The sequence below is a fragment of the Anabrus simplex genome, chromosome 14 (genome assembly GCF_040414725.1).
Source record: "Anabrus simplex isolate iqAnaSimp1 chromosome 14, ASM4041472v1, whole genome shotgun sequence".
NCBI classification, from domain to species: domain Eukaryota; kingdom Metazoa; phylum Arthropoda; class Insecta; order Orthoptera; family Tettigoniidae; genus Anabrus; species Anabrus simplex.
Genome location: NC_090278.1, coordinates 76,760,924 through 76,833,012, shown reverse-complemented (window position 1 = coordinate 76,833,012; position 72,089 = coordinate 76,760,924). Strand labels below are relative to the sequence as shown.

The following is a 72,089-nucleotide window of genomic DNA, read 5'->3' as shown; positions in this document are numbered from 1 at the left end:
TTAATATAAGGAAAGATCTTGATTATGATGATGATGACGATGCTTGTTGTTTAAAGGGGCCTAACATCTAGGTCATCGGCCCCGAATGTTACGAGATGGAACGAAAAGATCTGATAATTAAAATGTTGAAATATATCCACTGACTAGGATTTAAAACAAATGATGACGAAAAGTGGATATGAATTTTTTTTTTTCAATTTGCTTTACGTCGCACAGACACAGATATGTCTTACGGCGACGATCGGATAGGAAAGGCCTGGGAATTGGAAGGAAGCGGCCGTGGCCTTAATTAAGGTACAGCCCCGGCATTTGCCTGGTGTGAAAATGGGAAACCACGGAAAACCATCTTCAGGGCTGCCGACAGTGGGGCTCGAACCCACTATCTCCCGATTACTGGATACTGGCCGCAATTAAGCGACTGCAGCTATCGATTTCGGTTATATGAAATTAAAACAATCAGTGGATCCAATTCGCAATGCCTTATTTTCTGATAAGATTATAGAAATATAGAGTACAATGGAATAAGGCATTGCCTTGACGTACAGCGATATAGATCATTCAAGTTAGAAGTCAAAATAACACATTAAAATACACAAACACAAACTAAAATAAAGTCAATGGAATAAAAGCATACGGTAGTTCACGAGAAAAATACCAACAGGAAATATACTTGTATACACGATAAAAAAAAAAAAAAAGGGACACTATCCCTCATAAAACGGATGACGAGGTCTACTGACTGCTCGTCATCTCGCAGGATGAGGGAGATGGTACTCGGAAAGATCTTCGATGGTGTAATCACATAAACGGGATTGTAAATAACGGCCAGGCTATAGAACTATTCATATGGTTATGAGAGTATTTATTTGCTGTAGTAAGGATGTAAAGGCGTATAAAAATGAAATGTCGTATGGTTTTTAGTGCGGCCGATGACCTTCGATGTTAGGCCCCTTAAAACAACAAGTAAGGTTTTTAGTGCCGGGATATCCCAAGACGGGTTTGGCTCGCCAGGTACAGGTCTTTCTATTTGAAATCCGTAGGTAATCTGCACGTCGTGATGGGGATGAAATGATGAAGAAGACAATACATACACTCAGCCCCCGTGCCATTGGAATTAACTAATTAAGGTTAAAATCCCCGACCCGGCCGGGAATCGAATCCGAGACCCTCTGAACCGAAGGCCAGTACGCTGACCGTTCAGCCAACGAGTCGGACTAAAGGCGTATAAGTCTCTGGTATGTCCACAATTAGAGTATGGTTCCAGTGCATGGGACCCTCGGCAGGATTACTTGATTAGAGAACTGGAAAAGAAGAGAAAGCGGCGATTTCCGACAAAAGAGTAACGTTACGAAGATGTTGCGATGTTTGGCATGGGAAGACTTGGAATTAAGGAGACGAGCTGCTCGACTAAGCGATATGTTCCAAGCCGTCAGTGGAGAGTAGCGTGGAATTACATTAGTAGGCGAATAAGTTTGACTGGTGTTTTAAAAAGATTACATTGCCTAATAATAATAAGAAGAAGAACCTCCTCTTATATATACAGATTTTATGAGACATCTGAATGAGGAAATCTTGCCTTGACAACAGGCCTTACGCTGCACGCCCCACAGGTAAAGCTAGAGCTTTGTGTACGCTTCCTTCGGAAATATGTTTGAACCTGTGTGCCAGGGTCAAGTCTATCAGCTAGTGGTGCTGTTGTTAAAATAACGGCTTTCCACCTGCTTGCTCCACTTTCAATTTTCGACTCTATGACGAATTTAAGACTGGTGTGATGGAATTTAATGGAGTGACCTTGGTCACAGTAAACACAGTTGAGAAGATAAATAAGAACCCTGCGTCGTTCCCAGACATAGGCTTAGTTACAAATACTGACAGCAAAGATACGCATTAGTGTTGGCTACTGAGTAGTAACGGCGAACACACGGCACACGATTCAGTTGACTCGCAGCAGACAGTGCTGAGTGGCTCACTCACGGATTAGTGAGACACGCACACACGGTTCATTAACGGAACACTGGACATTGGCGGGGAGCCGAACTTCCGCTGCGGGCGAGACGTACAGACATGACTTACTGAAAGAATCATACGCAATCATGGACTCTCATTATCAGCTCAATTCTAAAAAAAAAAAAAAAAAAGAAAAGAAAAAAATCCCACTTGCATTCACGATCCTCTTCTTACAGGGAGGTTTAAAATAATAGTTTGATTTATTTGCAGTGTTAAAATGATAGTCAAAACATAATTCCAAAGTAGCTAGTACCAAATACAGTAGAGACAATACGCGACACTTACGGATTTCGCCTTGCTAAAATGGGAGACAATTCGACGGTGGCGCTCCTAGTGACTTGACCTGAACAAATCGCGCTAAAATCAAATATCAATGGAAATGTATATACGGAAATGGATAAATAAATTACGTCTAGAAAGAAAGTGGTATTGAGATATTAACTTCGAAGTTGCTAAAGCAATTCTGGATAAATGAATGAAGAATTATTCAAAAGGTTATTATTCAAAGACTGAAATTAGACACATAAACAAGATATGAAATGGGATGCTGTGAAATGGCTTGATCTTTCATTTATGCATTACTTTTTTAGCTTTAGCATTCCTGCCTGAACTTTTACGGTTGGATTTGTCTTTTTCCTCATTTAAAAACATTGTATGATCGCATTAAGACACTTGTCAATAAAAATATCGGCACATTCCTTACACACATGATGCAATGAATTAACATTTAAAAGCTGGACAATTTTCCTCTTAACATGAAGCCTACTAACAGAAAGAAAATCTATAACATTCCGGCTTTAATCTGAGAAGAGGGATTAAAGAAAGAAAAGTATGAAAATGTTGTCTATAGTGATGCTTTGAGGAATATTTACGTACAATTAGAGTAAAAATGTAACATACCCTTGGCTGTATAGTCGAGGATTTTTAAAGTCGCTGGCCTGGAAATGATCTGAACAGATCTTATAATTCTTATACAAGCGTAATGTCTCTTCTTTCTTGTACACCTTATTCAGATCACTTCTGTGACATTTCAAAACCCACAGATCACACCTACATCAACACATCGATACTGAAGGTTAACTGCTGCACTATACAATAAAATATGCGTATTATATTTTAAGCCAGTTAAAATATGGGTCGAGCAGGTCAGAAGATTATGAAGTACTATAAAGATCTCTGTCACTGGAAGAATATATATGCAAACACAATATTACTTCCATTTTCTTGTCACGAGGGAACCTGAAGAACGACCGCTCATTTTTCTCTACTTCATAGTTACTGCAGCCAAACACAGCACATACCTTTCCCCTCATGTTGAGAGGAGATATCAAGGAATGACACACGCTACTATTTAATTATGTCAACTCACTGAAAACGCATAAATAACACCAAAAACTGCACACAAACATACACGTGCTCTTATGACAGAATCAGTACTGTTCAGGTCTATCCGCTAGAGAGAGCTCCAATAGCTGTCCCTCGATATCTCGCTCAGTGTCGCGTATTGTCTCTACTGTAGGCTATTTGCTAGTACGTAGGTAGGCAATTAGGCTATTCTGTTTATTATTATTATTATTATTATTATTATTATTATTATTATTATTATTATTATTATTATTATTTTGATATTCGACAGTTAATTGAACTCAACTCTCTAGCCTACCCCATGAGTATGAGTCATGTTCATGACGTCAAAATTATCTGTTTTATATTGGGAAGAACCGCTCGGTATTCTCTCAGTTCGTACGTCACATTATTGAACAAGATTTCAATCATCGAATCACGAGATCACCGGTGTAGGTGGACAGTGAGTAAGTGAGCCGACTGACGGAATAACTTAACTAAAACACTTTGAATCTGAAAACCGTGCACACAGTGAATATTCCAAGTTATTTGAAATCGTTTAAAAAAAATAATAGGCAAACAATTCAGAGGGAATCAGCTACCTGAGCGACAATCCTAAACGCAGATCATTGATGACTGTGGGTACAGATTATTTTTCATCTGATTCTATATAAGTTACTTATTTAACGTAGTTGTCACTGTGGGGAAAAGGCTTTGTAACATCAAAACTTGATGGGAAGAGGAGCCTGCAGGAGGAACCGGAATCTGAAAGCTAGATGAGCATAGAAAAGTAGTTCATAGAATGAAAATCAGGTGGCAGCAGGGAGCAGTGAATCCTGTTGCTGCTATCAGTATACAGGCGTAACAGGAACCGTGACACTAATATGCCGTGAATCGGATCGCTGTATCGATTCAGTAACGTGAAGGGAATTAAATGAATCGAACACCCCAACACTGTTTTTTTCAAATGTTTTCATTCCCCACCCTGAAGGGGTGGGGCGGGCCACCTAGAGGGCTACACCCTCTCTCTGGCCATGAGAGATGGTGTGGTATGGAAGGAGTGATGGATAGGTGAGGGGGGAATGGTATTGTAATTTCCGGGGTAGTGAAAGCGGGAAAACATCATTATAGTATATGGGGGGAGGGCATCGTATATATATTTGGCATGTACTTTGATATATAAATGCGGTCTACAGTTTGGCAGTACTTGGGATATTAACATAAATTAATGAGTTTTATCTTACAGTCATGTATGAAGTTCTAAAGCTTAACGCAGTACTGATTAGAAACCTTTCGTTGATTCCTTCGCCATGATTATCTCTTCTGATGATAGGGGCCAATATATGAAGAGTAGCAATGAATTCTTGATGCACTAACAAGACGACATTTGACAGGATGTAAGCGTATTCAGTGATTAAAAATATTGGGGAGGATGCGATGCTGTGACGTGGGTGCAGGAGCTGAGGGGGCTGGGGATGTGTTCAGACCAGGGTTTCTAACGGAGTAAAGTGGAAGTATGAATTTAGGCCGGAATGGGTGGTAAGAAAATGAAGATTGAATGTCTGGTTGGCTGCGGCTTGTACGAGTGAGGACTAAGGGACGGTTGTAGGGATGGATATTTAGTAATGAAATGGATGAAATGGTGACAAAAAGGGATTAGATCCTCTACTGTAGGTATTTGAAAAAGGGAACGGCTAGGTGACGTAGGTGGATCAATGGTTCTGATAGGGGCTATGAGTTCTGGTTGATTTCGAGGTGGTGCAGGGCGGCGACGGCAGCGGCGAGAATACGCTGCGTGATTACCTCCACAGGTATGGTATTGTGGGGGTTGATGCGTGTTGGGGCACCTGGGTGTAGAGTGATCTTGATTGCAATGTCCACATTTAGGAGTCTTGGCGGTACACTGAATGGTGGGATGATTATTGTAGATGAGACAGCGCTCACACCGGATGGCTTGTGGTGGTGGGGCACGAGATGGTTCCACTTTATGGTGGTGTCTATGGATAGAGACCCCGCTGGCCAAAATACGGTCGACATCTACGGGCGATGGCAGAAGAATTCTCACCATATAGGTGGGGCCCGTGGAGTTCTTGATTCTGAATGCATTCTTGACGGGGATGCCTTCCGCGTGAAGTTCGGACATTATTGTTTCTTCTGTAAATGAGGGGTCAACACCTCGTATTACACAGCTGAGAGGGCGGTAGCGTGGTGGGGACGGGGGAGGTTTGATGGGTTGAGGAGAAAGGAGTTGAAAAGGGGTGGTTGATCCAAGTTGGTGAGCTACTATTGCCATGGTGAGTTGAGTGGCCGCGATGTCCCCATTAACTTGAATGATGACTCCAGTTGTTGTTCGTCGGATGTCCGCTATATCTTCACGGCGCATATTAAATCTGAACAGGGTGGAGAAAATGGCGTTGGGAGACTGGAACTCGGGGGCAGGATTTGAGAGTAGAAATTAATGCGTTCCTGAGGGGGTAGGTTGAAGCAAACGGGAATAAATGATGGGACGTCTTGTGCCGGAAACGGATGAAAGTCCGAGTGGAGAGGGGGTAGTGGTGATGGGTGGAGAATTGGCAGAAATGGGCCGATTGATGGTGTCCATGGACTGCGGAGGCGCACATGTATTGTCTGTCGATGGTGCAGGGTTCGGGTCCAGAGCAAGGCGTCGTGGGGCTTGTTCTTCCTCCGGAGCAGACTGTAGAGAAAACCTCTTAAACTGGAAGGGAACTGTAGTGTTGTCCCCCAGCGAAGCTGTTGTCGTGGGAAGAAATCTGGCCTGGTAGTCAGGAGCGGCAAAACTAGACATTAGGGCGGAGTGGTAAGCTGCTGCAGCTGTTTCACTGAAGTCAGTGGCGGTGGTGGTAGTGGATGTCGTGGTCGTTGCAGTAGAGGTAGCTGGACGATAAGGTTGAGAGCGATGCATAACGAAGAGTGGTGTTACGGTCGTCTGAAGAAGAGCAGTACGATTGACGATGAGCTCGCCCTGAGGTGACACCTCTCGGAATTTCTTCTGTCCACTTGGTCAGAACACTTTTTTAACAGGGAATGCCCTGCGTGCCTGAGTTACGGTGTAGAAAAACCGTTGGACGGCGAAGTATGGCCCCCCAACACTAATATACAGAAAGTTATGCAGAATTAGCACTCACATTCACACTAGAGGAGGAAGTCACGGCTGAGGGTGTCTCATGACCGTACATGAGGATACAGTAACTGTACTTGCTAAAGCACGCGTTCTTCGTACGGACTTACGAGTAAGGATTAAAGTGATACTGTATAGGCTTTTGGGCCTTATGTCGTGTCAAGAAAATAAGGTGAAATTCTTAACGTTTCGCAGAGAACTTTGCTCTGCATCATTAGAAGAAAATCTCGACTCTCCACGAGAAAGGCTTCTTAAACAACGACTTTTTGAAAGGATTTCACCTTATTTTCTTGACACGGCATAAGCCCAAAAGCCTATACAGTATCATGTCTTTAAGTACGGGCCGTGAAAGCATCAATGGCAACAAAGATTAAAGTGGTTAATCACGAAAAATTATATATGAATTATAAACGCACTATGAGATTAATAAGGAGAAGGATTTTTCTAGAACGAGTAGCTATAATGAAATTAACTAAGATCTGGAAGAGCAGGGGAATTACTAATATTACGAAAATCCCTCTCGTTCAAACCTTGTAATCTGTTTTTGTTGGTTTTTAACCCCCCTTTTTTTTTTACAATTTGCGTTACGTCGCACCGAAACAGACATGTCTTATGGCAGCGATGGGATAGGAAAGGCCTAAGAGTTGGAAGGAGACGGTCGTGGCTTTCATTAAGGTATTGAGGTACAGCCACAGCATTTGCCTAGTGTGAAAGTGTGGACACCACGGAAAACCATCTTCAGGGCTGCCGACAGTGAGATTCGAACCCACTATCTCCCGGAGGTAAGCTCACAACTGCGCGCCCCTAACCACACGGCCAACTCGCCCGGTACCTTGCACTGTATGTTTTCTCATATGGCTGTAAAACCTGTCATATGGCTGTAAAACCTGCACCCTAAAGGCTTTGGGCAGAAAACGCATCGATGTCTTTGAAATATGGTGTTGGCGTAGAATGCTAAGTGTGCCATGGACGACAGGAAGAACCAATGCGACCATTCTTCAGGAGCTGAAGATTTTCAAACGCCTTCCTTCTCATATCACTGAAAGAATACTGCAGTTCTTTGGGCACATTGCGATGATGATGATGATGATGATGATGATTGTTGTTTAAAGGATCCTAACAGCTAGGTCATCGGCCCCTAATGGTACGAGATGCAACGAAATGAAGCGGTAATTAAAACTTCAAAATATATCTGCTGACTAAAATCTAAAACGAATGAGGATGTCAAAATGACCACAATGCAAAACAATCAGCGGATCGAATTCACAATGCCTCATGTTGTGAGACGATGTTTGTTGCTCAAAGGAGCCCAAAATCCAGGTCAGCGGCCCCTCATAATTGTACTAATCACTGGAAAAGCAGAACCATGGTGTTCTTCCTATAGTGGTACTAATCACGGGCGCCGGTATTCCCGTGGTGTTCTTCGCGTAGCGGAACTATTATAATCACGGGACACGTATACTCATGGTGTTGTTCACGTAGTGGTACTAATCATAGGCAAAGTAGACCCACGGTGTATGACACATTCTGGTACCACCCACAGGCAACACAGACCCATGGTGTTCCTCACATAAAGACACTACTCACAGACAAAGCAGACCCATAGTGGTCAATACATAGCGGTACTAATCACGAGTAATGCACGATCCCGTGGTGTTCCTCACATAGTGGTATCAATCACAAGTAACACAGACCCATGGTGTTCCTTACATAAACCGGGCGAGTTGGCCGTGCGGTTAGGGGCGCGCAGCTGTGAGCTTGCATCCGGGAGATAGAGAGTTCGAACCCCACTGTCGGCAACAGTGAAGATGGTTTTGCGTGGTTTCCCATTTTCATACCAGGCTAATGCTGGGGCTGTACCTTAATTAAGGCCTCGGCCGCGTTCTTCCCAATTCCTAGGCCTTTCCTATCCCATCGTCGCCATAAGACCTATCTGTGTCGGTGCGACGTAAAATAAAAAGTTCCTCACATAAAGTCACTACTCACAGGCAACTCAGGCCCATTCTGAGCACAGGGGAACCAACGCAATAGGGAACATGCATGATCCGAGGTTTGAATTAAAAATATGCTAATCTGATTCAAAATTTCATGCAGAATTCAAAAATGTGATCAGAATGTACAAATAATAACTCCAAACATGATAAAAATCTAAATCAATGTACGAAACTGTCACGTGACGCTAGTACGCGATCTCATTGGTCTGACGTCATCGTACAGGTTGACTGAATTAGCAGACGAAATAACACATAGTGTGCTGTGAGAAGCAGGATACACTTCGCGTATTTCTACTTTATGTTAGTGTCTGGTATGGTTAAATTCGAGGTCTATACATTGGATAATAATCTGAGTGGTATATTTTAGACTTAAAATGAATCCTGCGCAGACAGTGAGGCAGAAAACTTATAAATGGTGTAGAGTTCCGATGTGCATACCATCCCAAACAAATTGTTTATAAATGTTCCAAAGACGCTAGAACCAAGGAGAAATGATTTTGGCGAGCCGGAGAAATGCTGGCGATATATCATCGGAAAAGTCTACAGTTTATTTTTTTTGAAGATTTTAACGCAAGATGAATTTGTTTGAATTTTCAATCACTTTTCCATGTCAGCTGTTCTAGTGGTAAAACTTTAAATTTTAATGTATGACGCTTTATTTAAAAGCTTCAATTACATCTTGGAATATGAAAGTAAAAAACAATGCATTAATTAATGCAGATTATTAAAGTATTTTCCAAACCTAACCTATATTTTGGGTGATCCATGTCAAGATAATAAATCAAAGGGGTTACGAACCATTTTGACAGCTCTAATTCTAGCAATTTATCTTGGCATGCGACAGTTATTTATGTCTTTATTGAAGAGCTTAATTTGTAAAGAAATTTGGGCTATATCTAAATACTGTATAATATAACAAAAAATAGGCGTGTACATCATGAAAGAAAACAACGTGAATTTAACAAGTGTATAACTCTACACAAAACCAATGGTTTTCTGTTGGGGTCTTGTAAGTTAACAATGCTCAATTATAATAATTATCATAATTATCATAATAGTTTTTGGGAGGAACTGGAAGATCAGATCTCCCGGATTCCCGAAAGAAATGTGCAGGACTTCAATCCTCAGATAGGAAAAGAGAAAAAGTTCAGAAAAATAGTAGGGGAATATCTGGCACACAGGCGGACAAACAGGAATGGAGAGAGGCTTAATGAGTTGTGCCGAGCCTTTAATCTACAACTCATGTCAACTAAATTCAGACACTTGCCAAGAAAACAAAAAACGTGGAGATCTCCCAATCCGATTCTGGGTGAATTCCAAATTGACCATGTAGCGATCTCTAAACAAGCGCACAAAGAAATCATGAACGTGAAAGTATTACGAGGTGCCCAAGTTGATTCTGATCATTATTTAACCAAAATAAAGATGAGACTTCTCCCAGTCAGGAAAAGACGAAAGGGGAAAAGAGTACCAAGATACGATGTGGGAAGATTAAAACTTAGTGAGGAAATAAAGCATCAATACCAAAAAGAGCTGGAAAACATTAATTCAGTAAACTGGGATGACATTCGAGACAATATTAAACATGCTGCAAGTAAAACCATTCTCTTGGCGAAACGAAAGAAACGTGAATGGTGGAATGAAACATGTGAAGATGCACTCTTGCGCAGAATGGAGGCATGGAAGAAATGGAGTTCCACCAGAAGGAACTGTGATTTGATTGCCTTCAGAGATCAAAGAAAATTGACAGCACAAACTTTCAGGCAAGCGAAAAGACAATAGGAAACAGATCAGCTGAAGAAGACCTCAGAAGATTTCCAGAAAAATAACACCAGAAATTTCTATCAGACCTTTAAGTCACGGATAAAAGGATATCAATCACCTGGTCTATGTTTTGAGGATGAAGAGGGTAAACTAGGAATGAACAATAAGGAAAACTGTGAAATTCTCGCCAGATATTTCAAAAGATTACTGAATTGCGACGGTCCACAAGAAAGACTGGCAATTAAACGACCGCAGGTAACAATGCCAGATTCAAAGCCACCTGACGAACGTGAGGTATCCAAAATCATCCAGGAGCTAAAAAATAACAAGGCAGCAGGTGAAGACGGTATTGTGGCAGAACTGCTCAAAATAGGAAATGCAGAATTAATCTCATCATTGACCCATTTATTTAAAATTATTTGGGAAACGGAAAGAATTCCAGAAGACTGGCTAACTGCTTTAATACATCCATTACACAAAAAAGGGAACAAGAAGGATGTCAATAACTATAGAGGAATTTCGCTGCTTTCGGTCCCATATAAAATGCTGTCTAAAGCCCTTCAAAGCAGGGTTGAAGAAAGACTCGATGAAGAACTGGGCGAGTACCAAGCTGTATTCCGGAAAGGCAGATCATGCGCTGAGCAGAATTTTAATCTCAAGAACATCATAAAGTACAAGATGCTGGGACGAAGCAAATATGTTGTAGTCTTCGTGGATTTTAAGAAGGCCTACGATTCGGTAGATAGAGAGACGTTATTCGGAATACTGGAAGAATTTGGTGTGGACAGTAAAACAAGGAATATCATCAAACAGACACTTACCAACACCAAGTCAAAGGTCAAGTTCCTGGCGAGTTGGTCGTGCGCGTAGAGGCGCGCGGCTGTGAGCTTGCATCCGGGAGATAGTAGGTTCGAATCCCACTATCGGCAGCCCTGAAGATGGTTTTCCGTGGTTTCCCATTTTCACACCAGGCAAATGCTGGGGCTGTACCTTAATTAAGGCTACGGCCGCTTCCTTCCAACTCCTAGGCCTTTCCTATCCCATCGTCGCCATAAGACCTATCTGTGTCGGTGCGACGTAAAGCCCCTAGCAAAAAAAAAAAAAAAGGTCAAGTTCATGGGTGAAATATCGGAGTCCTTTGAAGTCAAGACTGGTGTGAGACAAGGGGATAGACTCTCACCAATTCTCTTTAACTGTGTCTTGGAAAAGGTGATAAGGAAGTGGAAAGAAGGAATCCCAGACAAAGAAGCATTCCGTATTGGAAGAGGGGCAGGTGCTATACGGATAGACTGCCTGGCATATGCTGATGATATCGCAGTCTTTGCCAGTGACATAGAAATGGCAAAGAAACGAGTGGAACAACTCCATAGCATAGCAGAAATGACTGGACTGCAAATATCATACAGTAAGACTGAATTTATGACCAACATCAAAGAGGCTCCCCAAATGTTAAAGTTGAAAGAGGGGAAAGTCAAAAGAGTAAAGAGCTTCAAGTATCTTGGAGAAATAGTTCAAGAGAATGGATCAGAGAAGCTAGCTCTGATAGAACGAGCGAGAAAAATGGAAACAGCGTATCAGCTCACTAGAGACACCTACAACAAAGAAAGCTTTGTCATATGGAGCCAAATTAAGACATCTGGACACAGTCATCAGACCTGAATGCTTATACGCAGTAGAAACATTGGACATGACTGGAAAGGGAGATCTAGAGAACATCAGAAAGAAAGAGAGGAAAAGGCTCCGGAAGATCTTGGGCCCGAAAATGAAAGGTGGAGAGAAGAGACTTAGACCCACCAAAGAACTATACCAGAAGACAGAGGAAGTCGTATTGATGAAAAAGCGAAGGCTTCAATTTTATGGACATCTACAGAGAATGGACACCAACCGACTGACAAAAAGGATTTTCAGCTTCTTCAGCCTAAGGAAGACGGAACCAAAATGGTTTCGGGAAGTAAGGACCGACCTGGCCAGGATAGGAGTAGAAAAAGAGGACGTACTGGACAGAAACAAATTTAGACAAAAAGTGAAGGAGTTCAAGGGTTTCCAGGAGACTGGGGAAGAACTTGTGAAGAAGAAGAAGAAGAAGAAGAAGAAGAAGAAGAAGAAGAAGAAGAAGAAGAAGAAGAAGAAGAAGAAGAAGAGAACCTACACAGAAGAACAGAAGAAAGAAGTTAGTGCAAGGATGAAGAAGTACTGGCAGAATGTGAAGTTAGGACTGGTGAAAAATAACGTAAAGACTGTAAAACGTGGTCCATAGAGGCCGGAACGATAATAAATAAATAAAATAATGAAATAAATAACATAATTGCACACAGGTGAAAACAGTGATGTTGGTGTTTAAAATATTATCCAACTTAGCCTAAGTTTTAGGTTATACAAGCCAAGTCAATAAACCAAAGGGTAAAAATACCGGGCTTGTTGGCCGTGCGGTTAGGAGCGCACAGCTGTGAGCTCGCATCCGGGAGATAGTGGGTTTCGAACCCCACTGCCGGCAGCCCTGAAGATGGTTTTCCGTGGTTTCCCATTTTCACACTAGGCAAATGCTGAGGCTGTACCTAAGGCCACGGCCGCTTCGTTCCCATTCCTAGGCCTTTCCTGTCCCATCGTCGCCATAAGACCTATATGTGACGGTGTGACGTAAAGCAAATAGAAAAAAAAAAAAAAAAAAAGTAAAAGTCACAGCACCCAAAGACATTCCTGTATTGAACGACTAAAATGTCACCAGGACACTTTTATTGCCAGATATGCTCAGCTTGTTAAAAGCCAAATGTAATTAATGTTATTGGCTTTACGCCCCGCTAACTACTTCTACGTCCGACTCGTTGGCTGAACGGTCAGCGTACTGGCCGTCGGTTCAGAGGGTCCCGGGTTCGATTCCCGGCCGGGTCGGGGATTTTAACCTTAATTGGTTAATTCCAGTGGCACGGGGACTGGGTGTATGTGTTGTCTTCATCATCATTTCATCCTCATCACGACGCGCAGGTCGCCTACGGGAGTCAAATAGAAAGACCTGCACCTGGCGAGCCGAACCCTTCCTGGGATATCCCGGCACTGAAAGCCATACGACGACACAACTACTTCTACGGTTTTCGGAGACGCCGATGTGCAGGAATTTAGTCCTGCAGGAGTTCTTTTACGTGCCAGTAAATCTACCGACACGAGGCTGACGTATTTGAGCACCTTCAACCACCACCGGACTGAACCAGGATCGAACCTGCCAAGTTGGGGTCAGAAGGCCAACACCTCAACCGTCTGAACCACTCAGTCCGACTTGTGAAAACTAGATGAAGTCATATATCTTTATCATGTGTAACTTGTCCGACTCGTTGGCTGAATGGTCAGCGTATTGGCCTTCGGTTCAGAGGGTCCCGAGTTCGATTCCCGGCCGGGTCGGGGATTTTAACCTTCATTGGTTAATTCTAGTGGCTCGGGGGCTGGGTGTTTGTGCTGTCCCCAACATCCCTGCAACTCACACACCACACATAACACTATCCTACACCACAATAACACGCAGTTACCTACACATGGCAGATGCCGCCCACCCTCATCGGAGGGTCTGCCTTACAAGGGCTACACTCGGCTTTTTTCCTCCACAAAGATATTTAATGTTTCTCTTTCATGGGCCCCGGAAGTGGGTAGGCCAGTTGTCCCAACCATAAATATATATATATTTTGGGGAATGATAGATTATAGCCCTATAGTACTATGATCTTTCTTTCTTTCCTTCTTTCTTTCTTTCTTAATCAGTTTATCCTTCAGGGTTGGTTTTCTCTCGGACTCAGCGAGGGATTTCACCTCTACCGCTTCAAGGGCAGTGTCCTGGAACGTGAGACTTTGGGTATGGTGATGAAACTGGTGAGGAGGGCCATTACCTCGCCCAGGCGGCCTCACCTGCTATGCTCAACAGGGTCCTTGTTGGAGGATGGGAGGATCGGAAGGGATAGACAAGGAAGAGGAAAGGAAACGACCGTGGCCTTAGGTGCCTGGAGGAGGAGTGGGAAAATACGAAAAACCACTTCGAGGATAGCTGAGGTGGGATTCGAAACCCCTCTACTCAGTTGACCTCCCCAGGCTGAGTAGACCCCGTTCCAGCTCTCGTACTATTTGTTTTCAATTGGCCGGGCTGAGTGGCTCAGACGGTTGAGGCGCTGGCCTTCTGACCCCAATGTGGCAGGTTTGATCCTGTCTCAGTCCGGTGGTATTTAAAGGTGCTCAAATACGTCAGCCTCGTGTCGGTAGATTTACTGGCACGTAAAAGAACTCCTGCGGGACTAAATTTCGGCACCTCGGCGTCTCCGAAAACCGTAAAAGAGTAGTTAGTGGGACGTAAAGCAAATAGCATTATTATTATTGTTTTCAATTTTCATGGCAGAGCCGGGAATCGAAACCGGGCCTCCAGGAGTGGCAGCTAATCACATTAACCACTCCACCACAGAGGCGGACTAGTACTATAATGCTACCTATATGTTTATGTTAGTGCTGAAATCCGATTTCTTACTTTACTAATGCTGAAAGCCCGAAAATGTAATGTTATTCTTTAATATGGGAATCAGTCTAGAAGGAAATGTTGAAAGTGATGTGATATCTATCCAGGTTCGTTGTTATCCTAATACTATGGGTTACAGTACATTGCACGTATATAAAAGACGCCACTTACAAACTTGCTTTTTATCCGCGAATTTCTGCGGCCACAAAAGTCACTATTTTTCAAGAATGATGATATCTACACATGATAGATTGTCTGACTGTGCTGTTTTGAACCTTTCTTCTGTCATTTCGAAGTTATTCGCGATCATGAATAATAAACAATCGGCTTTTAGCACTGGCTGATGCACAACGGTTGGTAGAGCTGCATGCGGTACTGGATCGCGACGTCACAGCGCGCCGCTTACGTCAGAGGCCGTTTCACTCGCCTTGTGGAAAGGCACTATTAAATATTTTTTTAATGGTAGAAAACAAGGCAACTTACCACTATGTAATACGTTTACGTACTATTTCATTGGTGTACTTTTCAAAAAAAATATTTTTGAAAATTATGCATGTTCCCTATTCAGCGCGGCGCACGGCAGTTCCTCCCGCAGGGACGCCAGTCCGAGATGCCGCGCGCCCGCTCCCCCGCTTCGGTGAAATGTACACGATGGTACCAATCACAGGCAACGCCCATACCCATGGTGTTGCTCACATAATGGTACTAATCGCAAGTAAATTCAACCCAAGGTGTTCCTCACTTAATGGTAATAATTGCAAATAATCTCATTGTTCCAATTCCATCATTACTTGGTGACCCCTTTTAGTCGCCTCTTACGACAGGCAGGAGATACCATGGGCGTACTCTTCGTTTGCCTCCCCCTCCCACAGGGACTGGGCACATTGCGAGACGACCTGAGAAAATCTACAGAAGTTAATCATCTCATAAAATCTCATATGAAAAAAATAAATTTATGACAAGTATCATAACTGATCCACCTGAACTTACCATTGAGACGAATAAATTTGCAAGAGTAAAGGAATTTAAGTACTTAGGAGAATGGATCACTGAAAATGGCAGTGAAAAATAAATCGATAGCTTCAGAAATCAGAAAATGAAAATTGCTTTTCAACACACGAAGAATGTCTATAACAAAAAATGCTTGACCTGGAACAGTAAATTTCGTCATTACTAACAGTGATCAAACCTGACAATTTACATCATGAAAATGTAAAGGAACAATTAGAGATTAAGGAAAGGAAAATCGTGAGAAAAATCTTAGGGCCAAGAATTAAAAATGGAATAAATCAGTGCACACCCAACTAGGAAATATCTGAACTTACTGATACAATGAGCATGAATTCATTTTTAAGCCATTTGGAAAGAATGAATAGCAACAGACTTACTTATCGAATACACACATTTTTGCAAATCAAACGCACGAGATTAAAATGGTATAAACAAGTAGAGAAAGACCTCGCTGAATTAGGATCACAAAATCTGCAGCATAGGAATATAATCAGGAAAATTGTTCACACAAGGGGATTTGAGGAAGACGAGAAGTCAACACGACGTATTTAATCTGAGGAACAGGAACTACAACAGTAGATGGAATGAAATGGCGTATGGCTTTTAATGCCGGAAGTGTCCGAGGACAAGTTCGGCTCGCCAGGTGTAGGTCTTTCGATCTGACACCCCTAGGCGACCTGCGCGTCGTAATGAGGATGAACTGATGATGAAGACGACACATACACCCAGCCCCCGTGCCATTGGAATTAACCAATTAAGGTTAAAATCCCCGACCCGGCCTGGAATCGAACCCGGGACCCTCTGAACCGCAGGCCAGTACGCTGACCGTTCAGTCGGACAGACGAAACTGAAACTATTGGGAAAGGAGGAAAGCTCAACAAATGTTGATTCAGCGCGCTCGTAAGTGACCCATTCGCGCAGAAGGAGAAGGAAGGGTTGAGGCGAAGGACTGTAGCCAGATGGACTGGACAAGTGAACACTATCACCTGTTTTTCTTTCCAATGTGCCCTGAGGACAACTGAAGATCACACAGGATGGCGAAGCTACAGCAGAGATGTAACCAGCAAAGCCTGTGGGGTCAGGACACTCAGAAATGATTTATGATGATGAAATATGAATCCTAAACCTGTGCCATATTACAAAGATAGAATATAATGTGTTACAATGACAATGAACATGGCTGAATAAATAAACAGTTCTTGTAGCTTGCATAACAAGATTGCCCCATTTTAAGATATCTGGTTACATAACCTAATTAACAGGTGTCGTACCAAATTTTATCATTTGACAAATAGTGCCGATTGCCGTGGTTCTAGAGTTTCTATTTAGTTTGGGATAAGGGACTAGTAGACGGTACAGAGCCTTGTTTTGTTCCTTAGACACTCATTCTGGTTTTGGTTCGTCTTCCCCCCCCCCCCCTCATAGTTTAGAGCAAAAGATTGTTTTGTTAATTGGCTTTGAGAACATATAATCTGGGCTAAGAGCCTGTAATGTTCGATGTTAAATAATAAATAAACAGTTCTCATGTATGACTGAGCACGCTTAGCACTCTCAACAATTGAAGCCTCCAAAAGCTATTCACAGAATGGTCCACTTATTTTTGCAGTATGTAAAGGAGAGGGGATGTAAGTCTCCGGTAAGACTCCAGGGACCTTCACCAGGATTACCTGATTCAAGAACTGGAAAAAATCCAAAGAAAAGCAGCTCGATTTGTTCTGGGCGATTTCCGACAGAAGAGTAGCATTACAAAAATATTCCAAAGTTTGGGCTGGGAAGACTTGGGAGAAAGAAGACGAGCTGCTCAGCTAAGTGGTATGTTCCAAGCTGTCAGCGGAGAGATGGCGTGGAATGTCATTAGTAGACGAATAAGTTTGAGCTGTGTCTTTAAAAATAGGAAAGATCACAATATGAAGATAAAGCCGGAATGAAAGACAACAAACTGGGCCAAATATTTGTTTATAGGAAGGGGAGTTAGGGATTGGAATAACTTACCAAGGGAGATGCTCAATAAATGTCAAATTTCTTTGAAATCATTTAAGAAACGGCCAGGGCAACAACAGATAGGGAATCTGCCACTTGGGCGACTGCCCTAAATGCAGATCAGTATTGATTGATAAAATTGATTGAATTGTACCGCCTCAAGGGCAGTGTCCTGGAGCGTGAGACATTGGGTCTGGGATGAAACTGGGGAGAATGACCAGTGCCTCGCCCAGGCGGCCTTACCTCCTATGTTCAATAGGGGCCTTGGTGGGGGGTGGGAAGATGGGAAGGGATAAGCAAGGAGGAGGGAAGGAAGCGGCCGTGGCCTTAAGTTAGGTACCATCCCGGCACATGCCTGGAAGAGAAGTGGGAAACCACGGAAAAACACTTCCAGCATAGCTGAGGTGGGAATCAAACCCGGGCCCCCGGGGGTGGCAGTTAATCACACTACCCACTGCACCACAGAGGCGGACGACGATATATATACAACACATTATTGTTATTATTGAGGAACAGAATGGTGTAGCGGGTTAGTTGCTTGCCTGTCATCCCGGCAACCGCGGTTTGATTCCTGGTGTTGCTGGGGTGGGCTTTCCAATTGAAAATCCCCTGGTGTCAGGCGACCCTAAATCGCCGCCCACAAACTCTTTCGTGCCTCAGTGTGTTCAGGGACCCTGAGCAAGTGAGATAAGCTCTAGAAGAAGAAGAAGAAGACAATGTGGGATTTTTTTTTCTTGTGTACTCATACTTCGGAGGTATGAAGGTAAAGAAATTGGATTTTGGGGGGTACGCCAATCAAAACGTTTGAATACCACTGGTGTAGGCTATGTACCACTAGCGGGTTTCTTCCTCTACATTACGTCATTAATTTCATCTCACTAACTTCTCTGATGAGGTTGACGTTAGGACGGGCATCCGGTCGTAAAAACTTATTTTACTTCATACCCGACTCCGTACAGCAACACCACAAGTGTTGGACGAAGAAGAACGGACTTTCGCCCATCCTGTATAATACGGTCCATTCTATGGTTGATATACAGTATATTTATCGTTGATCTTTTTTTCTCTTAATATTCATTGTACACGTGTACCGATAGTTCAGTATTACGCTAGTATTTGTCAAGCTTTTCGCGAACGTTCCTTGTGAATGATACGTCCGTAAGAAGACAATGATCCATGCACCTTCCTCGTGGAGGCTTTTATAACACTTATCTCAAGTCACTGTTTCAGCAAATACAATTGTACTCCGTCATTATTACCATCAAGGATTCGTAGGTTTAATTGCCTTGTAATGGAACTTTCCGTTTTATGTGAAAACAGAATAGTTTTCTCCCTGATTTAAAATAATTGTGGTAGCACATCCTGCTCATAGTTCCTCTTAGACCGAGCTCGATAGCTGTAGTCGCTTAAGTGTGGCCAGTATCGAGTAATCGGGAGATAGTGGGTTCGAGCCCCACTGTCTGCAGCCCTGAAGATGGGTTTCTGTGGTTTCCCATTTTCATACCAGGCAAATGCCGGGGCTGTACCTTAATTAAGACCACGGCCGCTTTCATCCACTTCCTAGGCCTTTCCTATCTCATCGTCGCCATGCGACCTATCTGTGTCCGTGCGGCGTAAATCAAATAACAAACAAAAAAGAAAGAAAAAGAAAAGTTCCTCTTAGAGACAAAAAAACTTGTGGATCAGAAACTTTCCGTATATTTTCCCATATATAAGTTACCTAGTTTAGCCGTAAATACTTTCCAGTTCTACTCCTGTCAACTGCATCATACATAACAATTAGGAAAAAGAAAACGTAAATGATAGGCCTACATATTTAAAATAAGTCAGCCCAAAATGTGTCTACCTTTATCGCAATGGTTCTGCCTACTTCGAGATTAAAGACATGGTATGAGGAAAAACTACAGTTTATCAGGTGGCGTGTGTGTGATATTCAGCACAGTCACACAAGCTTGTCCTCGTAGATAACCTCATTTCTTCAGTTTGTAGGCCTACTTGAATCTCCTTGATATACTAGCCTCACGATATCTATATATCATACTGTTTATCTACAGCATTTATATAAAATAAGAGTTTTGTCTGTACATTGCTCAGAATCTTAAAAGAATGGTATTTCTGTATCGGTCATGTCCACAATAACAAGAAAATGCACACTCTAATTTTTCCGTCAACTCTGACTCTCTTGTCTGTCTGTCTTCCCCCTGTGAGTGGGAGCGGTAGAATAACACCCACGGTCTACCCTGCCTGTATTAAGAGGCAACTAAAAGGGATCCCATGGGCTCTTAACTTGGGAGCGTGGGTTGGCGACCACGGGGTCCTGAGCTGAGTTCTGGTATTGTTTCCATTTACTTGTGCCAGGCTCCTCACTTTCATCTATCCTACCGGACGTCCCTTGGTCAACTCTTGTTCTTTTCCGATCCTGACAGTATTAGAGCACTCGAGGCCTACGGAGTCTTTCATTTTTCACGCCCTTCGTGGCCCTTGTCTTTCTTTGGCCGATACCTTCATTTTTCGAAGTTAAATCCCTACTTTTTTTCCTCTCTGATTAGTGTTATATAGAGGATGGTTGCCTAGTTGTACTTCCTCTTAAAACAATAATCACCACCACACTCTGTTTGTCTGTACGCGCATCACGAGAGAACGGCTGAAGAGAATTGAATGAACATCGGTTTCTAAAGTCGGGGAATGAGGCACTACAATCTAGGCCAGGGTGCAAAAGACGACTTCGCTTGGTTGACCAGAGTGCAGACCCCCACTCCTCGATTTGGAGCAATAGCGCTGTCTCTCTCTTTCCCCCACGCCTGTCTCCCTCTTCCTCACTTGCTCCATAGCGCTCCGAATCCGCGCCGAGTATAGCCGAGCTTTGCCGACTAGCCCAGAGACGAAGCGTTGGTCCGAGCCGAGCCGAGTGGGACCGATGCACTGTGCACAGGAACTCTGCGCTTCAGTTTGCACGCGTGAGATTTTGGGCGTTTGAGAGGCCCTGGTCTAGGTTATAAATAATTTTATCCACACAGAGTGAAATGGTAGTTTAGGGGAAAGCGTAAAATTTACTTATTTTAACGTAGACTTACGTTTCTCAACGACATGGAGAGAAAAATGTTAAGACGCTTTTAGTGAGAACGCGTATCTGGCCGAGAGTGTTTTAACTATCAATTGACATTCAATGTCTCAACTGACAGGCAAAAGAGGAGGCTACTTGTTGCAATAAATAAATAAATAAATAAATAAATAAATAAATAAATAAATAAATAAATAAATAAATAAATAAATAAATAAATAAATAAATAAATAAATAAATAAATAAATAAATAAATAAATAAATAAATAAATAAATAAATAAATAAATAAATAAATAAATAAATAAATAAAATATCTGAAGCGTAGTTTTCATGAAATAGCGCTTCAAAGTAAGGCAATATTTGTGCTAAATATGTGAGGTCACACGCATACTCTGTTATAAGATGGCGATGTGTTGACTCGTGCGCTCATTTAGAGGTTAGCTGTCGTTATGAATACATATAAAAATACATTAAAAAATCATCTGCAGTTGTAAGAATCGAGGGCTTTGAAAAAGAAACAGCAATCCAGAAAGGGATGAGGCAAGGCTGCAGTTTGTCCCCCCTCCTTTTCAATGTTTACACAGAACAGGCAGTAAAGGAAATCAAAGAGGAATTTGGAAATGGAATCACAATCTAAGGAGAGGAAATCAAAACCTTGAGATTTTCCGATGATATTGTTATTTTATCTGAATCTGCAGAAGATCTTGAGAAGCTGCTGAATGGTATGGACAAAGTCTTCGGTAAGGAGTACAAGATGAAAATAAGTCCAAAATAAAAGTAATGGAGTGCAGTCGAACGAAGGCAGGTGATGCAGGAAATATTCGATTAGGAAATGAAGTCTTAAAGGAAATAGATGAATATTGTTACTTGGGTAGTAAAATAACTAACGATGGCAGAAGTAAGGAGGACATAAAATGCAGACTAGCACAAGCAGGGAAGGCCTTTCTTAAGAAAAGGAATTTGCTCACTTCGAACATTGATATTAGGAATTAGAAAGAAGTTTTTGAAGACTTTCGTGTGGAGCGTGGCAATGCATGGAAGTGAAACATACCGGGCGAGTTGGCCGTGCGCGTAGAGGCGCGCGGCTGTGAGCTTGCATCCGGGAGATAGTAGGTTCGAATCCCACTATCGGCAGCCCTGAAGATGGTTTTCCGTGGTTTCCCATTTTCACTCAATGCAAATGCTGGGGCTGTACCTTAATTAAGGCCACGGCCGCTTCCTTCCAACTCCTAGGCCTTTCCTATCCCATCGTCGCCATAAGACCTATCTGTGTCGGTGCGACGTAAAGCCCCTAGCAAAAAAAAAAAAAGAGAAGTGAAACATGGATGATAACTAGCTCAGAAAGAAAGAGAATAAAAGCTTTTGAAATGTGGTGTTACAGAAGAATGCTGAAGGTGAGATGGATAGATCGAATCACGAATGAAGAGATACTGAATCGAATTGGTGAGAGGAGATCGATTTTGCTCAATTTAACGAGAAGAAGAGTTAGAATGATAGGACACATCTGAAGACACCCATGACTTGTGCAGTTGGTTTCTGAAGGAAGTGTAGGTGGTAAGAACGGTAGGGGTAGACCAAGGTATGAATATGACAAGCAGATTAGAGCAGATGTAGGATGCAGTAGTTACGTAGAAATGAAAAGGTTAGCTCAGGATAGGATGGCATGGAGGGCTGCATCAAACCAGTCTATGGACTGATGACTCGAACAACGAACAACAACATGAATACATCGTGGTCAGTTGCAGAGTTAATAATGGAAAAGAAAGATAACGTCTAAAATTACGCCCCTTACTTCTCATATCACAGACCCACTGTACACCAAGTTATCACCCACATTCCAAGTGTATGTATTATCCACATAATATTTGTCTTTTATTTCGAATAAGTAAGTCTGCGAAGCCCTCAAAACCCTTACAATATTGACAGCCTACCACCCATTTTCGTAGGTCTAATCAAGATCTAAAAACCACTCCTAGACCGTTTTCTTGCTCTGTCTGCAATCGTTTGGGAATGCCAGAACGTTTAAGGAACAAGGTGAAGAGTATTTTTCCCGACTTCTTCTTCTTCTTCTTCTCCATACATTCCCTTTTCCAGATTCTTACTCGATCTTTCCACCACTTCTCTTCTAGTACTTTATTGCTATCGACTCCTCTATTTGCAATTCAGTCCACAACAGAACTCCTCCATCTCATTCTAGGACGTCCCCTAGGTCTCTTTGCAGTCTCTGTATCCACGAATGTTCTCTTTGGTATTCTCTCTCCTGGCATTCTCATCATGTGTCCAAACCATTTTAGCTTGCTATATCAATCTCTTCTTGAAGTTTACACACTCCCACGCTCCTCCTTATTTCCTCATTTCGTTTTCTATCTCGTCTTGTCTTTCCCTGTGTGCTCCTCAAGAACCTCGTTTCAGCTGCTTGTATCTTACTTTGGTTCCGCTTAGTCAACGTCCAGGCTGCTGAAACAGGTCAGTATACTGTAGGTTTATAATAGAACGAGTATAAAACCTTCTTGCACTTCATTGGTACATCTTTGTTCCATACAATGTCTCTCACACACCGGTAGAAACTTGCAGACTGCTGTATTCTTAAATCAATTTCTCCTTCCAAATTCCCATCTTGTGACATCACGCTGCCCAAATATCAAAACAATTTCACTACTTCAAGTGGTCATTTCCTATTTTTATCACTCCCCTGGATATGTGTTACCTCTCGTCATGATCAAAGTCTTGCTTTTCGCAGTACTAATCTTCATTCCAAAATTCCTTATCTCCTCATTCCATTAATCAACTTGTGTCTGTATTTCCTCTTTATTATCCCCCAAAGTAGAATGTCATCAGCAAAGAGCATAGACTTTACTTGCTTGCCCATCATCTTCTCCTTGATATTATGTAGAATTATATCCATGATGATAATGAAGAGTAACGGAGACAATACACTTCCCTGTCTTAAGCCTGCCTCAAGTCTCAACCATTCAGTTTGACCCACTTTGATTCTAACACAGCTTTCGTAATTTTGATACAATGCTGTTACCATCCGCATTGTTTCATTCCCACTCTGTGCCTCTGTCAATGTTTTCCATACCAAATTCCTTAGGACACTGCCATATGCCTTTTCAATATCTAGAAACGTTACTACCATGTCCTTTCCATATTCCCAATACCTTTCCATCATTTCACGCAATGTAAATATTGGGTCAAATCTGGACCTGTTACTTTACATTTTGTTTTATTTCATGCACCTCGTTGTAGTTATCTTTATAGTTTATAGCATAGTATTTAACTCAATGGCGCCTACTTAAACTAGTGTCCAAAATTTAAGCATAATCACTAAAAGAGGCCATACCGCCTGATAAGAATGTCAGACGGATTGCTGAACAAACGGAAGCTGAATCACACACCATATGTCACACAACTTGACAAAAAAAAAAAAAAAAGTGTCAGAAAGATTCTGATAGCTAAGATACACCTTTGACAACAACTAATAAAACTTGGCGACGTCTTCCACAACAAAATATGCTGTTAATAGGGTGTATGGTTACCCCTAACGGCCACACATGCTTCGCAGCGACGTGGTATGCTCTCTGTCAGATGGTCCAAGAGCTCTTGTGGCAGTCGATCCTATTCCTCCGAAAGGGCAATGCGAAGGTCTTGGAGGGTCCTTGGTGGAGGCTGACGGGATGCAGTTCGCCTCCCCAATGCATCCCAGGCATGTTCTGTAGGATTCAGATCCGCAGACCTCGCTGGCCAGTCCATGCGATGAATGTCTTGCCCAGCCAGAAATTCATCCACCAGAACAGTGCGGTGCGGTCGGGCATTATCGTTAAGAGGAAGTCTGGACCAACCGCAACTCTGAAGAGTCGAACATGTGGTCTCAGTACCTCATCCCTGTATCTCCGAGCGTTAACAGTGTTCCTCGGACCACGCATGAAGATGTGCAGGTCCGTACGGCCATTCAACATGATGCCACCCCACACCATGACGCCACCACCACCATACTGGCCCCGTTCCACAATGTTCCTGTAGTTGTATCGGCTACCCGGTTCTCTCCAGATTAATGTGCGACGGGAATCGCTCTGCAAACTGAAGCGGGATTCATCTGCAAAGAGCACATGCCTGCATTCATTCATAGTCCAATTTCGATGTTGACGGTTCCGCAGTAAACGGGCTGGAGTGAGCGGGACGCACACCACTGGACGTCGGGCAAACAGCCCTGCTGTTCTGAGCCTCCGGTACACAGTTTGCCGGGAAACGGCAACCCCTGAGAAAGCTGCAAGCTCCGCCGACAATTGTCTTGTAGGTGCACTCCGATTTCGTCGGGCGGTTAAGGCCAGATATCGGTCCTGCTGTGGGGTGGTTACCCTTCGTCGACCTGGTACTGGCCTACGACTAACATCTCCTGTGTCTCGAAATTGATATAAAATTAGATGTTTGTGAAGGCTTTCGTCTGGAGTGTGGCATTGTATGGAAGCGAAACATGGACGATAACTAGCTCAGAAAGAAAGAGAATAGAAGCTTTTGAAATGTGGTGTTACAGGAGAATGCTAAAGGTAAGATGGGTAGACAGAATCACGAATGAAGAGATACTGAATCGAATTGGTGAGAGGAGATCGATTTGCCTAAATTTGACGAGAAGAAGAGATAGAATGATGGGGCACATTTTAAGATACCGAGGACATGTTCAGTTGGTTTCTGAGGGGAGTGTAGGTGGTAAGAACGGTAGGGGTAGACCAAGATGACAAACAGATTAGAGCATATGTAGGATGTAGTAGTTGTGTGGAAATGAAAAGGTTAGCACAGGATAGGATGGCATGGAGCGCTGTATCAAACCAGTCTATGGACTGATGACTCAAACAACAAAAACAAAAACAACAATTTTATGTGAAATTCTTTTTCGACTACTTGGACCACATTCCACAAATGCCACTTGAGCTGTAGAACTGTCATGGAAAACGACACCGACGTAACAATGGCGTCGAAGGATGGAATTCGAAGTTCAACCGTCTAATAATAAGACCTCATCTCAGATTCAAGGGGTGGGCGTCTTGTTTGAAAAATGAAACTGATTTTCAAATAGGAAGGATGGATGGAAATATCGAAGGTTGAAATAGAAGACAGAAATGTTGTATTTTAGATGAAAGATCAAAACGTTTACAGGAAACTGGAGACATCGACATTTTTAGAACAATCTCTTACGTCACCAAACTGTACTGTAACGGGCGAGTTGGCCGTACGGTTAGGGGCGCGCAGCTGTGAGTTTGCCATTCGGGAAATATTGGGTTCGAACTCCACTGTCGGCAGCCCTCAAGATGGTTTTCAGTGGTTTCCCATTTCCAAACCAGGCAAGTGCCGGGTCTGTACCTTAATTAAGGCCACGGCCGCTTCCTTCCCACTCCTAGCCCTAGCCTCTCCCATTGTCGCCATAAGGCCTATCTGTGTACATGCGACGTAAAGCAAATACACGAGTGGAATTGGAAAGTGTTACACTGTGAAGTACCACTCCGATATTTATCAAACTTTGTTAAGATATTCATCACATAACAGGTATTAAATGATTAAAAAACTTTCAGTCCATTCGGAACTTTCCATCATCATCATCATCATCATCAGTATGAGGCATGACCCCTTACAGGTACGAATGCACTCTTGCATTCGGTGTGGCATGGAATGTCATCTTGAGGAATTTCTTGCCATGCCTGAAACACATGCTGTGTCTGTTCATGAAGACTGCTGGCTGGAGGCTGGTATGCCCGTGTACGTCTTCCCATCACATCCCAGGCATGCTCTATGGGTGACAGATCAGGGGACCGGGCAGGCCAGTCAAGGATCCGTACATTCATCAAGGCATTTCTGGTGTGGGTGAGCTCTTGCATTATCCTACTGGAATATGCCATTGGGTACTCTTGTCATGAAGGGTATGACAACAGGGTTTACCATTCCTTGCCACATACTGGCGAGCATTTAGCCCCCCTTCAATAAGTACCAAATCCCTCCTGTTGTCATATCCAATTCCTCCCCACACCATGATTCCAGGAGTTGGAGAGGTATGCGCCTCGATAATCGCTGCTTCCTGTAACTTTCACCAGGTCGTCTACGGACATGTTCACGTCGATCAGACCTCCGCAAAAAGACGCGAGACTCATCGCTGAACACCACACAGTGTCAACTCGAAGTCCCAGTTGACTCTGGCTCGACAACATGCAAGCCTCCGTTGTCTGTGGTAAACAACTCCTGGCAATTCGAGATCTCAACCATCTTCCAGTACCTAATCTGTTCCCGAAGTTTAGTGGTGACACTCTGACCGGATTTCAGCTGTTGTCATCCGTCTGTTCGTCAGAGCCAGCCGACGAATCTTACAATATTCTCGAGATGTACTCCTTCTGGAACGACCCGTGCCTACTTTTCGTGCCACACTGTTGTCCTCAGTCCATCTCGTCACTACTCGTTCTACAGTCATTGCAATGCAGCCAACTGTCTGCGCAGTCTGTCGGTATGATGCTCCCCTATCCCTCATACGAATATAAGGAAAGATCTTCATTGGGGTAATCACATAAATGGGATTGTAAATAAAGGGTACAGATCTCTGCACGTGGTTATGACGGTGTTTAGGGGTTGTGGTAAGGATGTAAAGGAGAGAGCATATAGGTCTCTGGTAAGACCCCAACTAGAGTATGGTTCCAGTGTATGGGACCCTCACCAGGATTACTTGATTCAAGAACTGGAAAAAAACCAAAGAAAAGCAGCTCGATTTGTTCTGGGTGATTTCCGACAAAAGAGTAGCGTTACGAAAATGTTGCAAAGTTTGGGCTGGGAAGACTTGGGAGAAAGGAGACGAGCTGCTCGACAAAGTGGTATGTTCCGAGCTATCAGCGGAGAGATGGCGTGGAATGACATTAGTAGACGAATAAGTTTGAGTGGCGTCTTTAAAAGTAGGAAATATCACAATATGAAGATAAAGTTGGAATTCAAGAGGACAAATTGGGGCAAATATTCATTTATAGGAAGGGGAGTTAGGGACTGGAATAACTTACCAAGGGAGATGTTCAATAAATTTCCAATTTCTTTGAAATCAGTTAAGAAAAGGCTAGGAAAACAACAGATAGGGTATCTGCCACCTCGGCGACTGCCCTAAATGCAGATCAGTATTGATTGATTGATTGATTCGACCATTCACAAAGTCCGAAAGATGGCAATAAGGTTCCCGGGCACGTCCTCTAGGCATGCTGTGTTTCGATCTCAACCTGAAAAGAGACAGTACCGTTACACACACCCAACAGCCATCACGTAAACACCCCAGCCGCCATCTTTAGGAATGGCGTTTTCCTGTACTAACAATTAGGTCGTATGAGGATGAAATTTTAACCAACTTATCTCACAGGCATAGAAATACTGGAGTATCAGTTTGGTGGCATTCGGTCAATGTGTTCTTGGGGTAACACTTTCCATTTCCACTAGCGTAGTAAAAAAATTTAAACAAGTGGCAACATTATGTCGAAAACATTGTAAATTTTTCATAGCAAAAATTGTAAGTAATCAAGACTGTACATATATGGCAAAGCAATAACTGCATTTAAGAAAATGAGACTAGGCCTAACTTTGTGCGGGTTCATGGCGTCCGTGCGTCTACTGACCTCCTGTCGTATAAATTTGTGCGAGGCTATATGGCAGAACCACCTCAAGATTATGGTAGGTTCGTATCATTTTTAGAAGGGGGCACCTAGTCCCGGCTGGTGCTAACAATGAACCTTTTCGCACCTTTTTTTAAATTGAAAGGTGTTTATTATGACAATATTGTATACATGCAGGGTGTTTTAAAACAGTATTATAATTGCAAATTAGAATATTTTGAGACTCGTTGTCCAGGTTGGAAAATGATTTTTTTAAGCCTTCGTCTGGAATCCATATGTTTCATATGTTTTGAGGTACATAGTAACTAACAAGGTGCTAAGGAGAGCACAAGCACAATAAGAGACGAGGAACATCACCAAAACCAGAAAAACAGCTTATCTAGGGTAGGTCATGTAAACTACCTGACACCAATACTGGAATAGTCGGCGTCAAACACTGTATATCACGTAGCATGTAAATAGTGATCTTTCGTAATGAAATATTCCTTATCTTCAATCAATCAATCAATCAATCAATCAATCAATCAATCAATCAATCAATCAATCAATCAATCAATCAATCAATCAATCAATCAATCAATCAATCAATCAATCAATCAATCAATCAATCAATCAATCAATCAATCAATCAATCAATCAATCAATCAATCAGATGGTGGTGGTGGTGGTGATTATTGTTTTAAGAGGAAGTACAACTGGGCAACCATCCTCTATATAACACTAATCAAAGGGAAAAATAGAAGGGATCCGACACTTCGAAAAATTAAGATATTGGCCAAAGGAAGACAAGGGCCACGAAGGGCGTGAAAATGAAAGACTCCCTAGCCCTCGCAAACCTAATAGCGTCGGGGTCGGAAAAGAACAAGAGTTGACCAAGGGAGGTCAGATAGGATAGATGAAAGTGAGGAGCCTGGCACAAGTAAGTGGAAGCAATGCCAGAACTTAGCTGAGGGCCCCGTGGTCGCCAACCCACGCTCCAAAGTTCAGAGCCCCTGGGGCCAATCAATCAATCAATCAATCAATCAATCAATCAATCAATCAATCAATCAATCAATCAATCAATCAATCAATCAATCAATCAATCAATCGACATTGATCTTCATTTAGCGCTATCACTGACTGAAATTAGACATATAAACAAGATGTGAAATGGACTGCTATGAAATGGCTTGATCTTTCATTTATGCATTACGTTCTTTTTGCTTTAGCATTCCTGCCTGAACTTTTACGGTTAGATTTGTCTTTTTTCTCATTTAAAAAACATTGTATCATCACATTTAGACACTTGTCAATAAAAATATCGGCACATTCCTTACACACATGATGAAATGAATTAACATTTAAAAGCTGGACAATTTTCCTCTTAACATGAAGCCTACTAACAGAACGAAAATCTATAAAATCCCGGCTTTAATCTGAGAAGAGGGATAAAAGAAAGAAAAGTATGAAAATGTTGTCGATAGTGATGCTTTGAGGAATATTTACGTACAATTAGAGTAAAAATGTAACACACCCTTGGCTGTATAGTCGAGGATTTCTAAAGTCGCTGGCCTGGAAATGATCTGAACAGATCTTATAATTCTTATATAAGCGTAACGTCCCTTCTTTCTTGTACACCTTATCCAAATCACTTCTGTGACATTTCAAAACCCACAGATCACACCTACAACAACACATCGGTATTGAAGGTTAACTGCTGCATTATACAATAACATATGCGTATTATATTTTAAGCCAGTTAAAATATGGGTCGAATAGGTCAGAAGATTATTAAGTACCGGTACTCTAAAAAATCTCTTTGTTACTGGAAGAATATATATGCAAACACAATATTACTTACATTTTCTTGTCACGAGAGAAGCGAAAGAAAGACCGCGCATTCTTCTCTACTTCATAGTTACTGCAGCCAAACACAGCACATACCTTTCCACTCATGTTGAGAGGAGATATCAAGGAATGACACACGCTACTATTTAATTATGTCAACCCACTGAAAACGCATAAATAACACCAAAAACTTCACACACAAATACACGTGCTCTTATGACACAATTAGTAGTTCTCAGGTCAATCCGCTAGAGAGAGCTCTAATAGCTATCCCTCGATATCTTGCTGAGTGTCGCGTATTGTCTCTACTGTATTTGGAGATGCCTCGTAATTTGATGTGACACTCTGTTAATGAGGAAAGTATATACAAAGAATCTTATCAGAAGGCAATCCTTCATCTGCAAAAGTAATCACGTACATCGACTTCATTGGAATCTTCTTCGATGCAAATGTAATTAAAGAACCTATTTTACAACTGCAAGTCCTAATGCCAAACAGTTACGATTATAATGATTGCATAAATACAATAATTACTATAGGGCCTATACGATGTCACAACAAGAAAACAAATTAATGAAAGGGTGGGGGCACTTTACTAATGATGCGATGTATATGATGCATTTATTTTTATTTGTAATAGTATTCCACGTGGTGATAATTATATTTGTGTGTTGATGCCAGTCTTGGGCAATGTCTAGCCCGTCGATTTATGTTCGCAGTGGACAGGCTAGTTCAGCTGTGGAGTGGTATTCTCGCACAGCTATGCTGTAGTGTGGTGTAATGTAGGTGGATCGCTCATACCGATCTCATGTGTTGATGTTTGTGAAAGCTATTCAGCTCCCGTGAAAAGTAGCGGTCACCCATCCGTGCTGCGGATTTTAGGCCTATGTTGCTTATGAATATCTTCGATTACGAGTTAAGGTATGAAATTATTAACCGGGCGAGTTGGCCGTGCGGTTAGGGGCGCGCAGCTGTGAGCTTGCATCCAGGAGATATTGGATTCGAACCCCACTATCGGCAGTCCTGAAGATAGTTTTCCGTGGTTTCCTATTTTCACACCAGGCAAATTTTGGGGCTGTACCTTAATTAAGGCCACGGTCTCTTCCTTCCCATTCCTATCCCATCGTCGCCATAAGACCTATCTGTGTCGGTGCGACGTAAAGCAGATTCAAAAAAAGAAAATTATTAAAAGGAGTGAAATAATGGTGGTGGTGATTATTGTTTTAAGAGGAAGTATAACTGGGCAACCATCCTCTATTGACATTAATGAGAGGGAAAAATGAAAGTGGTCCACCACTTCGAAAAATGAAGGTATCGGCCAAAGAAAGACAGGGGCCACCAAAGACCTGAGAATTAAAGACTTCCTAGGCCTTGCAAAACCTAATAGTGTCGGGGTCGGAAAAGAATAAGAATTGACCAAGGGAAGTCGGTTAGGATAGATGAAAGTGAGGAACCTAACTCAAGTAAGAGGAAACAATCCCAGGACTCAGCTGAGGTCGCCATGCTCACCAACCCACGTTCCCAAGTTAAGAGCCCCTGGGGCCCCTTTTAATCGCCTCTTACGACAGACAGGAGATACCGTGAGTGTTATTCTACCGCCCCCACCCACAGAGGAAGCCGGCTTAAGAGTCGCTGAGTGTATGACGGGGTGGAGCACATGATGTAAAAAAAACAACAACAACAAAAAACAGGTGTAGTTTAGATGCCATTCTATAGAGCGTTCCAACCTTAAATTGCAGTACAGCGTAGATGGAGCGCGCTGTTGCGAAATCGACTCGTGAAGATCACGCTCGAGTGTGACTCAAACAGGGCGTCACAGTTCCACATTTTTCGTTTGTAATTTTAAGTTAATTAATTCATAAATTAGTATTTGTAGGATGGTAAAATAAATACAACATACCTTAATCAATGGCGTTGCTCTCAGACATTGGACGTACACCTTCTATCATTTCTGCAAGGCCTGATGTTTCCGCTTTGGATGAACCGTGTTCGGGAGATGAACTTGAGGATGATCCGGACGATAAAGAAAGTCGTAATAAAAACTTTTCATCGTCGACATCGTCCTGTTATTCGTCGGCTTTCCACAAATCTCTTTCATTTTTCTTTACTTCGTTCACGTAATTTGCCCAATAATCTTATGTTTTATGGCATAAAAATGTTAGTTCAGCATTTGGAACAAAACCATGTTCATTACTCGCATGAACTAAGGCAAATCAGTCCTCGGCTTTTCGGTGGCCTAAGTCCCGAACTCACCCCTTTAATGGCGGCCTGCCGTGCACTTTCCACTGTCGTATCCTTCCATTATTTTGTCACTGCCTGTCCAAAATTTACCAACGATTCATCTGTGTAAATTATAGCTTTATTTTGTGCCCTCAAACGTTTTATCTCCCTGAGATATCTGTGCCTCCAATTAATAATTTCATCGGTTTCAATGAAAGCTGCTTTATTATCCCGTCTTAAATAACGGAAGCCTATATCATGTAAGAAGCGATACAACGTAGTTTTGGAAAATTGTGGCAAATAATCTTCTCCATTTTCCCGACTCAAAATCACGTTCAGTGTCGGTGGTATGTTAGCAAATAAAAGAAAGTGAACCACCCGACGCACTCCACTTCGCAAAATTTCATCACATTTAATTTTCTTTGTATTTTTCTGCCGTCCTTCTCTTCTTTGTTTTTGTTTTGTGAGAGTTCGTAAAGGACCATGTGTGTATTCCTTCCTTATAGCATAGATTGTTCTTTCGGAACAACTTGTAGCTTTAGCTGTTTCACTGACTGCGCTGCTCATATTTATAGTCTTTAAAAAATAATCCAGGACATTCATTATAATATTGCGTTCTTTTTCCCTGAGTTTACCTACGGAACGTTTCTTTTTAATTTGATGATCCATTGTACATCCTTTTGCACTTTTTCTTCGAACTAAGAACCGCCCGCACGAGCACGAGCACGAACTGACAACTACACAGACTACACAAACACAACAAACACAATCCACTTGTCCTCAAGAAATATACATTTATCACTGATCTTGTCCGGCTCCATGGCTAAATGGTTAGAGTGCTGGCCTTTGGTCCAGAGGGCCCCAGTTTCGATTCCCGGTCGGATCGGGGATTTTAAACTTCATTGGTTAATTCCAGTGACTCGGGGGCGGGGTGTGTGTGCCGTCTTCATCATTAGAATTCATCATAGGCAGGGCCCCATTCTTATAGACGCGCAGGTCGCCTATGCTGCGTCAACTCGAAAGACCTGCACTCGGCCTCTTCGGAGGACACACGCCATTAAATATTATATACATCACTGATCTTTATTTAATCAATCTTATAATACTGATTAAATGAACACCACTGCACACGGCTGTCAGTATATCTAAAATTTCAGCCAGCCGAGTCACTCGTGAAACGTAAAAAAATGAGACGTTTTCCCTGTCATAAATTAAGAGATAACGAGATAAGGACTAGAGGTATGATTTAAAAATAACTTCCTTATCCGAAGAGCGTTTGCTTTGCTTTAACCACGCCATGATCCTTCTGCACTTTTTCTTCGAAATTAGATCCCCACGCACGAGCACGAACTCACGAACCACTCAAACGAAATACACTTTCCCTCAAGAATTGTACATATGTCACTGATATGTATTTAATCACTATTATACATACTACTGACGAAATGAGCACCGCACTGGATGCGACTGTCTGGAAATGTTGAAGGGGCATGTTTGGGTGATCACTACCGGTACTTCAGCCAGCCAGCCAGCCAGCCAGCCAACCAGACAGACAGACAGATAGACAGACAGACAGCCAGCCGAGTCACGCGCGATACCAAAATTCAAGGCGATATTCTTCCTGTCACAAATTAAGAACTAAGCAAGATGAGAACTTCGGGATTGTTTTAAAAATAGCTGCCATATCTGAAGACCATTTGTCTCGCTTTGATCCCCCATGCAAATCCAATAGGAAAGACGCTGGCCAGCGACTGACTTTTTCGTGCCTGCACATAAAATTCCCTGAACATGACTGAAAATAAACGCATATACTGCATTTTGTTATCATTTAAATTTAAAAATAAACTTATCTACATCGAGCTGAAATGTTTCTTTACCAGCAGTGAAAAAATTAGGAAAATAATGAATATAAAATAGGAGTTATGACATGATAAGTTCTATGCAATGAAGATTTTGCATTTGGCGAAACTTTCCATTATATTACCATTTTCACATTAAATTCTTTTTTTACATTTTTTTTGTTAACGGCATCAAATGCGTCTTGAAATTCTGTACACAACACGATATTCACCCATTTTAACCGATAACATTCTGATTTACGGATATTTGGCAAACCCGCTGCATTAGAGTAGGCCACCGCTACCCGCAAAACATGGGAGAAGGAAAGAGACGGAATTATCCCATTACTGCTGTACTGCAATTTAAGGTTGGAACGCTCTTTATAGGAGTACAGTGTGGTTAAGTTACAGTAGAGAGAGAAAGAGGCACCTCAATTTTTTTTTTTTTCAATTTGTTTTACGTTGCACCGACACAGACAGGTCTTATGACGACGATGGGATAGGAAAGGTCTAGGAGTAGGAAGGAAGTGTCCGTGGCCTTAATTAAGGTACAGTCCCAAAATTTGCCTGTTGTAAAAATGGGAAACCACGGAAAACCATCTTCAGGGCTGCCAACAGTGGAGTTCGAACCTACTATCTCCCGGATGCAAGCTCACAGCTGGGCGCCCCTAACCGCACGGCCAACTCACCCGAACTTTTATACCATGCTGGTATGCTGCGATGTGCGATCAGCTCATATATTAGGCCTACAGTAACGAGCGTACGTCTTGACGGGTTAAGTAGCATAGATCAGAAGTTATAGGTCTGTTACTGATAGAAAATTAAAACAGGTCGTTACCGTACTACTTTTAACTAGAAACTCCTAATGAATTCCAAGTGTTATGATTTTTGACATATTTGACTCCGTACTTGTCTGTGTCTGTTAGGTCATCAGCCGAGAGGCTGGTTGGATCCTCAAATAGCACCACCAAAGGTTATGCGGTTATAAGGAAACCCCACGAGCCTCCGTGGCTCAGACGGCAGCGCGTCGGCCTCTCACCGCTGGATACCGTGGTTCAAATCCCGGTGACTCCATGTGAGATTTGTGCTGGACAAAGCGGAGGCGGGACAGGTTTTTCTCCGGGTACTCCGGGTTTCCCTGTCATCTTTCATTCCAGCAACACTCTCCATTATCACTTCATAGCATTTATCACTCATTAATAAATCACCTTGGGAGTGGCGACCCCATTGTAAAAACAGCCTATTCATTCATTCCAGCCCTGACCCGGTCAATGACTGGATAACAGGTTGTAGGTTTTCATTTTTCAAGGAAACCCCAAAAACCAATGGCAGCGCCAAAATGAGGCGTACTAGGCAAGATGAGGAGTGAGGTAGTTTGCCATTGCTTTCCTCACTGGGTCAGAAAGTACTATTGGAGCAGCACCCTTCATAACACTCAGATGCAATAGTCATGCTCTGAATGTCATTACTCAGCACTGCCCACACCCCAACAACTTCCATATTGTCACAGCCATGGATGATGACTGGGACTTCGGTGGAAGCTACACTTTACTCTGGCCTCATTCATTCTTATTTATTCCACCGCAATGCAATAGTTGTCTGTGATCCAGAGGTCTACTTTATTTTTAAATGACAGTACGCAACTCTAAATCAGTAGAGCACTTGATCGAAGACTTCGATACGTTGGGGCCTTATACGAAAGAGAAAAAAAAGACCGTAGGGTTGGTCTGCAGTTAGCCCCGTATATGGCTATATATATATATAGCCAATTTATTTTTAACTTTTTTGTTTCCAGTATCCAATGAAGTCAGTTGATTCAGTTAAATGTCAAGTGCCCAGATGTGTAGGTTGTAAACAAATTTTCATTTTCATCCTCTTTAGTTTTGGTTCGAGGAACGACTCGCGTTTCCTTGTTGAACTGTTTGTCTTGTCATTGTCCAGTCTACGACACTTGCTTAGAGGCAGCTTGGAGGAGTTATCACTCGTTGAGCTTTGAGTTCCCGAGTTCCGAGAACTTTTATTTTAGGTACTGGTAGTGTTAAAGATAAAAGTGAATATGATGAAGAAAAAAGATGGAATACTGAGCTGCGGCGATCTTTATATACCGCCCTGATTGCTTGATGTGTGGTATCAAGCAACACCTGGAATTGTAATGTTTTATTGTTGTTGTTGCTGCTGCTACTACGGTACCACTACCATTTATTATTATTATTATTATTATTATTATTATTATTATTATTATTATTATTATTATTATTATTATTATTATTATTGGTAGCACTTTACTGACAGGGGTGTATGTTTAACCTTTAAACTAAGGACGTTAACATTTTGTGCGTAGTTACTGTAGTAAGGTTCCACAGACCACTACTAGAAATATGGGTTCGAAAATGCCAAAGTATAAATTTGATGCATTAACTATGCATTCTATTAAAACATCCATTGCTGAATTAAACTACATAAAACATAAGCAGTTAATAGCAATATTAAAGCACCATAAGTAATATTACTTGTAAGGTTGCAGTTTCTTTCGTATTGTTTCTTATAGATTGCACATCATGTCTGGTCATAGGCCTGCCACATTGTGTGAAAAAAAAAAAAAAAAGAAACCAAGAAGTTTAAAACTTGTGGCATGTGCCGGATGCAAATTATGTATCCATGCTTCAAGTCTTGCCCACTCTCGAAAGTAGAATGTACTGCTGTTGTTGGGGATGCTATAGGCCTGTAGGGCTGCTTCACAGCTCTAACCTTTGCTTGTAATGATCTTCTTACTAGCCAGTGGTCTAACCAAACCAGACCAGTGGTCTTGTCACTAGCCAATGATCTAATCGAAACAGACCGGTGGTCTTGTCAGTAGCCAATGGTTTAACCAAACCAAACCAAACCAAACCAAACCAGTGGTCTTGTCACTAGCCAATCTAATGAAACCAGACCAATGATCGTCTCACTAGTGTCACTAGCCAATGATCTTTTTTTTTTGGCTATTTGCTTTACGTTGCACCAACACAGATACGTCTTATGGCAACGAGAGCCAATGATCTAACCTTATCAGACTAAGGGAGTTGTTACTAGCTAATGATCTAACTAAATCAGACCAATGGTCTTGTTACTAGCTGGACCTAACCAAACCAGATCAATGGTCATACAACACTGAAGTTCACAGCCTTGTGTAGCATATTGTGATATTGTGTCAGCGATGCCATAATCTCTCTTCTGCACTCTTGTTGTTAAAGTGTTACATAATTAATGTTAGTCTGTCAGAAGCAGCTTACAGATCAAATTATCCATAGCTTATATTACTCTGTTTTAGGATGACATTACGTATTTGGTATTACATGGTTGGGTTTCAGTTACCTTATCCATGAACTCAAGGTAATACACCTGAAAGTAACAAGTTCCTAGAAGAAATAGATGTAAACATTGGCAGAAGAGTTCTTGCTTGTTACAAAGGGATAAAGCCTAAGGTAAGAATGAAACCATGGTTTTGCTGTGCATGTAAACAGGTTGTTGTTGTGGGAAATTGTGAAGTGAATGGGGGGGGGATAGATTACTTACGAAATGGTAATTGTTGTTGTAACAACATTGACGTCCATGTTGTCCCAATGTTCCACTCAGTCATCCTTTGGCATGGAGCTGTGTCAGGTCTCCCAACAAGTGGCGACGCTCCCTGTGCAAGCCATAAGTTCCCTGGGTGGAGAAGTGGGGACAGCGGCATCTCCACTCTCACAGGCAGTCCTTGTATTCCCACTTTCCCATACTCTGGATACTCCTATGTGACGTTACAAAGGAAAATTGTGCTGCCTCTGTATATACAGTACAACAAACCAGAAAGATAAATAGTAAACTCGTGTCCTCATCCTGAGGTGATGCAGCTCTTTTCAGGCATACCCCTATTGTAGGTGAGCTGCATGTACTATTTTTAAACACATATGAGCCCTCCTGTCATTCTTAAATCTCTCACAGTACCGGGAATTGAACCCGGGCCTCCAAGGATGGCAGCTAATAGCGCTAACCGTTACGCTACAGAGACGGACAACGTATACATAATTGATATTTCCACAACCATTCTAGCAAAACTTCTTAAAAATTGCACTCCAACATAAATCACATTATTTTAAAATGTGAATCATATGAGTTTTACTTTCTGTGACTTGTAGGAAAGTGATGTGTTCAGTGCCAAGCCCAGGGACCCACCAACCTTAGCGGCAACAGGTTTTGAGGGGTAGTAGGTAAAGTGGCATTTTACCAATTATTTTTGTCAGAATTATTTTTAAAATTTATTTTTCTTATCAAGTATGTTGGTTTTAGGAGAAATATATTTCTGTATTTTTGTACGGTGCCTGATTCTTACTATTCTGTAAGTGAGCACAGTATGATTTTGCCTGCGGCGACCGAAGAAGTGAAGTAATTTTCTTTTGACGCTGCTCAACCTCCAGGGGCGGAGCTTAACTCAATGGTTGTTATGACAACTGTGACATCGCTTGTTACAGTTTGTGCTGCAGAGTGGCATGCAGTGAAGTACATGAGAAAGATGTATGTTTCTTCTTCCAGTATGGACAGGTGCATGCCAATGGTCTAACCAAACCAGACCAATAGTCTTGTTTCTAGCTGGACCTATTTTAAATATGAATTCTTTTTATGATATACTGTAGTACAGTGAAACCTCGGAATGTGAGTAACTTGGTCTACGAGTGTTTTGCAAGACGAGCAAATATTTTAAAGAAATTGTAACTTGATAAGCGAGCGAGGTTCCGCAATACGAGTGTCACGTGTGCCTACGTTTTCCCCTCCCCTGTTCATTTGTTGAATGGATGAATGAGGTCTTTGGTCCTGTAGTGAAGAAATACCTTTCAGAAAATAATCTGCCGCTCAAAGTCTTGCTGGTTATGGACAATGCTCCTCCTCATCCTCCAGGCTTTGTGGCCTTGAGGACGACTTACTGGAGGAATTCAAGTTCGTTGAGGTTAAGTTCCTTCCTCCCAGCACTACTCTACTATACCAGCCTATGGATCAGTAAGTCATTTCGAACTTCAAGAAGCTATACACTATTTCAGTGATGCTTCGAAGTGACCAAAGGAACAAACCTTACCCTCTGAGAGTTTGGAAGAAATCGTTTCCCCATCGTGAACTGCCTCAAGATCATTGATAAAGCCTGGGATGGAGTCACCAAGAGAAATCTCACTTCCGCTTGGGGAAAGCTGTAGCCTGACTGTGTTCTTGAACGTGACTTTGAGGGGATTGTTGGTGACAATGAGCCGATTGTCGATGAAATCGTGTCCTTAGGGAAGACTATGGGTCTGGAGGTGAATGACGTGGACATTCAAGAGCTGGTGGAAGAACATAGCCAGGAACTGACCACCAACGAACAGATGGACTTGCATCGCGAACAACAGGAGGAAGTTATATAGATCTCGTCCGGGGTAGAGAAGGAGGAAAAGTCAATGGAATCTCTCACTTCAACTGAGATTCCTGTGAAGTGCAAAATGTGGGAAATGGTGCAAAATTTTGTAGAAAAACATCACCTGAATAAGGCTGTAGCAGTGTGAGTGATGAATCAGTTCAATGACAATGCAATGTACATTTTCATGAAATCCTCAAAAAGAGGCAAAAGCAAGTCATTGGACAGGTTCCTCGTTAAAGTTGCACGAAAAGAAAACAATTCCAGTGAGCCAACGGATAGCAGTGATTCTGTTAGTGAAATTCCTGCTACACAGTAACTCTTCTCATGTCATCTCTCGTCTCCCTCACACCAACAATGATTCTATTGTAAGGAAAAGTGCACTTCAATTTTTTAACGTTATATTTTGTTTTAGAAATGGTATGCGAATAAATATTTTCATGTTGTGGACGAATCATCCGCGTTTCAATTGTTTCTTATGGGAAAACTTGCTTTGATATACGAGCGCTTTGGATTACAAGCATGTTAACGGAACGAATTATGCTCGCAATCCAAGTTTCCACTGTATGTGTTTTATTAGAAACACCATCATTTTCGTGTTGGAAAGACAAGGATTAGAGATTTCTGTCATTCATTTGCAGTATTCACAGATGTGTTTTCCAACTGGATAATGCTCGTCCTCATACCACTGCTCTGACGCAGCATGCTCTACAGAGTGTCGACCAGTTGCCTTGGCCTGCAAGATCACCAGACCTTTTGTCTATTGAGCATGTATTTGACATTATGGGATTACATATTCAGCGCCAGCTAATTCCATTATAACTGTTGCCGATTTGACTAACCAGGTGGAACAGGCTTGGAACTCCATTCCATAAAATGACGTATGGCACCTGTATGACACAATGCATGCATTTCTGAATTTTTTGCATTCAAAGACTTCATGACTACAGCAGTTATTAATGTACCACCAAGTCACATATCTTCATGTGTATACTTGAACCTGTGACTTTGAAACTTAATTCAAATACGGTATGTTATCTAGACAATTGCTTAACCTAAATGGCATTCCTCTAATCTGTCTTCTTGGTAATGAGATTTCATTTTTTGCCAGTGTATATTCTCTCATTTTTCCTCACTAGCCAATTGTCTTGTTACTAGCCTGACCTAAGTTCCTAAGTTGGCAACTTTGTGTGCTGTCATGTGAACCACGCCGTATTCTCTTTTGCGAACTAGTTGGTAACATTTTACCAGGTAGGAATTTATTTATTTGTTTGTTTATTTATTTACAGGGAACTACAGCTATATATGGGAAACTGATAGGGCTGATTGCAGAAGTAATGACTAGTTTTACACCTTAGACAACATCTGCCTAAACAACGTCTAAGTTATGCATGATGTTCCATTGCATAAACAGTGTTCAGCTGGTGTTTAGTTAAACATTGTTTAAAGTTTCCATATTGGTTCAAAAATGGATATAGAAGTATCTTTCATGCAACTATTTGCTTGTTTCAACGAATGAAATTCGTCGATGCGCGCCAGACGTTAGGCAGCTGTTGTCTTCCTACACATTACACAAATTTGGCTAAACATGAGCAAGACTTGCCCACAGATAAAAACATCGCTTTCAGTGGAAATGAAATCTCATAACTTTATCGAGACAAAAGTGACACACCACGAGGAAGTGTAGCTGTGATGATAGTGTTATTACGAGTAAAGTGAGTGTAAACTAAACAGCATCGGCAAAGGGAAAATTAAACTATAGTACTGTCTAACAGAATTAATTCTACGGGCTATATAGATAGGCCTATAGCTTGCATTCTAGAGATTGTAGATTTGTAGTTTCCCCATTTGTATACCAGGCAAATACTGGGGCTGTTATTATGTCCATGGCTCGTCCTTCCCAGTCCTTGCCTTTTCCTATCTCATAGTTGTTGAAAACATACCTGAATTAGCGCACCGAATATCCACAAAAATACAACAACAACAAAAAACGCACACAATCTACTTTGTAGTGTCACTATTATGTGTGCTTGCTTGGCAGTAAATATAATTGAATCCCTCCCGGTTGATGTATGTGACAGCCCTCTGACGATCAGAACAAGTTATTCTGAAATGGGTGTAATCTATGTGACCTGTTATTCCAGGAAAATTATCCCAATATAATAAAATATATCGGTTGCCAATAATTCTATTCAAGTTGACAGTTAACGGACTGTCTCTCGTGTCAGGCTCAAGGAACAAGCCCTTATATTACTCTATTTCTTGAAAAGCGAAATCATATTTTTTAGCTGTATCACTCTGTACGTTTCAAATTGCTGCAATTTCTCAGCAGATGACGCATAGGATGCTGTCAGATTGACCTTACTTTCCAGAATCGTCTCAATACAAATTATATATTTCATGGTACACGACCTCTGATTGTGATTCACTCCTAAAATTTGTGGTTAAACAGTGTCTAAGTGAGAATAAAGTCTTTTATTACAAGATATTAGAATCTTTCCGTATTGATGGTTTTCACTTGATGATGCTTGTTGTTTTAAGGGGCCTAACATTGAAGGTCATCGGCCCTGGTTTTCACTTTGCAATGGTGAGAAAATGAGTGTATCCTCCTTATTCAATACATTATATATTGCCGGGCTGAGTGGCTCAGACGGTTGAGGCGCTGGCCTTCTGAGCCCAGCTTGGCAGGTTCGATGCTGGCTCAGTCCGGTGGCATTTTTTAAACTTATATTATGTAAATTATTTAACCCCCCCCCCTCCCTTTTCACTGAAGATGGCCCAAATGAGCCGAAACATGTTTGAATTTTATTATTCCATCTAATGATGGAATATATAATGTATCGAATAAGGAGGATACACTCATGTTTTCACCATTGTAAAGTAATGACGTCTTTGCAATACAGCAGCCATACTTACGACAGTGTTTAACTATAAACATTGTCTGAATACAGTTTCTGCAATCGGCCCACAATCTTGCCTCTTGAAACAACCATTTTCACTACATAACTGTTATCTCGTATATTATTGCTGTGGTTAATTTATGAATTGTGAGATCACTACTCTTCTTTTTGTAGATTTGTTAACACCATGGAAAGAGTGTGTTTCATCAAGTGCGAACCTGAAAATCCGCTGGATATAAATGAATCGTGTGATTCTGTAAGTATTTTGTTTTACTTCTCATTTATATTAAAAAGAAAAAAAAAAATAAGTACATCATCAATATTTAGTGAGGCTATTTTTGGAAAATTATACACCACTTTTTCTGCTTCTCCGAGATATTTCTAGAGTTGCTGAAGCCCATGTTCATTTTTGGTTTTGCCCTGGGTTTTAATGCCAGATGCCATGTGAATTTTTTTTCCCAGATGAATATTCCATCCCAAGATCGACCGGGTTTGAAACCTCTATTATCCGTGCAGAGATCCAACAAGTCCTATTGGCTGTATTGGCCAGCATGTGATCTAGAGCAGTTTCCTATTATCTCCGATAGAGTTCCCATCGTGTCTGCAAAAAAAAAAAAAAATTATCATGGCATGTGCTAGATGACAGTGTTGTATCCCTTACGTAGACATATTAACCCATTGAGCTCTGCATATTTGTTGGATTGAAACTGCATTGGGGCTGGGATTATTTTGAAGGAAATATAGTTACGCTTGGCATGATGAGAAATTTCTTACTTACAAAAGCATTAAAGATTTAAATACCGGTATACATGAAAACAAACTGCATTCATATCATGAACTGCGGAATAAGGATTGCATTAAATACATTTTATTTTATTAGCGTCACAGGTCCATACTCAGTCTGCCTGCTGAGCTGTAACACGGTCATATCCTTGCACTTCCTCTTCGAATTCCACATTATTTGTTCATTACGAGCATTACTCACACTATTACTACTACTAATAGTAAAATATTATATACCTGATCATTGTTCTAAAAGGGGTTATATATCGGTAACTTTCAGCCATCTTGTTTACAAGCATATCTCAAAGTCCAGAGGTACCGGTAGCCTACTTCAAGCTAATATTACCAAGTGTACTATCGATATATATTAAGAAAGATCATATAACATTGGCCGGTCCCGAAAGCCAAGAAGAACGGCCGAGAGGATTTGTCGTGCTGACCACACGACACCTCGCAATCTGCAGGCCTTCGGGCTGAGCAGCGGTCGCTTGGTAGGCCAAGGCCCTTCAAGAACTGTAGTGCCATGGGGTTTGGTTTTATATAACATTGGAGAGGAAGAGTTCCTACACAAATCACAAATGCAACTCATTCTTCCATCTCTTGACGAAAAGTTAAATTACATAGTGAAGTGAGAAAATGGAACAGTTCCGTGGTCTGGCATGACTCGGGTCCAATGAGTTAAGGACAGGAGGGAAATTTGTTAATATTTTAACAATTATATCATAGTGAAAATTTAGTGTTCATTAATTCAAGTTTTATCAAATGTAGAATGTGCTCATCTCCCGGGAGATATATTAATTTAAGTTAGAAGTTTTGACCACTGTCAAACATAGAATGTGGTGTTGTTCCAGGGATACCAGAGGACTGTGGGCTCCTTTTAGTCATCTCTTTTGACAGCCAGGGCATACCATGGGTGAAGCTGTGAGCTTGTATTCGGGAGATAGTGGGTTCGAACCCCACTTTTGGCAACCATGAAGATGGTTTTCCACGATTTCCCATTTTCACTTGAGGCAAATGCTGGGGCTGTACCTTAGTTAAGGCCATGAGCGCTTCCTTCCCATTTCTATCCCATGCTTGCCACAAGACGTATTGTGTTGGTGCAACATAAACCCAGTTTAAATCTATTAAAGAAACTACCTACCTCTTTCTCTCCTAGGAAACCTAAATGCTATAAAATACAGTTAAAGCCTTAGGAATTCAGTAATTATCATTTAACAGAGTGGTGCTAAAACTTGTGAGGAAAAATATTTAATGCTCTTATATTGAATAAGTGTATACAGTTGTTCTACTTTGCAGAAAACTAGTGAATGCTGAAGACTACAACTGCATATTTTCACATCTCTTCGCATCTTTCATATCTCTTGGGTAATCAGTTTTGTTTTTGTGTTGGTCAGTGTACTATAGGACTTCAGAGCATGCCTTGTACTTTATAGTTTGTTTTCTGATGTACAGCAGAGGAGTTATTTCAATCCTTGTCTTGATGTTATTTCCAGCTGTCGGAGGCAGAGACGCACTCCTCAAATCTGCTGAAAGGAAAAGTGGAGCCGGACCTTACATATTCTCATCCAGATGTTCAGATGGAAGTTTCAGAACTTAGGATCAAAGAAGAACCCACTAATCAGGTAAAACTGTTTCCGCTTTGATGTTGACATTCTGCCAACAAGTGACATGTAGCTGCTACTGCGATGTCGATAACAGAACAGTATCGTTTGCTTCTTGTATTTGCTGCTATCTGTTGGCCACTTTGTGAACTCTTTATTTTGAAGTGTTCTACCTAGTAATTATTTCTGTGGTTCCTGAGAGAGTGTATTCCTTTGTTCCAAACTTTATATGCTTTCACCATAGTATTTTTTTATACATGTAGGCCTATGCACTTTGTTAGGCAGCAACATGAACATGTTTGAAGTCATGAATGAGAACATTTCTCCTCCTCCTACCAGAACCTCTTTATTCTCTCTTTCCTCTCCCATTCTTCAGCTCAGATTACGCGGACTTTTGCGCAGCTTTTTGATCTCTTGTCTCCCTCATTGGTGCTTCTCAACGATGTTCCTGTACCCTTTTCTATCATTGAGCTCTGGCATATTGGTTGTTGTATATTTATTTCTCCATTTCCTTCCACCTTGACCCCCATCTCGGTCCAGTCCTTCCAGAGTTCGACAAGCCACTTAATTCCCATCTTTCCTCTTCTCATACTACCCGTTGCTTCCCATAATCTTCGGGTTATTCTTGCTCTTTTGAGTTTTATTTCTTCTAAGATTGTCCCCATGTTTTGGTACGGTACACCCCTTGATCTTCGTTCCCAACTTTCACCTCCTTGCTTTGGTCTTTTTCAGGATTTTTCCTTTTTCTTTCTCCAGTTTTTCTGCCCCATGCCTCCCTAGTGTCATCGTCTCGGACACGTACAGTACTGCATTACTCACTGTTGCCTTTCAGTGCCTGAGCTTTGTGTCTGTTACTGTACACTTCTCTGGTCACAGGTAGGTAGTCCTCATCTTTATCACCCTCTCTTTTATCCCCTTGCTGCTCCTGGTTGTTCCTGTTATATATTCTCCAAGGTAGTTAAATGTTTCTTCCTTCTGCATGGTGCTTTCTGGTATTTTCTAATCCCTGATGGCATTCTGGATCTTAGTCTTTTCGTAGGTGATCCGTAACCCTATCTTTTGGCCATCTTGCTATTTAAATTTAAAATCGCACAGGGCTAACCCCTATTGTCTTATATTGCTTCTTGAACTGCTTTTGTGAAAGACTTATTCTTTAATTCTTTGTTTTCCTGTGCATTGTTTTTGTATTTTTAATCAGCTGATGATGACCCAGATTGGTGGTTGAAACCGGTACCGCTTTTAACAAAATAAGAATGTAACACTACTGCACGATTTCTGGAACGAGAGATATCGAACCTATAGCGGTATCAAATGGTTAACTTGTGTTTTGGCGTTGCACGAACGTAAGATACATCTATCGGTTCTATAAATCGTCTGCTAACTTACAGGGCCCTGAGTAGGAGATATCTATTTGTTAACTTGGCGGGCGCGAGCGCATTATTTCAGTATCGGCAGCTCACATTGTGTTTGTTAAAATTTTCTATGTTTTCTCGTATTCTTCCGGCGAAGAAATTGTAGAAATGGTTAAATTCTAGAACGACCATGATTATATAATCGTTGATCTAATGTTCTAATGAAGTATAGTGAAAGTGAATTCAAAGACAGATTCAGGCTAAATATATTGTCATACGTTTGTTTGAGGTTATAGGCGACAATTTGCGTCCTGTAACAGATAATTTTCCATTGTCCCCTGTTGATCAAATATTAATTACGTTACCCTTTAATACTACTGAGTCTTATCAAATTTGTACCTGTGACTGCATTCGTGTCCATAAAAGCAGTACCAGTAACTGAGTATAATAGATAATTGCACATTTATCGTAGTAGGCCTACTGCAGACCTACTTGCATTGGCATTGAGTATATACTTTTATCGTGGGATTGTTTTTAATTAATGTTATTACATAACAAGGAACTAACAGGTTATATAATTATGTAAATTACCCAATATTTATCATTATACTGTGGTCAAATAATGTTCATATTTTGGAATAACAGGGAATAGACATGATATATTTATAAGGCTCAGTACAAACTGGATCGTGCATGACATGTGTTGCTGGTGTGTATATTTCATTAGAAATCCTCAGACAGTGTCATATTTTTCTGATTGTCCTTAGACACCACGAAACTGACACGTCTGCAAGAACTAGTCGAATACCAATTTCTCGCTGCATGGCAAAGAGGATATACAGTGGAACCTCGATTCTCCTTTCTTGGAGGGACCACGGAAAAAAAACGTACAACAGAGGAAAATGGAAAATCCGGGAATGAATGAACCATCAACAATTTGGCTAAACATCACAAAAATGAAATATGTGTACTTATAATCTTACAAACGCCCCTAAACCAAACCAAACTACAGCCCAATGGGCCTTCCGCCTACCAAGCGGCCGCCCTTGGTCCGAAGGCTTGCAGATTACGAGGTTACGCATGGTCAGTGTGACGAATCCTCTCGGCTGTTATTCCTGGCTCTCTAGACTGGGGTCGCCATATCACCATTAAATAGCTCCTCAATTAAAGGTAATCGTAGAATGACTGAATCTGGAACCAGCCCTCATGTCCAGGTAAAAATACCTGACCTAGCCAGTAATCGAACCCGGGCCCTCCGGGTGAGAGGCAGGCAAGTTAGACCGCGGGACTGGCTTCAAACGTTAATTACTGGTACATGACTTAAAAATCTCGAAACTTTTCATTCAGTTTTACCGGGGAAACTTTGCCATATTCCTTTGGAAACTTCTTTCAGTTCAGCACATTTGATCAGCCAAACTCTTCGAAAAATTAACGCATATTAACGCAAAGCCAAACAGCAATAGACCACAAGTAGCTTTTCATTCTTTGATCTAATAAAATAAAGCACATTAGATACAAAAGCGTCCAACATGATGGCAAAATCCTTTTTTTAATCTTCCATTGTAATTTAGTCACCGGTATACTGTTCCTAGTCAGTTTATGAAAATCTTGTACTGCGTAAGTTAGGCCTACATCGACTTTTAAAGGTTATGTTGAACTCAAGAATATGGTTTTGAAAGTATCAATCCTCAAGTTCTCGAATGCATTATATTTAGTTCTGCGCGTCACTAATCACAATCAAATTGGAAAGAGAAAAAATATCATTAGCACTTCCGAAATTACTATTATTCACGACCTTGAGCTCAGCTGGAAAGCGTGCGCGATGTACAAGTCGGTACGAGTGCGAAATGATACAAAGTTCTTAAATGTAACGTGCGCAAATAAAATGACTGCGGCTTTTATAACATTTTAACACAAAAACACAAAATTCCCAGTCTTATATTAGGACAAAAACAGTAATAGGCAATCCCAAAACCTCCCATGGATTTATGTATGTAAAGTGCAACATCTGTTCTGGTCTCGATAACATAATCGTATACGATAATATTAAAATACTAAAATTGTGTTACTTAAGAAGGAGCAGTTTCGATTTCAGCCTGAAAGCCCTGTGACTATAAAGTGCCTTGAGGGAAATGCCGAAAAACTGTTCGGCGATGCACTCGAAAAATATGTACAACTAACCCTGAACAAAATGTAGACGTTTTGCGCGTTTTCCTTCCTTACCGACGGCTAACCTGTCTTGTTTTCTTACGGTCCCAACATCGACCCACTATTCGTTGAAATTACGCTGTCATGCGCGCCGTTCCCTGTTAAGTTTCTTACTAATACTGTTACTCCTGTCTGGTGATGTGCAAATTAACCCTGGGCCAACAACGAATAATGAGTTCTCTGTGTACTGTCAAAATATCTGTTCCATAAAAAATAAGATTACAGACTGAACTTCATGCTCAAGAATTAGTTACTTTTGACGTTATCGCCTTAAGTGAAACTTTGTTGACGGATTTTGTGTTAGACTCTGAAATCCCACTCTCTAAAGAGTTTTCCTTATTCAGGACCGATTGTAGAACTGAATCCCGGGGAGGGGGTGTTTTAATCGCTGTCAAATCTAAATGGCATGCGACCCTACGCTCCGACCTGATGAATGACTGTGAAGCTATTTGGGTTGAAGTTACGTTTCATAACATAAAATATCTATTTGCATGTTTCTATAGACCACCTCGTTCCTATCTCAACTATTCTGAAGCTTTTCTTTCCTCTGTGCTTAAAGCCGTTCATTCCAAAGGTAACATTGTCATACTAGGAGACTTTAATCTGTCTGTCTCCTGGATTTCCCCTTCATTAGGTCAGCCTTCTAATAGCCTGGACAAATGGTATATGGACCACTATATTACTGGACTGCACTTCAAACAGCATGTTTTGGAAAACACCTGCAGAAATAGTCTTCTTGACTACCTGCTTTCGTATAATGAGCCCTCATCTGTTTCTGTGGGACGAAATATTTTTAACTCCAACCACAAGTCCGTTGAAGCAACTTTCACTCTCACCCCTGCCCGTGCTTCGAGATGTCATCGACCTGTCCTTAGGAGCTCTGTGCCTGTGTGGCGTAAAGTTGACTGGCAGACTGTCCCTTTTACCATGGCATTTGTTGCAAGTGGGTGAAGTTCAAGATGCGGTAGACTTATTTTATGATTGGATGCTTGCTGTGATCCGCAACCTCATTCCTACTCGTTCGATGTCCAGGAAATTCCCCCCATGGAAGAAGAGTGATACTAAAAGTGCTGAACTAAAAAATCGGTAGCCTGGAGACAATGGAAGAATGCGCCCTCCGAGAGAAATTATAAAATATTCTCTTACCTTCACAAACACCACTAGTATTTATTAAGGCGGGATTATTCGGAATATATTAACGAAGCCTGCCTTGAAGTAAGACACAACAGGAAAAGGTTCTGGTCACTTATAAACCTGAAATATTTGTCCTGAATAAGTAAATGCTAAACCCATCTGCTTCTGAACATCATGCCTGACATGATCTAATAGCATTAAGTCAAGGGTCCATTATATTGGTTTGTGTTTCTTGTTTTACACTGAGTGGCCAAACGTCATGGGAAGACACTGAATGTGATATTAACGAGTTTCTCCTCCGCGAGCTCTCAAAACGGCAGCAATACAGTGAGGCATCGACTCAACTTGGTGTTGGAATCGTTCTGGAGGACCCACGCATCTTGCACTGCTACCCACAATTGGTCTTGTGGGGTTCATGGAGCATCAACAGCATCCCATAAATGCTCTATTCGAATAAGATTGGGGGATCAGGAGGGCCAAACCGTGGCCGTAACTTCACTGGAGTACTTTCCCAACCACCTGTGTGCCACTACATTACGGTGACATTGCGCATTGTGCTGTTGAAACATGGAACATTCACCAGGGTACTGCAGGGCCAGAAAGGGATGCAGATGGTCTGAAAGAATGTCGACATAACATGCACCTGTCAGCACTCCCTGCAGCCGGACAATGGGGCCTAATTGCGGCCTTGAGAACGCCACCCAGACCAGAACTAAGCCACCTCCCGCCTGGACACAACCTTGTTGACACGCAGGATCCATAGCTTCATGGGGCATACACCATACTCTCACGGGTCCATCAGCTCGATACAACTGGAACTGGGATTCATCGGACCATACCACACGCCGCCACTGTTCCATGGTCTGTTGCTGACGTTCACGCACTCATGCACTTCGTTGAGCTCTGTGTCGATGTGTCAGCAAAGGGACACGAGTTTGGTCGTCGGCTGGTGAAGCTTATGTGGTGCAGTTGTCTCCTTACAGTCCTGGTAGAAATGGGTTCCTGACTCCCAACATTCAACTGGGCAGTGATCTGACTCACAGTAGCCCGTCGAGGGCCCAATATGGTTCTGCGGAGGCGACGTGATGTCCGTTTATTAAACACCTGTGGTCTTCCCGTGAGGCGGTTTACGTGGGTGGTAACATTCTCCCTGCAATATTCAAGATCCACCCTCGACACTGTTGACCTCGGAAACCCAAATTTGCGTGTAATCTTCGTAATGCTACGACTCGTGCGCTGATGATTATCCCACATTCAAAATCGGTTTTACTGGGCGAGTTGGCCATGCGGTTAGGGGCTCGCGGCTGTGAGCTTGTATCCGGGAGAGAGAGTGGGTTCGAATTCCACTGTCGGCAGCCCTGAAGATGGTTTTCCGTGGTTTCCCATTTTCACACCAGGCAAATGCTGGGGCTGTACCTTAAGTAAGGCCACGGCCGCTTCGTTCCAACTCCTAGGCATTTCCTATCCCATCGTCATCATAAGACCTATCTGTCTCGGAGTGATGTAAAGCCACTAGCAAAAAAAAAAATTGGTTAACTTGCGACGTGTTGCCATCTTCATGACACTGGTGTCTGTGACACAACTCAGCTATGTCGCAGCTATCCGCAATGCTCAGGGCTCATACACAGCACATTTTCTAATTTGGGACACCCCTTCCCGTGACTTTTGGCCTCTTAGTGTATATACATGTCTATTTGCAAATAATTCTCAGCAGATGCTTGCCTACAAAGTGTCAATTTCCATCTTTAACTTTTAGGTGCAATCTCTGGTGAATGAATATTGTATTATATTATCTTTTCTAGGAAACTCACCTGGAAGTTGATTGCAATCATATTAAAACAGAGCAAGATTTTGAGACCGTGAGTTTGCTGAATGCTGAAAGAGAAACATCGCCTTCTGAATTTTGTCAAGATCTTCGAAAGGTAAAATAGTTTTCACTATGGTCAAAATGATTGGTGTATCACATTATGAATAATCTTCATTATCATCATCGTCATCATTCAGTGATGACCGACCACGAAGACCATTTTCCCATGGTCAAGTTGCTTCCATCTTTTCCGATCTAGTTCCTCTATCTTCCAATTTACCATAATGCTCAGTGGTAGAGGTCTTTTCCCAGCTCGCTCTGCCATCACTGCCTTAGTCTGTGTTGAAAATCTACAGCCTGTTTCCTGTCATGTGACTGGGTCAGGAATGGAAAGAATGAAGCCCCCATTTAGCAGCGAAGATAGGAATTGTGCCGACTGCTGAAGCCTGTCGCACTCCTCTGGGGCAATAATTAATGACTGACAGATGAAATGAAATGTTATTGGAGAGTGTTGCTGGAATGAAGCATGACAGGGAAGACCGGAGTACCCGGAGTAAAATCTGTCTGTCCTATCTCGCATGGAGTGACTGGGATTTGAACCATAGAACCCAGCGGTGAGAGGCAGGCATGCTGCGCCGGAGCCACGGAGGCTCTTCCTTTTCTGTGTTATTGTTGAAAAATGTATCCTTTAATTCACACTCACCTTTTAACATAACTATATGCACCTCTCACCGTAACCTTGGTCACTCACGGCGCAACTCCGTACGGATTTTCATGTGAAAAAGGACTTTATTAAAACTCCCACCTAATCAACACTATAAAAAAGATATACATTCTTAATCTACCTCATTACTTATAGTGTTGATTGGCTGGGAATTTGAATAAAGTCCTTTTTCACATGAAACTGGGAAATCAACATGGATAATGAAAATTACAAACTAGGATCCATGCATACTGTCGCCAATTTTATACGCACATACATATGTTCATATATACATCGTCATTATAGATTGTTATGCCTTGCAGCGTTCAATCTGCAAGGCTCTGTGAATTTACAAAACGCAGCCACATTCCTCTGTTTGTAAGTAGTTCTGTGGCAATAAGTTAATTTATTAATTTGACCACCTAATCAATACAATAAGTCTTGTCTTTGTTGATTTACATTGACAAGTTGATGGGTCAATAACCTTTAGCTCAAACGTAACAAGTTACCCTCACCATCGTCAAATGATTGAACTATCACATTGCCTTTCGACTAGAATGTCAATAAACCCATATTCTTAACAACGTTTTAGCATTGCATCAAATTGAGATGGTTCATAGAGGTCCAATTTAAACATCGTTCATCAACCTTCAACTATAACTTCGTATTTTTTCATCAAAATGAACCACAGCTTCACCATATGCCAATGACTTTCGACTTTTATCTCATGTAACCAAATAATTACAGGTCACTTGACCATCCTTCGACATTATTTTATTCAACATTATTTTTTGAAGAAATACGATTTTGATCGTCATTTTCGTCATTGTCTAATTGTAACCGCTGGTCGGTCAACATAATTTTATAGCAATCTTACCACTTGTTTATAACTGACTGTTGTTTTGTTCATTTTAATTATAATAGTAGCCTTCTAATGTCAATATTGCAAATACTTTCACCAATTGGAAACTCCTTACTCATTGCAATATCTTTAAAAACAACATTGTACAAGTCTTTTACTATATGTTAATTTTAGTTCAAATCTCTCCAAGGCTTTTTAAAAATTAGTTTTATTTTCTTTATATGTAAATCAGGTGCCTGATTTTATTTCAAGGTTAAGGCAATGGCTGATGATGCCTATATACAAGGCGAAACATGTACCATTTTAGTTGACATGTCAGTGTAAATCAACAAAGACAAGACTTATTGTATTGATTAGGTGGTCAAATTAATAAATTAACTTATTGTTATTATTCCAATCAAATATCATCAATATGGATCAAAAATGATATTTATCACATGTAATAGTTGTGTGGCGTCTCGTTTAGTTCTATACCCCTTATCTTTAAATCATTAGATACTGGGTGTAACCATCGTTCTTGGTCTCCCTCTACTTCTCTTACCCTGCATGACTGAGCCCATTATTCTCCCAGGTAATCTATCCTCCTCCATTGCCTCACGTGACCCCACCACCAAAGCAGGTTAATGCGTACAGCTTCATCAGTTGAGTTCATTCCTAACTTAGCCTTTACCTTCTCACTTTGAGTACCCTCGGTTCATTGTTCCTAGCTGTTTGTACCGGCAATCATTCTTGCTACTTTCATGTCTGTTACTTCTAACTTATAAATAAGATAACCTGAGTCCACCCCGCTCTCACTCTTGTAAAGAAAATGAATGCTGAAAATGTTCTAAGTTATATTTTGTATTACAAGTTAAAAATTATTGCAAATATTCTTTCTTTATCTCATCTTAGGAGGTGAAGGAAGTGGTCGAAGAAGAAGATAGTGAAACCACAGGACCTCTTTTAAAGAGGTAAGTTATTATCTTAATAGTTAATCCTTACATCATAAAATTGATTAAAAATAGAATTTCTGACTCTCCTCTGGAAAGACGTATGGTCTTTGGGGTCAAGCAGCTTTCAGTAGAAATAAAGTTAATTCCTGGGAGCAAGATTTGGCTCAGCATAGACCTGTATTCCACTCAGTACTAAGGTTCCTTGCTATTGCATTTTTTTAAGATTAATAAATTAACAGCTGTGAAACCATGCTTTATTGTTTTGATCAGACTTAGATTTGCATGAATAGAAAAAAAAAAAAACTGTATACAGTAGAACCTCGATAATTCGAAATCGGTTAATTCAAAATCCCGCCTAATTCGAAGAAATTCCCGGAAACATGAGATACAGTTTTGCATGTTGTTTCAATTGTTTAATTCGAAATACGGATAATTCGTAATTCGAAGTACAATGTCGGCCCCATTACCGAAATTCAGACTTTTAATTCGAAACTGCCTTTACATTTTAAAACAATAGTACGTTACAGAGTAATTTCAACTCGAAATTTATCCGCTGCGCGTCATAATAGAACGCGCGTTCCAGAACGTGGAGGGGTAGCTTTCCGCATTTACACTCATTTTGGTGGGTCTACAGTGCGCTTCATGATTGCTAAGTTGAATGAAATCGGAATTCTTTTGTAACTTATTCAACTTTTTAAGGAACGCCGTAATATCACGCAACAGGCAGTGTGCGGGAAAACAGAATCCGCGAACACTGGCGATACCAACAGTTGACGAAAAAACGTGGTTCATATAATAAATTCGTACGCACCGAACAATATTTTCATTGCCGGTGAAACTGCATTGCTTTATTTTAATGCGAGCCCAAACGGTCTTATGGTTTTACAGGAGAAATTGCCAGCCGGGAAATCGTACAAGGGTGAGGGATGGGGGTCATAGTAGTGCACATGGATGCGAGATACTTTATCGCCTCGCCATAGGAGAATTCGATAAGCTACAATGTTTTAAGGGCGTCGGGCACTTTCCATGCCAGTACAAAGCATCTAAAAATGCAAACAGTACAGAAATCCAAAAAATAATGCATTTGCACAGGGGAACCGTCATAATTTATCCTCGTCTTTGAATTGTGCGATTTTTTTCTTTCGTTGCGTGAGGTTATGTTTGTCAGTGATTTATCCAAGTGCATTATTTGAACATTGTAAATGTACCTTGTTGGATACATTTCGGAAATCGTTTTTTCCATGGCATTTGAAAGGTTTAAACTGTGAATCGAGGTGATTGCATGTATTAATGGGTCTTAGAATACTTTGTGACGCTGCAAGTGTTTACATTTCTGAAGTGCGAGAGAAGTGCCATGGCGGGAAATCGTCCGGGGATAGTCATAGGAAAGTTCGATTTTAAGAGCATCGGTTACTTTCTGTGTAAATACAAGGGATCTAGAATGCATACTGTATAGTAATCCAATTAATAAAGCTCTTGCACATGGGAGCCAGCATAAATTTCTCCTCGTCTTTGAATCGTTTTTTTTCTTTCTTTCGATGCGTGAGTTTGTGTTTACCAGTGAGATATCCGAATGCATTATTTGAATACTGTAATTGCACCTTCTTGGATACATTTAGGAAATAGTTCTTTTTTCATGGCATTTGAAAGGTATAAACTGTGAATCAAGGTTAACTGCATGCTATAACGGGCCTTAGAATATTTTGTAACGCGGCAAGGGTTGGTACTTCTGAATTGCGAATTGGCGGTTAATTCGAAATCACGTAATTCGAAGTCCGATTTTTGAGTCCCAACGACTTCGAATTAACGAGGTTTTACTGTATACAGCAAAGACCCTTCGTCAAGCCAAAAGAAACCAAATCTCTGAGGAGATCTGCAGCATTTAAGAAAAACAATATTAGAACCTTCTACAAGACTGCCAAGCAACACTTGTATGGGTGTTAAGCATCAAGCTTGAGTTTTTGAAGGGAAGTTGGAAAACTGACTGTGATCAAGGGTGAATATTGTGAGATCTTGGCCAGATACTTTGAGAAACTGCTAAATTGTGAAGAACCCAAAGATAAATGACCTAGGAAAAAACCGGAACAAAGGGACTAAGATTCAGTCCTATCTGATGAAATAGAACCTCGTGAAATAATTGCGGAACTGAAGAATAACAAAGCAGCAGGTGAAGACTCGGTCACAGGAGATATACTGAAAAGTGGTGGAGAAATCACAATTAAAACTTTAAGACAAGAAATGGAAAAGATCTGGGAATCTGAAGTAATCCCTGTTGATTGGAAAACTGCTCTGATTCACCCTTTACATAAGAAAGGTGATAGAATGGGTCCTAACAACTATTGCGGAATGTCCATTGTCCCTGTAACTTACAAGGCACTATCCAAAGCATAGCGGACAAGGCTAGTGGGGCAAATAGATTATCAGCTTGGAGAATATCAAGCGGCTTCAGAAAAGGAAGATCATGAGTGGTCCAGGTCTGGAGCCTGGGAAGTGTACTAGAAAACTGCATTTCCAAACATTTGGTAGTGGTCTTGGTAGACTTCAAAAAGGCATATAATTTAGTTGACAGGGAAGTGCTGTTTGACATATTGGTAGAATTCAGGGTAGGTGCCAAAACAACTGAAATTATTAAGCAGACATAAATGGACACCCGTTTAAAGGTAAAATTCATGGAGGAGCTCTCGAAGGAGTTTGAAATAAAAACAGGGGTTAGACAACTTGTTGGGCTATCTCCGGTTCTCTTTAACTGTGTTTTGGAAAAGATCGTCCGTGAATAAAAAAAAAAAAAACAACAAGAAAGGACTGCTCAACCAAGTATACAGTATATGAGAGGATCAAAAAATGGCATCAAGATCAACTGCCTTGCATTCACAGATGGCCTTGTGATCCTGTCTAGAAACACTAACACAGCTGCAGAGGAGATATACTAAGGCAGGAAGCAGATAAAGCAGGTTCCAAATTTCCTTTGAAAAACCCAAATATATGACCAACATCAAAATAGTCCCTCATCACTTGAAGACAGAGATAGAAAGGGTTGACAGCTTTAAGTACCTCGGAGAAATTGTACAGCTGAAAACTAGCAAGAGGGAAGCCAAGTGCACCAGGCAAGAGGAGATGGCCTCTGCTTTTCTCAGGTCACATGCTTTGCACAAGAGGAAAGCCATCTCAAGGCGAGCTATGCTAAGACACTATAATACAGTAAAACAGAGTGTCTGTTTGCTAGTGAATGCCTCCGAATGCCAGCAATGTCAGGATTAAGAGTATCAGAGAAATTTGAGAAGAATATCCTCCGCAAGATATTGGGTACAAACATCGTGGATGGCCAGTATAGGTTATGAGGAAAGGGAGAAATGTACCAATAAGAGTGAAAGATTGATAGGGTCAATGAAGAAAAGAAGACTCAAATTTTATGGACGTCTTTTTAGAATGAACGAGAAGAGGCTGGCAAAACAGATTTTTAAAACACTTGACAGTAGACCTAAAGTTTCCGACAAATGCATCAGGAGATGTAAGGAAGGATCTTGAGCAGTCTGGATTAAATCGGAAAGACATCCTAAACTGAACGAAGTATAGATCGGTGATCAACTTCAGAGGCTTCTGTGACAAACAGAAAATGAACAGCGGATGGAGAGAGGAAAGAAGACGGGCTGCAAGATAAAGAATGCAGATACAGGGTGAACAGAAATTTGCACACTCAGGCGTCGCAGCGCGACTCCTCGCATGCCAGCAATATAAAAAATCTCTCTCACAAGAGTTTGTCCTGTGAGTATATCCGGTAGAAAAAGGACGTTGAAGAGTGGCAGTCTGGCAACACTGTAACCACATGTAGGGTAACTACCTCTGTCAGCACACATTAGTCATGCTGTACAGTTGGTGTAGTGGATAGAGTTTTGGGTTAGCATGCAGGAGGTCGAGAGGTCGATCCTGAGTTGAGGCGTATGTTTTTTATTTCGTAAATTTAGTCCAGGTGGTATGGTATCTGGCATCTTAATCGTCAACAGCGATTCCAGCGGATGCTCTAGAAACCATTTGCACTTACATGCTACTATCTTAGAAATAGACAAATAATCGTTTTCATTCATCAGCTTTGAAAGATGCCCTTTCCATGTTGTGGGCGTGAATTCTTATGTTCAGGCTGAGTTCAATTTATCTACTTCTTTTCCCAATTTGTTTCACTTTTTTATTTTTTAAATTTTAAATACTGTGAAAATGGTACCTGACAAGCACTCTTCTCCCTCCCCTATTAAACTTTTCAGTAAAGCCAGTTATCAACAATATTTGCACATTCTGTAATTCTGTAGTAACGGACGAGCTAATGATAAAATTGGCAAAGAAAATCAGGGAAGGAAAAATGAAAGTGATGATATTTGCAATGACCTGTTAGTCTAGGAAGAAAAGGAAGAGGATATCCAGGAACAGTTACATGCATGCGAAGATGAGGTGGAACAATATGGAATGAAATTTAATGCCATAAAGAGGAAGATAGTTATCTCAACTAGAAAGAAGGAGAGACTTATGAGAGGGATAAAACTTGGAGGGGAACAGCTTAGGAAGGTAGAGTTTCAAGTACCTCAGAAGTATTATAGAGGAAAGTGGAAGAAATGATAAGGAAATAATCATTCGAGGAAGACGAGCAGGAGCATTCCTGAAATGTGTCAGAAGCCTGGTTTCGAGCAAGCATGTCCCTCAGAGAAGCAAAAGAGTGATATACAGGACATACTGTGTATGTCTTATGACGTATGCAGCAGAAATTTGGGTAATGAGGCAGAGAGGCATGACTAGGATACAGGCAAGTGAAATGAAATTTATGAGAAGCAGGTTAGGAGAGACAAGAATGGATAAGATGAGAAATGTGAAGGTTAGAGATACAGTTAAAGAAGAGCCACTACAGAACACGATAGAGTCTTCTAGACTTAGATGGTATGGACACATGAAGAGAATGAGAGGAAAGAATAACCAGGAGGATGCACGAAATGTAAATAACATGAAAATAACCAAGAGACAGATGGATAAAGGGAGTGGAAGTGTGTGTGCAGAGAAGAGGAGAGGACTGGGCAAGGGTGACGAGGGAGAAGTGGTGAGAAGACAAGATCCAAGCAGACCTGACCAGCAGCTGGAAACTGCATAAAAATGATGATGATGATGATGATAATAATAACTAGAACAAGTTCTTTTTGTTAAAAAAGGAATCCATATTTTCTTATGTCGACTCAGTTAATGCAACTTTGATGCTTTTCAGTTTGTTGAATACTAATATTAACACCTAAAACACTATAACACATATGTAAAAAAAAAAAAAGAATTCACGTATGGGTAAAAATTACCCAAGCAAGTTTGAAATTTAAGTTATTTCTAATGAGCTCTTCAGGCTTCTTCTCTCAGTACCGTCTAGTGAACTCTTCCAAATGTCATGACCCTTAATCTGCTGGGTATCTGTGTTAGTTCCGCTCATAGTGTGAGAGAAACTTTGCCTGGGTAAAGTTCACCCATGCGCGTGTTCATACATTTCAGAATGTCGTCGTCTTTTGTAAACTGCTGTCGAACCTCGATGTCTTGAACCTCCATTAGTTGAATTTTCAGTATCTTGAAGCTACTTCTATTTTCTGGCTGTTAGTCCTATTCTTCACCTATATTTATGTCTCTGTTACCCGAAATTACGTGAAGTTTTTGATTTCTCGAAGCAGAAGTCTCCCACCTAGAAGGAGAAAATATTCTGTCATTCGAATTTTGTTCAACATTAACTGTGCAGTACAGCATTTATTGTACAGTACATCTTCCTAGCCGACCTCGGTATGCTTATATAGCAGCTTACCTGTTCACTCCTGGTGTGTTGACCATAGGCAGTTGGAGAAGCTTGATCCCTCTCCTGTACAGCCAGGAGACTAAGCGTTAGTGTTCTTCAAATGTAAACAAAGTAAGCTTGAGAGTAAAAATGCAGACAAAGGCGTTAATGGAATTTTCATATTCCTCTAGTATATGTATTCTGTATTTGATGAGTTGCTATAATAAGTGTTGTACTGTAAATAAAATGATAACAAGTACTTTGATTGTTTGTATATGGTTAAATAACAATAGATACATGATTCGATTATGTGCTGTACATCCTCAAAAAAGGGAATTCTCCATATCTCGAAATTTCTATGACTCAAAATAAAATTTATCTCCCTACTTGATTTGAGATATCATGGTTCGATTGTACTTATATTTAAAGTTAAAAATTTCATTGTTCCGTATTGAAGAATATCACAATTAAAATTGAAATAATTGATAAGGAGATTCCACCTATTCAATACCAAAGAATAAGAAATGTAGTGAATTACATTCTCATTTAATAATAATTAGAAATGGTACCGGTTTCGACCCTAGCCCAGGTCATCATCAGCCGATTAAGAAATGGAAAACAATGCATAGGATCAGTAGAAGAGGCAATATGAAAAGGAAATTAGCCTCTTCTACTGATCCTATGCATTGTTTTCCATTTCTTAATCGGCTGATGATGACCTGGACTAGGGTCGAAACCGGTACCATTTCTAATTATTATTAAATGAGAATGTAATTCACTACATTTCTTATTCTTTGGTATTGAATAGGTGGAATCTCCTTATCAATTATTTCAATTTTAATTGTACTTATATTTTACGGATTAACAGTGCAGCAGTTATTATTAGACAAGTGTTCTTTATAGCATATGTATGTTTCTTTCGGCAGGTTAACGCGAAACTGTAGTGAATATCGGGTATTGAAGGTGTATCCCTCTCTGACTCGGAACAAAATTACAAACCTGTTAGATGCTCACAAGGAAGACAGCGACATCGAGGCTAGTGATGACTCGGAAATCGACAATGTTGAAGAAAACGATCAAGATTCGGAAAGTGAACAAGAGAGTAGTGACTGTGAAAGTGGAGATACTGGTGCCAGTGAAAGTGAATGTGATATCCCTGCAAGCTACAGATCCCTGTTTTATGAAGGTAAGGATGGGACGAAATGGTATAGTAAAGCACCCCCCAGAAACATTAGAACTAGGGTTCAAAACATAGTTACGCACTTACCAGGTCCTAAGGATAGAGCACGTTCTGCACGAACTCCAACCGAGTGTTTCTCCCTGCTAATTGACGACAAAATTTTGGACTTGATCGTGAGTTACACAAATAAGTATATTGAAACTGTGAAACAGCAATTCTCTCGTGCTCGTGATGTAACGCTGACTGACAGAGGTGAAATTAGAGCCCTTTTTGGATTACTTTACCATGCTGGAATGTTGCGTTCTGCACGTTTACACACAGATGACTTGTGGGCAACTGATGGCAGTGGAATAGACATATTTATTGCTACCATGTCCAGAAAGAGATTTTTATTTCTGCTCAGGTGCATTAGGTTCGATGACATTCACACTCGTTCAGAACGAAGAAAGTTAGACAAGTTGTCTCCAATCAGGGAAATTTTTGAATTGTTCAATGCAAACATAAAGGAACATTACACTATTGGAGAACATGCCATACTGGGTGAAAAATTAGAGCCATTCAGAGGACGGTGCAGTTTCAAGCAGTATAAGAAGAGTAAAGCAAAGTATGGCATAAAGACATTTCTTCTAGTTTGTGCACGCACCTTTTACACAATAAACATGGAAATATATGCTGGATTGCAGCCTGAGGGACCCTACAGATGTGATAATAAACCGTCGTCCATAGTTATGAGGCTAATAGAACCAATCGACAAAACAGGAAGAAACTTGACCATGGATAATTGGTTTATGAGCATACCATTGGCAACAGATTTACTCGTAAATCACCGCATCACATGTGTAGGTACAATAAAGAAGAACGAAAGAGAAATTCCACCTGAATTTATGAAAACCAAGGGAAAAGAAGTTTGTTCCTCCATGTTTGGATTTACTGAGCATGTAACTCTAACATCTTACGTGCCGAAGAAAGGCAGAGTCGTTCTCCTAGTGTCCACTATGCATCGCGATGCAGCCATTGATGGAGAGTCTGGTGCCAAGAAGAACCCAGAAATGATGACATTGTACAATGGTACTAAAGATGGTGTAGACACGGTTGACAAAATGTGTGGCACTTACACCGTCTCTCGAAAATCATCTCGATGGCCATTAACAATATTTTTTGGAATTCTGAACATTGCAGCTATCAATGCTCAAATCATCTATAAAGCAAACAGTCTGAACTCTGAACCTACATTCCATCGAAATTTCTTGAAGAGGCTGTCCTTAGATCTCACAAAGGAACATTTGGCATCGAGAAGTAAAATACTGTCTCTCCCAACAAATCTCCGAAGTCGTATTCAGTGGCTTACTGGAATATCCGAGGAAAGAAAAATTACAGTCCTTGGAAAGCGTCAAGCAGGAAGATGTAAAGATTGTGGAAGCAAAAAGAACAGAAAAACCAGAACATGCTGTATAATATGCGAAAAGCTAATTTGCCGGGAACATGTGAAGCCTATGTGTGGAGACTGTCTGGAACAAGTGAATGAGCAACAGGAAGGAATGGGCTAGGAGTGTGATCTTTGAACATTCTCTACACTTCTTACCCTCTGCTATTCCCTCAGTACCCAGTGGGTGTCTATCGTATGTGACTCTTTTGATACAGAAAAATGTGTGTAATACAACCTGTGTCTGAAAAGTTCGGTGAATGGTCTCATGAAATACAGACAACGTAAGTTACACACAAAATTCCTTTACTGGCCTTCAAAGAAATCTCCGTTAGCTACAACACTCTTTTGACATCGATTGTAAAGCTGCTAGAAGTTGGTAGCAAACGCTTATTTTGGAATCTCCCGGACAACCCTTGTCACCTGTTGTTGGATACCAGCTACACTGTCGAACCGGTGGCCGTTCAGGGCTACCATTCGTAAGGACAGTCGCCGATCATTCGAAAGCATCTGTCACACTCGTTCGATGTTGTCTGGAGTTGTGCTTGTGGTTGGTCAGCCCAAACGCGCCTCGTCCTCAACACTTTCCTTTCAATCTCGAAAGCGTTTAAACCAGTCATAAATGCACTTTTTACTCACTGCTTGAGCGTGATAAACTAGCACTAACATTGCATGTGTTTCCGTTGCCGTTTTGCCTAGGTGGAAGCAAAACTTAATGTTAAGGCGTTGCCCCTTGTTGCACTCCATTGTGCAATGACACGAGTCCTCACACTGACTCCGTGCGATGTGTTGCAGCGTTCAGTTCCGTTTAACTGTGTTGAGTTGACCGATAAGGGGCACTTGGCGTCATGTCTCGGAATGCATATGTGCGAGCGCATCGTCCGAACTAGCGCGATTTACAAACTAGGCGACCATTCACCGAACTTTTCAGACACAGGTCGTATAAACAACCTAGTGATGTTAGTGTATATATAAGCAAACAGAACATGAATATTTCAGTTTCCATTCTTATTACGAGGCATGTTTTTTAAGAAGTACCGTTTTGAAAGATAAGTAATGCACTTTTGTAAACAATTCTTTTTTAAAATTTAAGTCTGTACCTTAAAACTACTTCTCAACATAAGTTCCAAGCATATTAAGGCACTTATCGTGAAACCAGGTTCTGAATTCCATCGTCATAGAAATCTGCCACCTGGCACAATTTCATAAAGAACACTTCTTCAAATTTTGGTCAACTCGTAACTTAATGACGAAATCGTAAAGTGTCTGTTTACCCGAACCTTTACACCAAGTCTTCAGTAATGACAGATGGACACCCACTGCACTTCTCGTTGTGGACATTAGTACGGCCTTCTTTAAATGCTCTAACCTGTTTTCTTACAATTCCTTCGTTCATAGTGTGTTCTCCATACACTTCACTATCCTGCCGATTAATTTCAACAGCTTTAACATCTTTTGCATTTAGAAAACTATTCACAGCACGTACTTCACTCTCAGCGGGACCGTTAATTGTCAGAGGCAATTTCAATATGCACAAACGTAAAATTGGGCGAATGCTTCCGTAATAGCGTTTGTGGCTAGCGTACAGATGTACGTACTGAGCGCGCATGTTCTGAACGACGACCGAAGCGCTGCAGCTGCCATGTTTAAAAATGGTACTTACTTAGAAAGCATGCTTCGTATATCAAGTTGAACACTGCTTTAATTAATTAAAGTTGATTTAGTACCTAAATGTATTGTCATTTACATGGTTTCCAAATAATTACATTTTAGAATAAGGGAGGAATTTTGCTTGTGGGTAATATTCACCCATTGCGTGTCCTTGCGACCCATGTAATGTAAAAGCTTTTCAGTCTGTCGAACACAGAAGTTCAGTATAAATATTACACTATTACATACTTGTATAAAACCACACTTTTTAAACAAGGAATGTCCAAGCTCGATAGTTGCAGTCGCTTATTTGCGGCCAGAATCCAGTATTTGAAAGATAATGGGTTCGAACCCCGCTGTCGGCAGTCCTGAAGATGGTTTTCTGTGGTTTCTCATTTTCACACCCGGCAAATGCTGGGACTGTACCTTAATTAAAGCCGCTTCCTTCCCACTCTTACCCCTTTTCTATCCCATTGTCGCCATAAGACCCATCTGTGTCTGTACGACATAAAGCCATTGTAAAAAAAAATTACATGTTGCCTGGTGTGAAAATGGGAAACAACAGAAAACCATCTTCCTAGCTGCCGACTGGGGGAATTTGCACCCACTGTCTCCTGAATTCAAGCTCACAGTTGGGCAACCCTAACTGCACGTCTTGGTGTGTCGTATTTTAATTGTTTTTGAAGTTATAGAGGGGTTGCTTAATGATCATTTAATGGACTGGCTAGTTTACTGGTAATTTTCCCTTAACATCATGCTAGGGTGGACCTGGTGATTAGCTGGAGGGTACAGCAGAGTAATGCATTCTACCAAAGTGTATGAAAACTTGTTCAATCCAGTGAGATGGAATTCCTAAGAAATATGATAGGAAAGACTGAGTGAGAAATGAAGGTGTTAGGAGGGAAGTTGGGATAGGAAAGCTAAATGAGAGGATGGAAGAGAATAGAATTCCAAGACAGTTGCTAGAGGCAAAGTGTGAGGGCAGGAGAGCAAGAGGAAGACGTAGAACAAGGTGGATTGAATCAGTGAAGAGCAGTGTAAAAGACGAAACGTAGACTGGGACAAGATTGTGGAAGAGGAATGGTGGAAGGAAAGAGGAAGATGGAAGGAAAGAGGAAGATGGAGAAGTGCCGTAAATACCGCGACCCGGCAGGAGCTGGATAAGGGGAAATGATGATGATGATGATGATGATGATGATGATGATGATTATTATTTTTGATGACGTCAACACCATTCGTGGGAGTATATTTGTAATGTAGTTTTTATAATTATTTTATAAATTGTTCCGTGTTGCACTGACACAGCTAGGTCTTACGGCGATGATGGGACAGAATAAGGGTTAGTGGGAAGGAAGCGACCATGTTCTTATTTAAGTTACAGCCTGGTATGAAAATGGGAAGCCACGGAAAACCATCTTCAAGGATGCCGACAGTGGGGTTCGAACCCACTATATCCTGAATGCAAACTGATTGCTACATAACCCAAACTGCATGACCACTTGCTTGGTATTATTATACGAGGGGTGTACTATATTGTTTTACACTTTATTTTTTGTACGTCCGGGTATGGTTCACATTTCACTTTTGAAGGTGGTGACGTGTAACTAGTGTCTTGTTTCATCATTTGGTAGCAGTACACGCACAGAGGCCGACGAATGCACTCGTCATAGCAATTTCATAACAGTACTGTCAGCATAGGAGCATACAACGTGGAAAGCAACCATCAAGGACAGCGCTATACGATTTGGTTCCTTTGGGAAGAAGGCGTGACTACTGCAGAAATTCATCAGCGCTTGGTCGCAGTCTGTGGAGAACATGCATCTTCACGGAGAACAGTTTACAACTGGGTGGAAAGTTGGACATCGGTGGACAAGGAAACAAATGCATCACATTTACGGAAATGGTGTCATCCATGTGGGTGCCTAGACTTGTCTGCAGACAAAAAGCAGAGGCGTGTGGACATGTGCAGAGAACTTTTGCAACGCCATGATCAAGATCCAGCCGACTTCACGGCTAGGCCTGTGACTGGTGATGAGACCATTACCATGAGCCACGAACGAAACAACAGTCGATGCATAGGAACCACAGGGGCAGTCCACCGCCAAAAATATGTCAAACAGTGCCATCAGTTGGCAAGTGAACATGAAGAAACCTCTGTGTGGTCGCCGTTTTGCGGATTTCGCAGAACTGGACACAGCTGTCAAGGCATGGGTAATGCAGCACTCCAAAAGAATGGTTTCAGGAAGGTCTGGAGAGACCGACACATTGATGCAAAAGTGCATACAGTTACAAGGAGATTATGGTGAGAAGGTGAACGTAACAACTGATGTGTGATGTACTTCATTTGGGTAGAAAGAATAAAGTGTAAAACAATACAGTACTCCCTTTGTAACATGAATGATTTTGATGAAACAAAAGTGTGAAATTAAATTAAAGAGTCTCTTGTCAGATGTTACTTTCATTGATAAATAATACCCTACTTAGATTAATTTCCAAAACAGTTAAAATTCAGTAATAATGATAGCAGTAAGAAAGCTAAAAATACAATTCAAAGTAGCCGTTGACTTCACCAAAGCATTACTCAATGGAAAGTTACCATTAAGGTAGCCAGCTGGCATCTTACCAATGACAGAGCATTGCACCGCACTCCTTGCTAGACAGGAAAGGAGAGAGGACGCACCACTGAGCTAAGATTTTGGCTCAAGCAGTCCAGTAGTTTTCAAGTCTATCAAGAACAAACAAACACACAAACATCGTCTCATTTTTATGAGAAAAAACAACTGAAATCAAATCCAGCTAAGACTCAGCTTTGTGTGTTCCATCTGTGGCATGCACAGGCCTCTCAGTAACTCAAAGAACTATGGAAAGGGAGCACTGCTTTACACCAAAGTACCTGGGAGTTATGCTGGATCACACATTAACATATAAGAAACATTGCCAAACTTAAAACAAAAGACAGCTGCTAGGAACAACATTCTACGCAAATCGTCAGGAACAAGTTGGGGAGCACAACCACAAACAATTAGAACATCAGCTCTAACTCTATGCTACTCTGCAGGAAAATATGCCTTCCCGATTTGGTACAGGTCAGCCCATACGAAGCAGAGTTGCAGGATCATTACTGGATGCTTGAACCCTACACCCATTGAGAAGATCTACTTTTAGCTGGTATTGCTCCTGCTGAGATTCATAGGAAGGTTGCAGTTAACAAAGAAAGGCTCCAATCATCTACTTCAGAAGCACATCCTCTCTATTGATACCACCATGGATAGCTACACAGAGGCTAAAATCCAGAAAAAGCTTTCTCCGCACATCAGTTAAGCTTGAGGGGAAACCAGAGTATGCTAGGATCAAAATGTGGAAAGAAATAATCAACCACCTTTCCAACTGGTTAGAGCCGAAGGAAAGTCTTCCATGTGGACACCAGGAGATGTGGACTATCTGGAAATCCCTTAACAGACCCATACAGAAGTCGACAGAACAAAAGTAAATTTGTGGAAGTGGAGTTTTTCAAGCGATTCATCACTTTGTGATTGCGGAGAGCAGCAGATGATCCAACATCTGTGTCAGTGTGTTTTATGTCCTTCAATGTGCACTATGAAAGACTTGATTGCAGCCTCCCCCAACGCTATGGACCTCGCCCAATACTGTGCAAAAATCATCTAGCTCTTGAATTGTTGCTTTATCTGTGATTGTTTCCATAATAAACATGTACATTTGTATACTAGGAATGTAGATATAATGTTTTTTAAATATCTGTATATAAAGTTTGGTACTTATGACACAAATAAAGAAATCTCATTTTTATTAATAGTATCTGTACTAACTGGTCAAAAGTATCCCTCTATGTAATGCAGAATTGAACCCTAGGTGTCACAAGAGGCGGACCCGCCAGTATAAAAGGAGGTGGGGAGTATTGTGTTGTCAATAGAGAAGCATTGTAGGATATAAATTTCATGGTGATTGGTCTGTATTGAACTTTGATTACATTAATATTTAAATAAGTCTTGACAGTTCCACCTTTTTAATACAACATTTTATGCAATATGAATTACTTTACAAGTTACTTTTAAAATGGTACTAGTTTTGACCTTGTTCAAGGTCATCATCAACCAATAACTCAAATAACGCTTGAAGTTAAGTTCAAAGACCTACTCTCCATCATGTCCTACTAGCTATGCTCTTCACACCACTGCACAAGGTCAAATTCGTTCCGTATTGAACTGCGAGTCTTTACCACCTAGGCCTTTGAACTTACCTTCAAGCGCAACATTTGCCCACTGCATGAAGAATCTCTATGTAACCTATTTCAACGACATCATTGTACTGTATTCGACTTTATTTACATCATGTGCACAACTGAATCTTATATGGCATTTACTATACTATGTTGTTTGGTCATTAAAACTTTATTATAAATGCAACACAAGCTTCAAGATCCTTCTCCATCAAGAACATTTCACTAGAAATGTTTTCTAATGCCTACTTTGAGCCTCATTTTAATGTTTAATATATTACATGCACAGATTAAAAGTTTTTATCAAGTTAATGTCATTGTGACCATTTCTCATTTTCAGTTTTAACTTTGCAAGGTTACACTATAGTAACCAAAATCTGCTCAACTTTTAATTCTCACATGTTTTATCTAACTTTATTGTTCTTGTACATTATTTTGGTCTATTTGATGTTTTGTATAATTGGAGTTATTGGCTGATGATGACCTAGAACGAGGTCGAAACCAGTACCATTTCTAAAGTAACTTGTAATGTAATTCACATTGCATAAAATATTGTATTGAAAAGGTGGAACTGTCAAAACCTATTTAAATATTAATGTAATAGAGAAGCAGTAACACCGGAATGAGTTGGTCAGGAGAGCTCAGTGACTTCGAATGTGGACTAGTCCTTGGATAATCCATCACGGACATTTCAGCCCTTCTAAACCTGACCAAGTCGACTGTTAGTGATGTGATTGTGAAGTGGAAATGTAAAGGAACAACCCAGCTGAACCAAGACCAGGCAGACCTTATTTAATACTGTACAGGGGCCGTCGAGCATTGCAGACGGTGGTTGTGAAAAATCATAAAAAATCAGCGGAAAGAATCACTCATGAATTCCACAATGTTACCAGCAGTCCATCCAGCACAATGTCTGTACGTCGGAAGTTACAAGGAGTGAGGTATAATGATGGAGCTGCTGCTCATAAGCCAAACATTTCTGTAGTCAGTGCTAAGCGATGCTTGAGGTGGTGTAAAGAGCGACGCCACTGGACATGGATGACTGAAAATGAATGATTTGGAGTGTTGAATTACACTATACTGTGTGGCAATCCAGTGTTTGGGTTTGGTGAATGCCTGGAAAATGTTACCTCCAATCATGTGTAGTGCGAACAGTGGAGGTGGTGTTATAGCATGGGAGTGTTTCTCATGGTTAGGGTGTGGTCTCCTTATTGCACTTAAGAAAACTCTAAATTCGGAAGATATGAACACATTTTAAACTATTGTGTACTGCATACAGTAAACGATCAGTTCAGAGACGATGATTGTATCAGCATGACAATGCACAGTCATAAAGCTGCGTCTGTGAGGCAATGGTTTGTGGACAATAACATTCCTGAAATGGACTGGCCTACCCAGAGTCCTGACCGGAACCTAATGGGGCACCTTTGGGATTAGTTGAAGAATGTCTATTTCGCTTCAGACCCTAGTGTCCAACATCACTACATTCTCTGGTTTCGCCTCTTACGGACGAAACGGCTGCCGTTCCTCCACAGACATTCAGACACCCCATTGAAAGTATCTGCAGCAGAGTTAAGGCCATCATAAAGGCGAAGGGTGGACTCTTGCATACTGATATCCAATAATAGGGAACGTGACACGGGTAAACTCTTAAGTGCAATTTCAGATAGATGTCTGGATACTTTTGATCAGGTAGTGTACATTGGGTGTACAAAAGTCAATAGCAGGTTTAGTTCAATATTTGCTTGTTACAACATAGGAAAATGGCTTAACAGAACTTCCTGAAATTCAGTATTTAAGATCAGGGATACCACAGCTAGTGTGGGCTATATATTATTAAATTAGTATACAGAGTTGTAGCAATATTTAGTAGCCAAGGCAGGAAATGTCAATTTTTTTAAAAACACTGCGCTGCTCGCGTGGATGACACGTCATTCATTTTAATTCTCTTGTTCTACCTCATGTATTGTATAGGTCATTTTATTTATTAAATAACAACCTGATTTATTCAGAAAAGTATATTTTTATTTTGAAACTTAGTGTCACGTGCTACAAACAACCTCTTAATGAATATTACAGAACATCCAAGAAATTTCCAACTGCTTACATCCCTCTGTGTGCTCAACCACTTGTTGTCTGATGCCTCTGTTCATTGCACGTGAACATGAACATATAAAGAAAGGAACTAATTTAATTCCAAATATCTACTATGGAAAATATTTAAGTAGGCCATGAAGTAAATGAAGTGGTTGAGACAGAAAGAGCTGCTAATAATTAATGTTTTTCGATGCATCAATCTATATTATATACAGATACAGACTGTTTTAGCAAATTTTTAAATTATATGTTTTTTTTATTGGTAATGACAATCTAAGATTTGATGTTTGTATTTTATAAGGGGATACAGTTAATGTTTTAAAATCATTTTAACCAAAATGTTTGAACAGTTATTACAGATGTTTGAAATTATTTTAATGTGTCAAATTTGAGATTATAATGATCTAATAAGTCCAGCAGTATGTTTGGTAATTTACAATGCTGAAGAAGAGAACAGTTTAAGTTTCTCAAACATGCACAGCTTTTAATAACAACAAAAACTATTAATAGTATTGACAAGGTGGAACAAGGCGTTTAAATGAATAAATAATAATAATGTGTGGATGAATGTTGTCATCCACTTTTCAGGTGATATAGAAGTATCTTGAGAAATTAACCTTAAACTTTAGAGACATCTTTAGCAATTGTTTCTTGAGTATTATATAAAATACTCTAACAAAATGATTTTTAACGTATACAATACTAAGAAAATTGTACCCCTGGATAACAATAGTCATTATTACATGTTATAAACCTCATTTTAGGTCCGTATTGAAAATTTAACAGTTCAACAATGATAAAGGTGTTTTTAATTTATTCCACCTATTCAATACTTATATTATCACGTATAGTTGTTACATAATTAAATTCTTAGTTACATGGGACATGTTTCGCCCTCAATTAAGGGCATCTTCAGCCTAAATACAATAATCAAAAATACAACTAAATTAAAAGTGGACGTTAAATACAATCATCAAAAATACAACTAAAATAAAAAGTGGAAGTTAAAAGTTTAGTCTGTTCTTAAAATTCAGAACAATAAAATTGTGAAAAATGATAAAATAAAAAGATGCTAATGGAAAACTGTCTTATGATTAAACTATAATCTTGTCAGAGACTAAAACTTCTATTAAAATTCGAATTAAAACAGTTCATATAAAATATTGGAAAATCAAAGTGGTAGTAATAAAAAGCCAACGACATGAGGGCGTGTACACAAGCATAAACTTGATTGTCATGAATACAATCTTTTCAAGGCCGTTGATGAAATTCGTAGTAAGTAAGGCAGAATAACACCAGACTTAGAGCCAACAGACGGGCAGCAACCAACTCAACAGTAGTTAAGAAATAACAACTTCCACTTACATAAAACTTATTTCTGCATCTGTTGACATTTTCTGGCAAGGATTCAGCCATTTTATTACCTACCGGTGCTAACGGCCTCTTACAATTTTTCAATAGATGCTTCTGCCTTACTTACTACGAATTTCATCAACGGCCTTGAAAAGATTGTATTCATGACAATCAAGTTTATGCTTGTGTACACGCCCTCATGTCGTTGGCTTTTTATTACTACCACTTTGATTTTCCAATATTTTATATGAACTGTTTTAATTCGAATTTTAATAGAAGTTTTAGTCTCTGACAAGATTATAGTTTAATCATAAGACAGTTTTCCATTAGCATCTTTTTATTTTATCATTTTTCACAATTTTATTGTTCTGAATTTTAAGAACAGACTAA

At 40.8% G+C, this 72,089-nt stretch overlaps 1 protein-coding gene across 1 annotated transcript; it reads left to right on the top strand.

Moving 5' to 3' along the window:
* The first annotated feature begins 36,267 nt into the window (after positions 1–36,267).
* On the top strand, positions 36,268–64,230 carry LOC136885563 (piggyBac transposable element-derived protein 3). The gene is made up of 7 exons (XM_067158208.2): positions 36,268–36,483; positions 37,608–37,761; positions 42,770–42,851; positions 44,872–45,000; positions 51,476–51,595; positions 53,937–53,995; positions 60,686–64,230. Exons 3-7 carry the CDS (start codon positions 42,783–42,785, stop codon positions 62,484–62,486), a joined length of 2,178 nt encoding a protein of 725 aa, XP_067014309.2. The 5' UTR covers positions 36,268–36,483; positions 37,608–37,761; positions 42,770–42,782; the 3' UTR covers positions 62,487–64,230.
* The last annotated feature ends 7,859 nt before the right edge of the window (positions 64,231–72,089 follow it).

Coding starts and splice junctions, on each gene's coding strand:
- LOC136885563 (XM_067158208.2), top strand. CDS start 42,783: ATGGAAAGAGTGTGTTTCATCAAGTGCGAACCTGAAAATCCGCTGGAT. Junction 45,001..51,475: donor AAGAAGAACCCACTAATCAG/GTAAAACTGTTT, acceptor TATCTTTTCTAG/GAAACTCACCTGGAAGTTGA. Junction 53,996..60,685: donor ACAGGACCTCTTTTAAAGAG/GTAAGTTATTAT, acceptor TTCTTTCGGCAG/GTTAACGCGAAACTGTAGTG.